General features: G+C 43.2%; 1 long non-coding RNA gene and 1 pseudogene across 1 annotated transcript; both read right to left on the bottom strand.

The window, feature by feature from the left end:
• Positions 1 to 16,681: 16,681 nt before the first annotated feature.
• LOC103639248 (uncharacterized) lies at positions 16,682 to 17,396 on the bottom strand. The gene is made up of 3 exons (XR_002266744.2): positions 17,304 to 17,396; positions 17,113 to 17,211; positions 16,682 to 17,024 (listed from the first exon to the last, which is right to left on the bottom strand). It is a non-coding gene; the product is annotated as an uncharacterized lncRNA (long non-coding RNA).
• Positions 17,397 to 20,443: 3,047 nt separating this feature from the next.
• On the bottom strand, positions 20,444 to 50,839 carry LOC103644945 (leucine aminopeptidase 2, chloroplastic-like; annotated as a pseudogene).
• Between the last annotated feature and the right edge of the window lie 21,250 nt (positions 50,840 to 72,089).

The raw sequence follows: 72,089 nt of genomic DNA, 5'->3' as shown, positions 1-72,089 counted from the left end.
TGCAACTGCTGCCAGAAATGAGAGGTGAACTGTGTTCCTCTGTCTGACACTATCTTCATTGGCACACCATGAAGACAAACGATCCGAGACATGTACAACTCCGCCAGTACTGCACTGCTGTAGTTGGTCTTGACAGGTATGAAGTGGGCTGACTTGGTTAAGCGATCCACCACTACCCAAATGGAATCGTAGCCGGCTCGAGTGCGAGGTAATCCGACTATGAAATCCATACCGATTTCATCCCATTTCCACTGAGGAATTTGCAACGGTTGCAACAATCCAGCTGGTCTCTGGTGCTCTGCCTTGATCCATCGATAGCTATCACACATAGCCACATGCTCTGCAATTTCCCTCTTCATTCCGTACCACCAGAATTTCTTCTTCAGATCCTGATACATCTTCTCACTTCCAGGGTGTATCGAATAAGCTGTCTCATGAGCTTCCTTGAGGATCAACTCCCGAATAGACTCGACATTGGGAACACAAGCGATCTTTGAACCATATCACACCTTCTGCATCTTCCCAAAAGTCTTTGCCTCTGCCATCTAGAATCAGTCGCCGAATTTCACTGATCTCATCATTCTTCTACGCTTCTTTGATTTCCTGCTCCAAGGTGGGTTCTAACTCAACTATTACTCCTCGCATATTATTAAGAAATCTGAGGCTCATCCGGTCAAACTCTTTGTCCAACTCATAAGGCATCGGACGAGCGACCATCAGATTGACCTGACTCTTCCTGCTCAAAGCGTCTGCCACTACGTTCGCTTTGCCTAGATGGTAATGAATCTCCAATTCATAGTCTTTAATCAACTCTAACCATCTTTGTTGCCTCATATTCAGGTCTGATTGAGTGAATATATACTTTAGACTCTTGTGGTCTGTGTAAACATCACATTTCTGCCCATACAGATAGTGCCTCCATGTCTTCAGTGCGTGAACCACTACTGCCAACTCTAGGTCATGGATTGGATAATTCTTCTCATGAACCTTCAGCTGTCGAGACGAGTAAGCCACAACTCTTCCCTCTTGCATCAACACACATCCCAAACCGGTGTAACAAGCATCACAATACACTGAGAAGGGCTTGTGCACATCAGGCAAGACTAAGACAGGCGTTGTAGTCAACTTCTCTTTCAGCGCTTCGAAGGCCTCTTGACATTTCTGGGTCCACTTGAACTCAACTTTGTTGCCTAGTAAAACTGTCATTGGTCTCGCAATCTTAGAAAACCCTTAAATGAATCGCCGATAATATCCGGCCATTCCAATGAAGCTCTTGATTCCTCGAGCATCTGTTGGCGCTTTCCAGTTCAGAATGTCTGCCACTTTCTTTGGATCCACAGCCAATCCTCTTTGTTGACTATGTGACCCAAGAACAGGACTTCACTGATCCAGAACTCGCACTTGCTCAACTTTGCATACAGCTGGTGCTCTCGCAATCTCTGCAATACCATCCTCAAATGATCTGCATGCTCTGCTTCGCTTTGAGAATATATCAGAATATCATCAATAAATACCACCACAAACTTGTCAAGATAATCCATGAATACACTGTTCATCAGATTCATAAAGAAGGCCGGTGCATTTGTTAGACCGAAAGACATCACAGTGAACTCATACAACCCGTACTTGGTAATGAATGCCGTCTTCGGAATGTCTGAAGGTCGAATCCTGAGCTGATGATAACCTGACCTCAGATCTATCTTTGAGAACACGCTGGCTCCTCTCAACTGGTCGAACAGATCTTCTATTCTGGGCAAGGGGTACTTGTTCTTGATCGTGACTTCATTCATAGCTCGATAGTTGATACACATCCTTCTGGTGCCGTCTTTCTTTTCCACAAATAGGACAGGGGCGGCCCAAGGCGAGGTGCTTGGTCGGATGTATCCTTTCTCTGACAGCTCATCGATTTGCTTCTTAAGCTCAACCAACTCTGGTCCAGATACTCTGTAAGCTCTCTTAAAGATGGGGGCGGTGCCAGGAAGAAGCTCTATAGCAAACCCAACTTTTCGCTCTGGTGGCATACCTGGTAAGTCCTTTGGGAACACATTTGGGAACTCGGACACAACCTTGATAATCTCAAGTGGATCTGCTTCACTGCTATTAATAGCCATCTGATAACAACTTCCTTTCTTTGGCTCAGACGAGACTAACTCGGTCACCACTTCCTTTCCTAATGGGGACACCAACTTGATCGTCCTCTTATCACAACTGATAACTGCCTGATACTTGTCTAGCCAGTTCATCCCTAGGATGACATCTATTCCTTGAGTACCCATTACTATGAGGTTAGCGGGAAACACTACCCCCCTTATTTCCACACTTACATTCAAACAAATGCTATCGGCTCGAATTCTACCATCGGCTGAGTCAATTTGAATGGGGGTTGACATGGTAGTTATTGGAAGATTATGTGCTTCTACCCATGATGCAGTAATGAATGAATGCGTTGCTCCAGTATCAAATAACACTTCTGCAATATGGGAGTCGACTGGAAACATACCTACTATCATGCTGGGGGTTTCCTGAACTGCTTCAGCCTCCAAGTGGTTCAGTCTCCCATGATTATAGCGTGGCTGAGAGCGGTTGCCTGCGCTAGGCTGAGACACATTCTGCTTTGCTGGGGCATTGGGGCCTATCTGCTGCTGGGCTGCCTTCTTCGGACATTGCATCACCCAATGTCCTTGCTCTCCACAGTGGAAACATGCTCTGTTTCCACACTAAACCGGGGCTGCTTGACTGTTCTGCTGGTTCGCGGGGGCAGGAAGACGAGGTGCCTGCTGATTCTGCCTCTGGAACTGACCTCCTCCTGAATGATTGTTCTGACGATTCTGATGCTGGTGCTGAGGATACTGCCTTTGGAACTGCTGCTGCTGAGGTGGGCGCTGGTTCTGCCTGAACTGCTGAGGTTGATTGCCCGAGAAACGAGGGCGATTGCTGCTTCTAGGCAGGGGTCCACCGATCTTGCGCTTGCGATCCTCCATCTCTTTGCGCTTCCTCTCTGTCATGATTGCTCTGTCAATCAGGTGCTGAAATGTCAGAAATGTATGATTCATCAGCTGATACTGAAGAGGGTCAACCAAGCCTCTCAGGAAACGATACTGTCTCTTAGCGTCGGTGTTGACATCTTCAGGAGCATAGCAAGACAATTGCAGAAACCTGTCCCGGTACTCACTAACCGACAATGACTCTTGCTTGAGTGCCAGGAACTCCTCCTTCTTCACTGTCATCAGACCTGCAGGAACATGGTACTGACGAAAGCTACCTCTGAACTCTTCCCAAGTGATGGTGTCAGGGTTGGCATGGGTGGCGAGATAAGACTCCCACCAAGACTGAGCTGCTCCTCTCAACAGATGGGGACCATACATAACTTTATCCCTGTCATGACACTGAGCGGTATGCAACTCCCGCTCCACAGTGCGCAGCCAGTCTTTAGCATCCATGGGGTCAGAAGAGTGAGCGAACGTTGGGGGATGACCTCTCATGAATTCAGCACGCTTGTCCCTGGGCATCTGAGGCATCTGAGGGTGAGGTGGTGGCTGCTGCTGCTGCTGAATGGCGGCCAGAGTCTGACCAATGGCTTGAACTACCTGAGTATGCATCATGAACATCTGCTCGATGGACATCGGGGGCGGGGGTGGCAGCTGCTGCTGCTGGGGTGCCTCATCCTGCTGAGCTGCCTGCTCCTGCTGAGCACGCCTTCCTCCTCTGCGCCTGTTTTCTGACATCTGCAGAATGCAATCACACATCAAAACTGATCTTGCAAATCTTGCAGCATAAGAAGAGAGTATAGAATTCTTCCACAACACTGAACAGATGAACATCTTCACTGATCTCCAACACAGACCAACACAGCTTCTCAGATAAAGAGGAAAGTGGAATGGAAGGCTTCCCAACTAGATAACTAACTTAATTAACATATAACAGGTAAACCAAAATGCAGGGGATACCCACACTCTGGTGACAGTCATTACAAAGATCCAAATCCAACATAGTTCATCATGACAAACATAAATGCACAGGATAAGCAAACTACCCTATCTAACTAAGACTAACTAGAAGCAAAACTAACGCTAAGACTATAGCTTCTATGTATATACTTTCGTATTAATTACAAGATCCGACTCTGACGATCTATGGTTCTAAATTTATCTTGGTCTTGCAGTCGGGGTTGCCATAAGACTGGTGTCCACGCCGAGGTGAGCGGTACGAGTGCTGAGTCCCGATGGGAGCGGGGGAACCATCATCCAGGTGACGACGTTCCGCGCGCTCAACCCGCAGGTGGGCGATCTCAGCACGAGCCCTACTCAGCTCGTCTAGCGCATGGTCCAACTCCGTGTTTAGCACAGCGGCTAGGTTGACTGTGCTGCTCAACCTAGGATTGTCCTCACCAACAGGTGAGACAATCACGCCTCTTGTGCTACCAGATGGACGGCAGGGGTAATACTTCAGGTTGAGACCGTCAGCTACCCCACCGAGCACTGAGCAGTAGTGCGAAAGCGCACGCCGTGCGGCATCTTGCATGGCCGCCTCAGCTGAGTCCCGCTCAGAGATGGAATAGTGCTCTGAGCAGACCTCAGCACCCCAGAGATTGTTCTCCGGACGGCGCACCAAGCAGGTCGCCTCCCAGCGGTCCGGGTAGACCCCGCGACTGTGCTTGAAGACCACACAGCGATACTCAATAGACCAAGTACGCCGGTCAAGTGCCCGACGTAGAAGGGTGTCGAGCGCATCGTGGAAGTGACACCCGCGAGCAGCGTCACGAGTGACAGGTCGAGCAACCCATCCTTCCAACTCCTAGTCGGCGGAAAGGTCGGTGTCGTGGCTCGAGCTGCTGTCGCCACCTCCGTCGTCTGGGCCTCCTCTAGCAGCTACTCCAGAGGCTGGGGCGCTCAGTGGTGGTGCAGGGGGCGCCTCCAGCGGAAGCACTGGGGAGCAGCTCCTCACAGACTCTATCTCCTGTTGGAGCGAGAAAGAAGAGCCCTGCTGCTCTAGCTCCTGTCGTTGACGCTTCTGCTCCTCATGCAGGCGGTGGTGCAGTCTCTCCAAGTGGCTGGACTGACCGGTCACTGGACGGTGAAACGGACGCTCCACGAGACGAGAAGGTAAGAAGGGGATGACAGACTTCCGTGCAGTGTGTCTAAGACAAGCCATCTACAAAAGACACCGTAAGCATAAGAGTGAGAACAGAACTAGTACGACCAGCAAGTAATAAACCATAAATAAAATGAGGAATTAGAATAAACAAAAGATTTTTAGCAAGGTATATATATAGTAGAACATAGGTTTGGTCGATATGACCAACTTTTGAAGGGATACCAAAGTCAAGGTAGGAATAGGGGTCTATAATCCTTAGAACGACCATTCTACTCTAGGTTAGCGGTCCTACAGTCAACATGGGCTTTGATACCACCTATGTCACACCCGGTTTTAGAAGGCAAACCGAATGCGAACCATGTACGTGCCAGGATCAGCAATTCACGTACACATCAGTTACATAACTGGACATCATCACACAGTGCTCAAATAATAATATAAAAGGGGAATAATAGTCGATTACATCATATGTCTGAGACATCCACATAGTCTTTACAATAATCAGAGTGCGGAAAGGAAACGTATACACGCGGCCCTCACAGGCAGCCGATTGGGGGTTGCCGCTAACCCACACCTAAAACTCATCGTAATCTTGGAACTCCTGGTGGTCTCCTTCCACGGCTTCATCCTCTCCTGAGCAGGGGTTGCAATGCTGACAACCTGGGGATGGGGGGGGGGTTTGCTGTGTAGAGCAAGGGTGAGTACACATCAACATACTCAACAAGTGCCTGTTTGGCTGTAGTGGACTAGCTTTATGTGGGGGTAAGTCAAGCATTTGCTTTTAGTAGGTCAGATTATTATTACTAGTAGAGAAAGCCAATTTTTAGAATTAACCCACGTTATTAACCCAAGCGTACTCCATTCCAAACGGAAAGAGTACCACTTACCATTACCAGAGTCAATACCAAAAACCATCAATCTCATGCCACCTGTAATCCGAACATCTCTGATCAAGTACCACTAATCAATGGAGCTCCCTTGGCCGCTCATAACCACGAGCACGGCTGATATATTAGTTTTCATACACTCTGCAGAGGTTGCGCACTTTACCCACAAGCCGTGACTCCCTTTCTGCCCGGAGATCATGATTCTCCATTGATCACTACCAAGGTGACCCAGCAGGGTATCACTACATAGCCTTTACAAAGATTCCCTGGGGCTATAGCCACCCGTTAGGTTTCCTAAATGCACTACACTCCTCCCCAAGGGGGCGAACCCAAACTTGGCAGAGCGAGCCGCATACACCGAGTCCCATTAACGGCACGACGGCTAAGCGAACTACACCCCGGTTCCTCTGATTATTCAGCTAAGGGCATCCCATTCCACCCTCATGGTTGCACTGTTTTCCCGGGCGGTCATCCAACGAACAGGTCCTTACGGAGAGGCACTCGAGAAACCGCTCGAGCCCCCTTGAATGACACAAGTATAACATCATAATAAAGAAGGGAAACAACGTATCACTGATAAATCTCATCATGTTCATTGATTAGAGTTGAGCAATAGCATAAAGCTAAACAATAATAATCCAACCCAAATAGGTAAACAAGTGTGACACCCCAGTGTCACCTAGGGTTTCTTTCAAAGTGCTAACCCATGAACCATCATCTTATGTGAACCAAATTTGAGCATGAACATCAAATTGACTTAAGAATAAAGGACCCACTAAGCCTATACTTAAAAGTATCATGATCAAAACAAATGGGTTTTTCAAAAAGGCAAAAATGTGCAACCCCAACAAAAACCCTAATTGAGCCCTATGAACAAAATTCAAGAGAATGGGGAAAAGGGTATGAAAAATTTAAAATCATGGCTTGGGCCAATTATAAACATTGAAGCATATTCAATAAGCAACAATAAAGATTGAGAAAGCTTGGCCAAAATAATTCAAATAAAACCCCAAACAAGCTTCTCATGTGGGGACTCAATAGGAAATTCTGAATTTCAGACCTTGAGCCAAAGATCAAGCGTGTTCACCTTGATCCCTAACTCAAATCCTAATGGCCCCATTAATAAAAATGTGCATAACTAACCCCTCTGTCGCATGCCAGAAGATGGCATTGGGTCGCGAGCCCTAGACACGACAAAACCCTGGATTTGCCTCGGGTTTGAGCAGGGAGACATACCGGATTTCCGGGCTTCATATCTCTGCAACCAGTAGGCAAAATCCTATGACCCCCATATAAGATCGGTAGCTTGTAGGGAGGAGAAGAGGTTTTGTGCACTGACCAAGGCGAGAGCAGGCTCGGATGAGTGACCACACGCGCCAGAACTTGGGCAGAACGCACGGGCACACGTGTTCGACCCTGGTCGGCACGCCGGCGCTCGCCCAACCCGCGCGCGCGCTCGCCCTGGCGTTCGGTCAAGTCCGCCGCGCGCCCTTGCCCTCGGCCGTGCCCTCCCGCGCCTATAAAGCCTCCCCGGGCACGCCTCACTTCACCCCGCGCTCACCATCACTGGTCTGCCACCCCTCCTTAGCTCCGGCGAGCTCTTTTCCGCCCGCCATTGCCGCCAGAGCTTCGTCCGCTGTGGCCAGCCCACTCCAGTCACCCCCAAGTCGTGCCAGCGCTTTGGTTAGCTCCGCCAGTGGCCCGTGAAGCTTTCCAAGCCCTCGGACCCGACAGAACTTCACCGGAAGCCCAAGATCGACCTCACTGGACTTCGGTCGCCCGCCTACACGCGTGGACCGAGCTCTCCGGTGAGCCATTCTTCAATTCCTCGCGCGCACACCTTCCTTGATCCCTGGTGAAGCTCTCTGACCCATTTGATTAGTCAATTTCGCCCTGGATAGGCCGGACTCCTCGCCGCCGACGAGCTCCCCCGCCTGCGCACGCGGACCGGCCAACTCCGACCATCCCCGACGGCGACCCGCACATCGTCGTGATCGTCAGGACCTCCCCTACACCCTCGGCCACCTCACCGGAGCAATCTCGCCGCCGGTAAGCCCCTCCACCCTTTCTTCCGCCGTGGGTACTGTTTAAATTGGGAAAAGGACCTCGGGTTAGGATTAGAAGAACCCAGGGGGTTTTCTGAGATGTCGGTGACTCATTTGAATAGTAGCCCAGGGGCTAATCTGTGAGGAAAACTTAAAACACCCGCCAAGGACCCCGTTGCAAAGTAGTTTTCCATTTAATCAATTCAGTTTAATCTTTTTAATAAACAGAGAACTTAGAAAATTCATAAATGGATGGATTCTTAACCAAAAGTTGTCAAACTAATTTTGCTAGATCCTGAATAATATGAACTATCATTTAAAAATAATGAACCCTATGCTTTCTGTTTTAATTTTTAGAGTTTAAAATTTAAAACAGAAACTGAACAAACCTTGTTTAATTAAGGAAAATTAGTTTTGCTTTTGTACTGAACCTAAGAAAATTTGTAGATGTTCAAACCTCATTTAAGCACTGTTTAAAAATAGTAAGAACCCCAGTATTGGAAAATATAATGTAGATATTCATTAAAAGCCATTTCTGCCCAAAACTTAGGAAAATCAGAAAGGCATTAGAAACTAATGAACAGTGAGTGAAATTATTTTTTCTAGTTTACTTAAGTAACAGAGAACCTAAGAAAAATAAAGGGACCTCTAGTCCAGATCAGTTTTAAAGTGAAATGTGTTATTTAGCATTATTCCAACTAGAAATCAATTATTAGAATTACAAAACCAGACCCAAAATTGATAAAAAAATCCAGTGGACTTGTAACCAACAGAACCCCACTGCAAAAATAAAGAACACCCCAGCCCATCATTTTAAGTAGGGTAAATAAATATAATATGATAATGAGACATTTTCCAAATAAATCATGAATAACCCATAATAATACAGTAATGAGCCAACAAAATTTTGCTAGGTCAATGATGAGATAAGCCACCAGAGAAAAATGCAAACCCACTAAAAAGATGCAAAATAATACCTATTGCTAATATTTTATAAGAAAGGCAATTTAATCCAATTAATGCATACCACCCCTTCCCTTAAGCAAAAAAATATCAGACTTCAGAATAATTGCTCTTGCGCAAAATAGAAGCTAAGAAAAATCAGAAATCTATTTTTTGATGTTTTTCAAATATAGTGATAGTAGAAAGCATCCCTTTGGCTAGAAACTTTAGAAAAGTCTAGTAAAATAACTAATAAGAATTAATGGCTAAACTTTTGTGCCAAGTTATGTTATAACACCTAAATGCCAGATTTTGGGCGGATAGAAACCTATGCGAGCTTAGTCATGTCAGATTTTGGACTAGGCTTACGGGTACTTTCCCCTGATTGATGTAACCCTACGAACTTTTGAAATCTGTGGGATGTTTGTCACCATGTTATCTTCATTTCGAACCTAATATTATAACTATGGCATTTTTCCTTCCATATGAGATGATATCTTGTCGTTCGAAATTGTGAGTTGGGATAACAATGGCGACAATCTCTGTTTTCAGATGGCAGCTAGGCAGCGTCGCGGGCATAACGAGCAGGTTCCCCCGCCACCTCCTCCAGCTCCCACAGTGCAGGAGCTGATGGCCCAGCAGAACGAGATTCTGCGATAGCTCTTGCAGCGCCAGCCCCACCCTCAGCAGCATGGTGGAGGCCAGCATCAGCGACCTCCGGCAGCGGCAACCTACCAGGAGTTTCTGAGTACGCAGCCACCCTTGTTCACCAAGGCAGAGGATCCGTTGGACGCCGACGTGTGGCTCCGCGTCGTTGAGTCCAAGTTTCCCCTCCTCACGGGAGACTGCCCTGATGAAGCCAAGGCTCGCTTCGCCGCGCAGCACCTGTGCGGCCCTGCTCGGACTTGGTGGGACCACTTCCGTGCTATGCTTCCCGCTGATCGTGAAGTGTCTTGGGAGGAATTCAAGACTGCTTTCAGAGGACACCACATCCCATCTGGCATTCTTGATCGCAAGCTGAATGAGTTTCCAGCACTCAATCAAGGAACCCGCACAGTACTGCAGTATGCGCAAGCCTTCAACGACCTATGCCAGTATGCAGGGTACCATGCTGATTCTGATGAGAAGAAGAGAGACCGCTTCCGCAGGGGTCTTAACACCAAGCTGCGGGAATGACTCAACATTGTCCGGGCTGATAGCTTCAATGAGTTGGTCAACCTGGCCATCTCCCAGGAGGATTGCATTGTAGCTCACCGAGCAGAGAAGAAGAGAAAGGCACCAATTGCAGCACCATCCGCTCAGGCCCAGAGGTTCTGGATTGTTTCTCACAATCAGAGCAGGGGTTTCCAGCAGCAGGCAGGCAGATGGGTGATCAGGCCACCTCAGCAGCAGCAGCCGGCACCCAACCTCTTTCCAGCTCCCGCTCCAAGGAACAATCAGCCTCCGCAGCAGCAGCAGTTCCGCCAGGGTAATGGGAACAAGTGTTTCACTTGTGGCAATGTGGGCCACTATGCCAAGAATTGTCCCCGGAACCAGCAGAGGCAGATGCCAGCACAAAATCAAGACAAGGGAAGAAAGCAGAAGGTACAATTCAGGCAAGGGAAGCTCAACTTCACTACTCTGGAGGAAGTACCTGAGGGAGCTCCTATCATGACCGGTATCTTTTCAGTTTATAATCAACCTTCTTTAATTCTGTTTGATTCTGGTGCATCTCATAGTTTCATTAGCCAAAAGTTCAGTGCTAAATGTGAACTGCCATTCTCTCACTCAAAAGGGTCATTCATGATAGTCACACCTGGGGGTAAAATTTCAACTAATCAATTAAACCAAAGTGTGCCTATTCAATTGGGAAGCCACATTGTCAAAACCACCCTTCTTGTTTTGGGTTTGGAAAATGTGGACGTTATTCTGGGAGCTAATTGGATGACCTTGCACCAAGTTGTGCTTGATGTAGCCAGCCATACCATGGAAGTTAATTCTCCGTTCTGTGGGAACTTCACCTTAATTCTGCCCAGTTAGGGTTCTACTCAGTCATGTGCTTTCTCTATGATGGAGTTACCTCTGAAGAAGATCCCAGTGGTCTGCGAGTATGCAGATGTCTTTCCTGATGAATTGCCAGGAATGCCACCAGACCGGGATACTGAATTTGCCATCGAGTTGCAACCGGGAACAGCACCAATTTCTAAGAGGCCCTACCGAATGCCACCCGCTGAGTTGGCAGAATTGAAGAAGCAATTGCAGGAGTTGCTGGATAAGGGATTTATTCGCCCAAGTACTTCGCCTTGGGGATGTCCAGCACTGTTTGTAAAGAACAAGGATGAAAGCTTGAGGCTGTGTATAGATTACCGCCCTCTTAATGCGGTAACTATCAAGAACAAGTATCATTTGCCTCGTATTGATGTTCTTTTTGACCAGTTGGTCGGGGCCAAGGTGTTTTCCAAAATAGACCTTCGCTCCGGCTACCATCAGATCAAGATACGAGCAAGCGATATTCCAAAGATGGCATTCTCAACCAGATATGGGCTATATGAATTTTTGGTGATGTCATTCGGGCTGACAAATGCACCAGCATATTTCATGTATCTGATGAATTCTGTTTTCATGCCTGAATTGGACAAATTCGTAGTGGTTTTCATCGATGATATTTTGGTGTACTCGAAGAACGAAGAAGAACATGTCGGGCATTTGCATGTAGTGCTTCAACGTCTGCGAGAGCACCACCTTTATGCCAAGTTGTCCAAGTGTGATTTTTGGCTAAAGGAAATCAAATTATTGGGTCACACTATCTCTCAGGCAGGAATAGTTGTTGATCCTGATAAAGTGCAAGAGGTGATGAACTGGAAGCCACCAACGACTGTCCGTCAGATTCAGAGTTTTCTGGGATTAGCTGGTTATTACCGAAGATTTATTCCGGATTTCTCTCGAATTGCGAAGCCTATAACTGAGTTGATGAAGAAAGAAGCCAAGTTTGTTTGGAGTCAGAAGTGCGAAGATGCCTTCCATGCATTAAGGCAGCATCTGACCACGGCACCAGTGTTAGTGCAACCCGACAACAGCAAAACTTTTGATGTATATTGTGATGCCTCTGGTACTGGACTAGGTTGTGTCTTAATGCAAGACAACCGAGTCATTGCTTATGCCTCAAGAGCACTCAGGCCTCATGAGCAAAATTATCCCACTCATGACCTCGAGTTGGCAGCAGTGGTTCATGCATTAAAAATGTGGAGGCACTATTTAATGGGAACCCACTGCAACATTTTCACTGATCATAAGAGCCTTAAGTACATCTTTACTCAGGCTGATCTCAACATGAGGCAGAGAAGATGGCTAGAGCTGATCAAGGATTATGACCTAGAGGTACATTATCACCCAGGAAAAGCCAATGTGGTAGCAGATGCCTTCAGTCGGAAAGTGCAATGCAATTGTATTCTGATGGATTCTCGCATCAACACCTTGTGTGATGAGTTGAGCAAGATGCAAATAGAAGTGATTCCTTCTGGTGCTCTGTCTCACATTTCTGTCGAGCCAGCTTTGCAAGACCAGATCATCATGGCCCAACTCAGTGACAAGGGAGTGCAGATTATCAAGAAGAATCTCCATCAGAAGGTTGAGAAGTATAATTGTTTCCGCCAAGATGAAAAGGGTGTGTTATGGTTCAAAAGCAGACTGGTGATTCCTAAAAACCAGGACCTCAAGAGGAAAATCTTGGATGAGGCTCATCTCTCCAAATTTTCTATGCAGCCAGGAAGCACCAAAATGTACCATGATCTGAAGCCTTTGATAGGTGGACCAGAATGAAGAGGGAGATAGCCCAGTATGTATCAGAATGTGACACCTGTCAGAGGGTAAAGGAAAGCCACTTAAAATCAGCTGGAGCTTTGCAACCACTATCTATACCTTCGTGGAAATGGGATGACATCAGTATGGATTTCGTTGTGGGTCTGCCCAACACCTCCCGTCATCATGATTCAATTAGGGTTATTGTGGACCGACTGACGAAAGTGACACATTTTCTTCGTGTGCACACCACTGATAAGGCTCAAAAGTATGCAGAGTTGTACATTGTCCGGATCGTGTGTTTGCACGGATTACCTCGGACCATTGTTTCTGACCGAGGAGCCCAATTTGTTGCCAGATTTTGGGAACAACTGCAGGAGTCTTTGGGAACCAAGCTAATCAGAAGTTTAGCTTACGACCCACAGACTGATGGTCAGACGGAAAGGGTAAACCAAATTCTGGAGGATATGCTGAGAGCTTGTGCAATCGATTGTGGCAAGAACTGGGATAAGCACCTCTCCTTGGCAGAGTTTGCTTATAACAACAGTTATCAATCCAGCCTAAGGATGGCACCTTTCGAAGCTCTCTATGGAAGAAGGTGCAGGACACCACTCAATTGGTCTCAACCTGGAGAAAGAGGAGTTTTTGGACCTGACTTAGTGACTGAAGCCGAAAGGAAGGTCAAACTAATCAGGAAGAATCTAGAAGCTGCTCAGGCCAGGCAGAAGAGTTACCATGATAGAAGAAGGAAACCTCTCCAGTTCAACGTGGGAGATTTTGTATACCTCAAGGTATCACCCACCAAGGGAGTGTAGAGGTTTGGGATCAAAGGCAAGCTAGCCCCTCGTTACATTGGACCTTATGAGATCATCGAAGCATGTGGACCAGTGGCATATAAGCTGAAGTTACCTTCAAAAATGTCTGCCATTCACAGTGTGTTCCATGTATCTCAGCTGAAGAAGTTTGTTCGATTACCGACCGAGATCATAGCAGAGCCAAAATTGGAGATAGAACCAGACCTATCGTACCAAGAGTACCCTTCCAAGATTCTAGATTGCAAAGAAAGATCAACTCGGGCTAAGTCAATCAAGATGTACAAGGTCCAGTGGAGTAATCACTCAGAGGAAGAAGCTACTTGGGAAACTGAGGAATTCCTGAGATCCAACTTCCCCGATTGCCTACCTAAGGAAGGTGGTACGTAATCACACCCCACCCCTCCTCCTGCCCTTCGAATCTAAAATTCAGAAATATAATCTTCAACCAGAATGAAGAAATCATGAAACAAATTTAAAAAGGACTTCCTTCTGAAGTTGCAAAGAGAATGACATTCGAAGAGCAGTTTGCTCTAATAATAACAATAACCACCCACTTCCTCTAAGTCTCACCCTTCGCTTCACCTCGGGAGGACTCTGGCCCGAATCTCAGGACGAGATTCCTTTAAGGGGGGAAGGCTGTGACACCCCAGTGTCACCTAGGGTTTCTCTCAAAGTGCTAACCCATGAACCATCATCTTATGTGAACCAAATTTGAGAATGAACATCAAATTGACTTAAGAATAAAGGACCCACTAAGCCTATACTTAAAAGTATCATGATCAAAACAAATGGGTTTTTCAAAAAGGCAAAAATGTGCAACCCCAACAAAAACCCTAATTGAGCCCTATGAACAAAATTCAAGAGAATGGGGAAAAGGGTATGAAATATTTAAAATCATGGCTTGGGACAATTATAAACATTGAAGTATATTCAATAAGCAACAATAAAGATTGAGGAAGTTTGGCCAAAATAATTCAAATAAAACCCCAAACAAGCTTCTCATGTGGGGACTCAATAGGAAATTTTGAATTTCAGAATTCTGAATTTCAGACCTTGAGCCAAAGATCAAGCGTGTTCACCTTGATCCCTAACTCAAATCCTAATGTCCCCATTAACAAAAATGTGCATAACTAACCCCGTTGTCGCATGCCAGAAGATGGCATTGGGACGCAAGCCCTAGACACGACAAAACCCTGCATTTGCCTCGGGTTTGAGCAAGGAGACAGACCGGATTTCCGGGCTTCATATCTCTGCAACCAGTAGGCAAAATCCTATGACCCCCACACAAGATCGGTAGCTTGTAGGGAGGAGAAGAGGTTTTGTGCACTGACCAAGGCGAGAGCAGGCTCGGATGAGTGACCACACGCGCCAGAACTTGGGCAGAACACACGGGCACACGTGTTCGACCCTGGTCGGCACGCCGGCGCTCGCCCAACCCGCGCACGCGCTCGCCCCGACGTTCGGTCAAGTCCGCCGTGCGCCCTTGCCCTCGGCCGTGCCCGCCCGCGCCTATAAAGCCTCCTCGGGCGCGCCTCACTTCACCCCGCACTCACCATCACCGGCCAGCCACCCCTCCTTAGCTCCGACGAGCTCTTTTCCGCCCGCCATTGCCGCTAGAGCTTCGGCCGCCGTGGCCAGCCTACTCCATTCACCCCCAAGTCGTGCCAGCGCTTCGGTTAGCTCCGCTACACTACAAGAGAAATGAGTATTAACGATAGGATATGTGGTCGTTAATAGCCAAAATGTGGTCGTCAAATGTAAACAACGACCACAAAAATGTGGTCGTCGATGGTCGTTAAATGTTCCGTCGTTAATTGTAGTAACGACCACATGTAGATTCCGGTCGTTATTCGATTAACGACCGGATATATAATGGTCGTTAGTTGTGGGGTATTAACGACCGCATAAAAAGCATCAACAACCAAATTTGCAGCTTTTAGCGACCACATATGAGGCATCAACAACCTTGGTTTTAGCTATAACAGACATGACTATTAACAACCACATGTCAACATTAACGTCCACTTACAATAGTATTGAAACTGCATCTGTAATCATATTACATTAATAGTATATCAAAGACAGGAAACTAAATTTCATTTCAGCATGCACCAACAAACACTTCACAGCTCATATATGAACCTCATTTGAAACAAGTATAAATTGTATTAACCAAAACAAATCTGATTATTACATATGAGATGTATTTCCATATAGTATAAAATCTGAAAAATCTTTACAACAATGATCACGTCACACTAGCTAGGACTTTAATTTCTTCTCCCTGCCATGCACATAGACTCCAGCGTGCCTCTCCCATGCACCGTGGTGGCCTTCAAGAATGCTGCCCTGTACAGTGATAGAAATCAGTAAGGTGGCCGGTCACCATTCTTTGCTGAATAAGATACATGTAAAGTCCATTCTCTTGTTAAATAAGCTGGTCACCATTCTCTTGTTAAAAATATATACAAACAGAAGTTACATGTACATGTAAATAGCTGCATGTCCCTACAATGGTTTGCAATAATAGGCAGGTTAAGTCCAACATCTAAAGTCAGGTGCTATCTTCTTTTGCTCTAAACTGTGACCTTGGTTTTCTACTGAACTTGGTCCATTCATGCATTTTCCCCTCAGTAAACGATTTCCATCCGTCAATGCAAATTGGTACTCTGCTGAATAAGCTAGTAACAGGAACCATCTTCCTAGAATGCACAAGTAAAAACACTATAAATTATTTTAATATAGTAGCCGTTTCAATTAAAAAGAATACTGAAGTCATAAATTTTCTTGCTATTGATGTCAGATCAGCTTTACAGGTTTACAAATGCAAGCTAAGGCAAGAACAACAACAATTTTACTGAATGCAATATTAAATCCACCAGAAATCCTAAAACCTTGATCTTGTCTACTCATTTTCATTTGTTTTCTTGCTCCACCACTAATTCCTGAACTCCATTGATTATCTTCAAAATACGGAGGTTGCATTGCATGCAAGACAAATTTGGAGAAAGCGCTGATCTAAATTTCTTATGCATACATACAAGCACAATTGAGAATTTATATACTGGTTTTCAATAAAATAAAATACAAAACTGTAGTAAACAAAAGATGAAAGTTTTACCTGAAGGCGATGATCGTATACTAGAACTTTTTGTCTAACTACTACTTAATCTGTTCTTTAGTTCTTCCCACTCCTGTTCCATACGGCTCATACGACTGTTTGTAGCTTTATTTTCTTCTCGTAGCTCTCTATTTTCTTCTTGCATTGCTCTTTTCTCATCCTCGGACTGTTTCAACTTTTCTATCAATTCAGCCTTACTAATGCATGGAATTCTAAGATGTCTTGCTTTCACGCCACCACCATATCCAACAATGTGATCCTGTCTCTTTGAAGGGAAGCACTTATCCATAAGTTCAGCATTAGAAAGAGAAGGATCTAATGATATTTGTTCCTCAAGTTGTGCCTGCATTCAAAGATACCTTAATTTCAGAGATTTGTATTATGATATATCACACCAATAAACAGAAATATATATGACTTCATAAGCTCACATGCTTGCTGGAGGATTCAGAATCTAGAAAACTACCACCCTTTGTGTGAGTCATGAAAAATAAGGCATCCAAACTTGGAGGGTTGTTATCCTTTCCGCCCTAGTATATGCATGGAATATATGTAATCAAGATTAACAAGTAATATACAATAAAACTAATCAACATGTTTAGATAAAATGTCAAATACTTACATTGTCATAAATTACTTTTCTAAATGGTTTGCTGCCACTGTGATGGAGGATTGTCAAGTTAGATCTATTTTTTGAATTTCTCTTGCTCCTTGCCTAGAATGCAATGAATAATTAGATTACTATACATGTTAATAACACCATCTCAGCAGTAAACAATTAAGAACAGTAATGGGCAGCAGTATAGCACTTACAATGAAATCCTTACTATAGAAATGTTCTTTAACCAACCACTCCCAGTCAGCTTGTGGAAAATCTTCAGGGCAGTTCTTAATAGCTTGTTGCATATTCTTTGCTGGCTTAACATAATGCCGACACAAGTCACCACGCCAATTGTTCCATAGATCCCTAGCATGCTCCATGATATCATTTTCATAGACATCAATTTTAATGTTTTCGTCTTTGTTTTCAAACTTGTCCTAAAAAATTGTTAAACAGATGCCCCATATAAATGTACCATCTTAAAGAATATATATATACATATATAAAAGTTAACACAACAATATAATGAAAGTATACCATATATAAAAGATAACACAACAATATAATGAAAGTATACCTTTACTGCAGCAAAAATATGCTTCATAGATGTCTCACTAATGTCTGTCCATTTCTTCACTCTCACCGGGGTAATAGTAGGATCACGGACGATTCTACCAATGTGTCGTGCAAATGATGTGCCAAGAGCACGGTTGTTGTAGAACATCACTTTAATCTTTTGTCCTGGTTTAAGTTTAGCAAGATTCTTACATTTGTTTTTGCCACGACCCCTTTTCTCTTCAGTTATATCAGCTGGAACATGTATATATACTTTTATCAATAAGTTGTGTCCCATACAAAAAAGAGAAAAAATGTAGAACGTGTGAAATTATATTTGTATCATACCAGTTTTTGCAGCATCCATATTATTGTTCTGAATATGTGCCCTGCAAGAGTCCCTCCGCTCTTCATTATCAGCACTTGTGTAGGTATCCATATAATTATTCTGAATATGTGCCCTGCAAGTGTCCCTCTCCTCTTCATTATCAGCTCTGGTTAAGGTGTCCATATTATTGTTCTGAATATGTGCCCTGCAAGTGTCCCTCCCCTCTTCATTATCAGCTCCATTTGCTGGTTCATGGTTCATGGCTGCAAGACATATGGAATAACACATTATACTCAAAAGAAATAAATACACATGTGGTTATAGCTAGTGCACTGGCCCCATGGTTTGATGTTCTCTGCCCAGCTGAGCAGCCAAACTGGATGGAGATTAATGTTCTCTGCCCAGCTGAGCAGCCAAACTGGATGGAGATTAATGTTCTCTGCCCAGCTGAGCAGCCAAACTGGATGGAGATTAATCAATCAGGCAACCCAATGACATCAAGGGAACCAACTGAAGATGAATTCGAATCCTTCATTGAACTTCCTTTCAGGAGCAGCCATATGCATTTCCCTTTGTAGGCTTTACCTGTGGGGGTAATGATAGAAGCTGAATATTCAAAGTTCTAAACTTCCTTTCAGGAGTTGATGACGAAATGATCCAAGGTGCTGCACAGGGCTTCCATGAAGATGGCGATGATCCTGCTTGTGGCTGAGGCTATATAGATTGTCAGCCAGTTAACCTGTAAGCTAACATTGCATGGCTAAAATCTGGGGTTGCCTGCTGTATTTTTTAGAAACAGGGCCATCTTATTGTGTATCTTATACTTGGTGTCTATTTGGGCTAGATGCAAAGATATTTTAGTGTCCAGATATCTTCCATACCTACCCTGGAAGATATTTTCGAAATCTGGGGTTGCCTGCTGTATTTGATCTACTACACACATTTTTGTCATAATAAAGTTTGAGGTTTCAGTTCCCTGGCCATTTTCAGATATATTTTCAGTTCCCTGGCTATTAGCTAGTGTTTATATCTTTCTCGAGTCCATCATTGGTCTAGAACACATTTTTGTCATAATAGAGTTTGAGGTTCAGTTCTCGGGCCAGTGTGCCATGATCTTTTTCCCATGAGAAGCAGGCTGATGCCTTTCAGCTCCTTTTGAGCGAAGGTGACTAAATATAGGCATTTTAGTGATGTACTGAAGGTAGGAAATACTCACATTTCAGCTTCTTTCGTGGCCTGACTCGATGCGACTGTCTATCTCCTTTAAACGATGCATGCTTTTTCTTGAATACCATATTTTCTCTTGTGTTTTCTTCTTCAAAAGCACCTTCAGAGTTCTCCCTCCCCTCTCCATTATTAGATCTGGTTAAGGTGTCAACTTCATGGTTCATGGCTGCAAGACATGTGGAAAAACTCCTCATAAAACTCAAAAGAAATAAATACTAGCATTTTAATGTTGTACTGAATGTAGGAAATACTCACATTTTAGCTTCTTTTGTGGCCTGACTCGATGCGACTGTCTATCTCCTTTAAAAGATGCATGTTTTTTCTTGAATAATATATCTTCAGAAGCACTTTCAGAGTTCTCATTCTCATGTTCAGAATTGTATTCACTTTCATGTTCATAATCAGACTCACTTTCATTACAATAATTCTCACTGTCATTATCAGAATCAAACATATTGTTACCAGTCCCAGTCCCATTGACCTTTGCTGCCATTTTTTTCAATACTTCATCGAAATGCTCATCTTCTAAGTCATCTACAATACCTCGATTGTTAGTAAATTGAAATTGGCATGCAAAAAATTACTGTAAAGGAATACATGAATGCAATATCAATTACCATTTGCTGCAGTATTCGGATTTCTATAAGACCTCTTCTTATGTTGATTCATGGCTGCCTTCATAATAGAGCTGTCATTGTTGATTGTTGTGGTAGTATTGGGTTGTGAATGGTACCTTCTCGTTGGTTTTTTAGCAATACTCTCATTGTTCACCAGTATGTTGGTAATTGGGTTTGGATAGGACCTCCTCGCATGTTGCTGACGAAGCAATCCTGGGCTGATGAAGCTTGACTGGGCCGCAGAGGCTGTTACTTTTCCATACCTACCCTGCATTGCTACAGCCTACATAGATAGCATAGCAATAGCATAAAATATTTATGTTTAATACAGGAAAAAAATATAAGCACATAGAATGGTATAAGCACACTCAGAATGCTATAAATCAATGGTGACAGGTTATGTATCCTATGGAATGATTAATATTCTAGAATCACTATTTCCTCTTTCCACCAAATGATGTAGTTGGAGGATCATCAATAGCTATATCTTCCTCGTCATCATAATCCTCATCTTCATTATCTTCGTCGTCTGAATTTCCAGGAGGTACATTATAGGTGTCACGTGGCTGCATTTTGACAACCAAGTGCCAACCTTTGATCAGATTGTCTTTGACGAAAAAGACTTGAGAAGCTTGGCTAGCTAATACAAATGGCTCATTTGTCCGAAGTAGACATTTAAAGTTGACACTAACGAGTCCATAAACATCCTTCTTTATCCCTCTTTTTTTATTGAATATGTCAACCCACTTGCAACGAAATAATGGCACACGTCTTCCCCCAAGAAATTGAAGCTCTATTATCTCTGTTAATATGCCATAATATTCTGCATTCTCACTAATTGTACTTCCATCTGCCAAAACAACAACTCCGCTGTTCTGTGTGCACCGATTTTTGTCACGACTCTCTATGCGAAATCTGAATCCATTCATATCATAACCTGCAAAACATGTACTGTTTTGCAAAGGGCCCCTAGATAAGGACAGAAGGTCTTCCATTTGCTCACTTTTATCATGGTCATACAAATTATGTATCTGCAAAGACGACACATAAATTACTTAATCAGCTATAGGAAGAAAACAATAAGATATGAAAATATCACTATATGAGTTAATTGACAATACTTATACCTTATTCCTAAACCACGAAATGAAATTTTTGGCCCAGGTGGATGTATATTGTGGCAATGAAGACACTTCCTCGCCATTGCTATACTCACTGTAATAAAAAATATATATAGTACTAATAATATCAGAATAGGAAATTGATATTACATAAGTAAAAATTGAAGGTACCCGCAAGAATTACCTAATAAATGGTTGCACCTCATCACAATTCCTTAGAACATATATATGAGCCTGTTCTAACTCAAGCAATTCAAGGTCTCGAGTCTTGCGAGCACCAAGTGATCTTCCCACATAAGAAAATATTGGTAAAGAAAACTTTCCATAATCAGACTCATCATTGATTCGTCCAGGACGATTGTGCACTGTCTGCACATCATCTAAGTACCTCGAGCACAATGTTATAAATTCATATGCAAGATAACCCTCTGCTATTGAGGCCTCTGGATGAGCCATGTTGCGAATGAGCGATTTAAGAAGTTTTATATATCTCTCAAATTGGTACATCCATCGATACATGGTGGGTCCACCAATTAAAGCTTCGGTAGCTAAATGAATAGGCAAGTGCATCATGCTAACGAAAAATGAGGGTGGAAATTCCTTTTCCAGTTTACACAAAGTGGTTGTTATAAGTGGCTGCAATTGCTCTAACTGTTCAGTTGATAATGCCTTTGAGTTCAGTTCTCGGAAAAAATATGAAAGCTCTAATAAAGGCTCATATATACGGTTTGGTAAATATCCTCGTAGAACATAAGGAAGTAAATGATTTAACATGACATGACAATCATGAGTCTTCATTCCAGATATCTTTCCTTCCTTCAAATTAACATGACTGCTAATATTAGAAGAGAAACCATCTGGAACTTTCAAATCCTTCAAGAATTGCAAAACTGACCTCTTAGCTTCTAGAGGCAAAACATAAGGTGCTTGTGGCATAACTAACTTGTCCCCATCTTTAACTGGATGCAGATGTGGCTTTAGATTCATTTCTTTCAAATCAAGACGTGAATTATTGTTGTCCTTTGTTTTTCCTTTGATATCTAAAATTGTTTCAATTATACAGTCACACACATTTTTCTCTATATGCATCACATCTAGATTATGCCTCAGCAGAAGTGTTTTAAAATATGGTAATTTAAAAAAGATGCTCTTCTTAGTCCAATTATCTCCCCTCTCACTATGTGAAATCTTACTCTTTTTACTCTGATCCTTGGACAAGATTATCCCCTCTAGATCATCGACTTGTTGCAGCACCTCATCTCCAGTTAATGGCTCAGTTGGGCCTCAGACCTCTCTTGTTCCATCAAAAGAAGCTTTATCGTTTCTCCATCTATGATCTTTAGGTAGAAAGCGTCGATGACCCATGTAGCAGAATTTCTGGCCCTTTGTTAACCATAAAGAACAAGTTTCTTTATGGCAAACTGGGCATGCAAGTCTTCCCTTGGTGCTATAGCCTGATAGATTTGCATATGCTGGAAAGTCATGGACAATCCAAAGAATGACTGCTTTGAGATTAAAATTAGTCTTGGTTGATGCATCATGTGTGTCGACACCCTCCTCCCAAAGCTCAATCAATTCCTCTATTAATGGTTGCAAGTAAATATCAATTGCATCTCCAGGACCTTCCTTTCTAGGAATCAACATGGAAAGGATTACATTATGCTGCTTCATGCACATCCAAGGAGGTAAGTTCAAGGGAATAAGGAATATAGGCCAAATGGTATGAGAGACTCGGATGCTAGAAAATGGTTGGAAGCCATCACCAGCAAGGCATAACCTTATATTGCGAGGCTCAGATGCAAAAGCAGGGTGGAGCTCATCAAAATTCTTCCACGCTTTGGAATCAGCTGGGTGCCGCATCACTCCATCGTCCACTCTACCATCATTATGCCATGTCAAGAAAGTAGCTATTCTTCGAGACATATACAACCGTTGGAGTCTTGGCTTGAGAGGAAAATAACGTAAAGTTTTTTCAGGGATATTTTTCCTTTTGTTGATTGTTTTTTTTCACCTGAGTGCTTGTCCTCCTTCCATCTTGATCTTTGACAAATCTTGCAAAAATCTGCATTTGCTTCTTCTTTCCAATACAACATGCAATCATTTCTACAAGCGTCAATTTTTCTATAACTTAGTCCTAGTTCATTAATAGTCTTTTTTGCCTCATAGTAAGAACTTGGTAAATTACTGTTCTGAGGTAGGAAGTCCTTCAGGAGTATATCTAGTAAATCTGTAAAGGACTTGTTACTCCACTTTCCCATATTCTTAACATTGAGCAATTTAACTAGTGCAGATAACTTAGTACTATTGGAGCCATGATAAAGAGGCAGGTTCAAATCATTAAGCAAGTTGTAGAACTTCACAACTTCACCAATTGGTTGATCTTCAAAAATAACACTAGGGGTTGGTTCTGTCATTGTATCGTTGCCAGGATGGTTAGTCGAAGGGAACAAATCCTCCATCAGCTCCTGCATTCCATCATGTGAATCATCATCATCTTCCACTTCCAACTCATTCTCAGTTTCTCCAAAAACTTCTCCATGATGATACCAAAAGGTATAGCTTCTTATTATTCCATAGGCTGTCAGATGCGAATATACTACATCACGGGACATGTTGTATGTATTACAACACTTGATGCAGGGACACCTAATTTTACCCCCATCACCTGACCTACTGAATGCATAATCCAAGAACTTGGTGACTCCATCTAAATAAAGATTTTTTTTTGAAGTCAGGCCATCCAAACATTCAGTACTAAGACGCTCATCAACTAGATTCATCCATGCCTTACTCGGTGCCATGAATATGGTAAATATTAATTATAAAACCTGTGGCAATATATTTGTTGTCAAAATAGATTCATATATCATTCAATCTTAAACGTTTACTCTAATTTACATCTACTAAAATTGCATGGCATCATATAAGTTCACGTACCGTTTGAATAATCAGTGTAAGTAAACAAGCTCCTCCTAATCCCAGATTTGCCTTTCAGTTCTAAAAATACACAGAAAATTTATTGAGTGATTTTAGGTATAGTTGATTTCAGTATAGTGTGATTTAGTATGACTGCAAGCTGAAAACAATGGTACAGTAAATTGTTAGAAACTCACTAAATCAGTAATATAGTTGGTCTTATATATTTGGGTGTGGCATAGAAACACCTGGTAGCAGTGTTACGCATGCCCAGGTGTCCGTCAGTTTGTGTAAGTTAATTAGAAAGACCCAAGAAAAGCTGCGGCCATTAGCGCAGGCAAATGTGTGTGTATCTGTTATCCTGTGCGTCTGTGTGAGTTCATCGTAGTCACCATCCTTGCCGCCACATACCTCACTACAGTTCCGTTCATTCTAAAGATGAACCACTATTTTATCTGAAGAAGATTAAGCAGAGAGCAGAAGTTGAACAGGAAGGAAGACTGAAGGCTTTAAGAACTGATAGAGGTGGTGAGTTCAACTCAACCTTTTTTGATGTGTTCTGCAGTGAGCAAGGCATTAAGCACTACACCACTACTCCTTATTCACCTCAGCAGAATGGTGTAGTTGAGAGGAGAAACCAATCTGCAGTAGAGATGACAAGGTGCTTACTGCAAAGCAAAGGGGTACCACCAAGGTTTTTGGGGGAGGCAGTGACAACAGCAGTCTGCTGAATAGGTCTCCTACTAAAAGTATTAAAGGCAAAACTCCTTATGAAGTATGGCATGGCAGGAAACCACAAGTTGGTCACCTTAGAACTTTTGGTTGTGTATGTCATGTCAAGAAAATTGGTACTGGCCTTGGAAAGATGTCTGAGACAGGCACGAAGGGTCACAGGTTTTTTTATCCTTCCTCTGAGAGGCTACATGTGAGCAGAGATGTTCTGTTTGAGGAAGATAAGAGTTGGAATTGGGACAGTGAAAACAGTACTGAACAGATTCCAAGTGTACCTAAAACTTGTGAAATACAGTTTCAGTATAATATACCTGCTCAGGTAGGCCATCTACCAGTTTTTCAGATTCTGGCACTGGGAGTATTGGACACAGTCTCAGTGGAGCTAGTGGTGGGCATTCAGGGGGTGTTCTAGCATCACCACTACTGCCTCATTCTCCTGAAACACCATAGCTAGAGCTAGAAGAATCACAAGCTTCAGGATCTGTAACAATGAGCATGCTCAGCCACACACCCTGACATGTTCCTAGTGCAGCTCCTATATATTCTGCTTCACATGACAACAAAGCGACAACCTTCTGTTTTTGTGAAGACCAAGTCACTAAGTTGTTTCCTAGGAAGAATAAGATCCTAGATGTGCTTTTTCTGTGAACAAGGTCTACTAAACAGTCACAATCTGTGTAGCCGACTAAGCCATGATCTGAAGCTGTACCCTTCTTGTATTTTACCCCAAAATCAAGTGTACCAGCCACATATGTAACAATCAGTAGCAGCAGTCCACAGACTCCTGATTTTTCCCCTGGAGTTCCTTTAATGTACAGAAATTGGAGTGATCTAATGGATGCAACTCAGGAGGTGCATGATTTCGAGTATAGTGCATTATGTTTGCTGGCAGCAGATGAACTAATCAGTGTTGACTCAGCTTTGACAGAGAAGTGTTGGAGTGAAGCAATGGCATCTGAACTGAAATCAATAGAGGAAAACAACACTTGGGAATGGTCTGTGTTACCTAAAGGACATAAGGTCGTTGCCCTGAAGTGGGTCTATAAAATCAAAAAGGATGCAGCTGGGAAGACAGTTAAACACAAGGCTAGAATAGTTGCAAAAGGGTATGCTCAAAAGGAGGGAGTTGATTTTGATGAGGTGTTTGCACCTGTAGCAAGGCTAGAAACTATCAGAGTCTTGATAGCATTAGCAGCACAATGAAATTGGGAAATACACCACATGGATGTCAAATCAGCTTTCTTGAATGGAAATCTCCAAGAGGAAGTATATGTCACTCAACCTCAAGGTTTTCAGAGACCAGAAAAGGGCAGCCTTGTGCTAAAATTGAAGAAAGCATTGTATGGTTTAAAGCAAGCTCCCAGAGCGTGGAACATCGTCAGACTTGATTCAGAGCTGATCTCACTAGGTTTCAAAAAATGTGTTGTGGACCATGCTGTATATAGGAAAGGAGCAGGAGAATCAATGCTGCTCGTGGGAGTATATGTTGATGACCTGATCAATTGTGGACCGATTGTTATTAATATTAACAGTTTTAAACAACAAATGATGCAGACGTTAAGTATGAGTGATCTGGGACTCCTCACTTACTACTTGGGCATGGAGGTCAGACAAGATGTGAATGAGATTACAATCTGTCAAAAGGCCTATGCATCAAAGATAGTGGAGAAATGCAACATGGCAAACTGTAATCCCACAGACACCCCAATGGAACAGAGGATGAAGCTTAGCAGTGTTGTTAAAGGGACTGAAGTAGATGTAACCAGATACAGAAGTATTATTGGGAGTCTGAGATATCTTGTAAATTCAAGACCTGATTTGGAATTTGCAGTAGGTCTTGTGAGTAGGTTTATGGAGGCTCCTGGGAAGGAACACTGTATTGCAGTCGAGAAGATTATTAGATATGTGGCTGAGCCTGCTCATTGCAGACGTAAAGGCTGAAAGTATTCAGAAATTCAGTCTGCTGGTGGACAAAATGTCAGCTATTGAACTGAGCAAGAATCCTGTGTTTCATGATAGGAGTAAACACATCGACACACGTTATCACTACATTAGAGATTGTGTTGACAAGAACGTGGTGGATGTGGAACATGTCAGAACTATTGACCAGCTTGCTGACATACTCACAAAGCCGTTGGGAAGAGTCAGACTAGCAGAGCTGAGATCAAGGCTTGGGGTTGGTAGAGTCCAACAAGATTAAGGGGGTGATTTGTTAGAAACTCAGTCAGTTAGTAATCTAGTTGGTCTTATATATTTGGGTGTGGCGTACAAACACCTGGCAGCAGTGCTGCGCATGCCCAGGTGTCCGTCAATTTGTGTAAGTGTTACCCCATCAAACGTATGTGCTGCGCATGCCCACTTCGATCCGGAAAAAGGGGAGATCGTGGGGCATTTCGTTTGACGGGGGGGAACTGGCATCATGCCTAGTTAAGTTAATCAGAAAGACCCAAGAAATGAGTATGATGTTGAGCAGTGCAAAGGAAAGCAAAGATCAATATGATGTTGAGCATGTGTGTGGGTAAGTGTAAAAGCATCGAGACAAGGAACATCATTTAATTCCCCTCCCAAACTACCTCATATGATCAAATTAAAAGAGAAAGCAAGAAGTTTATACTTTATTCCTTATGTACACATCCAATGTATTTTTTAGTAGGCTGCCAATTTTTCCAAACATAAGTATGTACACATCCAATTTTTCTAGTAGAAAACACGTTATTTAGCGAGAGCATGTAATATACTACAATAACAAAAACATGGGTCATTCATTTGGTCCTAACAGATGGGGCAATAATTTGGTCCTAACGCACGAGCCAAAATCATTGTAATTTCACAACAGATTGTTGTTAGGGAGTCCACACACCTTATGGAGGGAGAGTAGTAGGGATTCTGTGTTCCAAGGTGACAAACACAGATAGAGCTGCTCTACAATCTGAATCTGAAAAGCAACAATAACAATTCTGATCAGTATGACTGCAAACTGAAAAAATGGTACAGTAAATGAGTATGACGTTGAGCAATGCAAAGGAAAGCAAAGATCAATATGATTCTGTGTTCCAAGGTGACAAACGCCAGAAAAGAATTCAGCTCCAAAACACATGCATCAGAGAATCAGAGATCTCAAGGTATAATTCAAAGAATCAAAGATCACACTGGATACTTAGTTTCTATCTATATAAAATAGTTGAATCATCATAACCAACTCATTGTGCCAACGTTAGTTCAGTTCGTGACTATTTTTTCTGGGTAGAGTATTAGGCATCCACACACATGCATCTATTTGTAATTATAGTTCTCAATCCCCCATCATACATATGTACAGTATCACCTGTGCCCAATCGCTACCATACAGTCCTACACAAATGCATTTTGTTTTCCATTGCAGAGTATGGAGGTCAACTTTGTTCTCTGCACAAGATCGTAGTCGCATTTTAGAATCTCACTCATGGTTTGCCACGAACATGGAAACGACAGTACGATACATGGCGCCCAGATTGAGGTCGACCACAGGGAACCGAGAAGTGCATAGTGTGCAAACGCAAAGCAGCGATGGGCATGGCTTTCTCCAACCAAATTGTTGAGCAGATACGAAATTGTTGGGTACAAATTGCTGAGCCGGGGATGCGATCGTACCCGACGTGGATGGGGCACGCGGACGAGATTGTTTCGGCCGGGCACGCGGGATGTCGTCTGCAATTTCGCATGCGAGCCCGCGCCGATGGGAATAGGGTAAAGAAGATTTGCCAATCCGCGCGAGAAGGTGCTTATCCTTACCAGAGAGAAGGTCGTCGCCGGCGTGTGGTGAGGGTCGCACCGTCGCGTGCTGAAGGTCGCGCTGTCGCCCGCGGGAGAGGAACGTGCGGGTCGCGCTGTCGCCCGCGGGAGAAGAACGTGCGGCCTCGTGCGTGGGTATCGTTTCAGAGGCAGCTGGTTGGGCCTCAGGTGGTTGGGCCACAATCTTGTTTGGACGCGGGAAGAGGCACGTATTTGCGCCAAAATCAGTTTTCTGCGCGGGGAGAGCTGGATTCAATGTTTAACGACCACAGAGGTCAGCTCGCTAACGACGACAATTTTTTTGGTCGTCGGCTGGGTTGGACAGAACTTGCACTATGCTGTCGAGACTCATAACAACCACATATTACAGGTGGTCGTTAATACGCTTTTCTCTTGTAGTGCTAGTGGCCCGTGAAGCTTTCCAAGCCCTCGGACCCGGCAGAACTTCACCGGAAGCCCGAGATCGACCTCACCGGACTTCGGTCGCTCGCCTGCACGCGTGGACCGAGCTCTCCGGTGAGCCATTCTTCAATTCCTCGCGCACACCCCTTCCTTGATCCCTGGTGAAGCTCTCTAACCCGTTTGATTGGTCAATTTCGCCCTGGATAGGCTGGACTCCTCGCCACCGACGAGCTCCCCCGCCTGCGCACGTGGACCGGCCAACTCCGACTATCCCCGACGGTGACCCGCACATCATCGTGACCGTCAGGACCTCCCCTACACCCTCGGCCACCTCACCGGAGCAATCTCGCCGCCGCTAAGCCCCTCCGCCCTTTCTTCCGCCGTAGGTACTGTTTAAATTGGGGAAAGGACCTCGGGTTAGGATTAGAAGAACCCAGGGGGTTTTCTGAGATGTCAGTGACTCATTTGAATAGTTGCCCAGGGGCTAATCTATGAGGAAAACTTAAAACACCCGCCAGGGACCCCGTTGCAAAGTAGTTTTCCATTTAATCAATTCTGTTTAATCTTTTTAATAAAAAGAGAACTTAGAAAATTCATAACTGGATGGATTCTTAACCAAAAGTTGTCAAACTAATTTTGCTAGATACTGAATAATATGAACTATCATTTAAAAATAATGAACCCTATGCCTTTTGTTTTAATTTTTAGAGTTTAAAATTAAAAACAGAAACTGACCAAACCTTGTTTAATTAAGGAAAATTAGTTTTGCTTTTGTGCTGAACCTAAGAAAAATTTGTAGATGTTCAAACCTCATTTAAGCACTGTTTAAAAATAGTAAGAACCCCAGTATTGGAAAATATAATATAGATATCCATTAAAAGCCATTTTTGCCCAAAACTTAGGAAAATCAAAAAAGCATTAGAAACTAATGAACAGTGAGTGAAATTATTTTTCCTAGTTTACTTAAGTAACAGAGAACCTAAGAAAAATAAAGGGACCTCTAGTCCAGATCAGTTTTAAAGTAAAATGTGTTATTTAGCATTATTCCAACTAGAAATCAATTATTAGAATTACAAAACCAGACCCAAAATTGATAATAAAAATCCAGTGGACTTGTAACCACCAGAACCCCACTGCAAAAATAATGAACACCCCAGCCCATCATTTTAAGTAGGGTAAATAAATATAATATGATAATGAGTCATTTTCCAAATAAATCATGAATAACCCATAATAATACAACAATGGGCCAACAAAATTTTGCTAGGTCAATGATGAGATAAGCTACCAGAGAAAAATGCAAACCCATTAAAAAGATGCAAAATAATACCTATTGCTAATATTTTATAAGAAAGTCCATTTAATCCAATTAATGCATACCACCCCTTCCCTTAAGCAAAAAGATGCCAAACTTCAGAATGATTGCTCTTGCGCAAAATAGAAGCTAAGAAAAAATCAGAAATCTGTTGTTTGATATTTTTCAAATATAGTGATAGTAGAAAGCACCCCTTTGGCTAGAAACTTTAGAAAATCCTAGTAAAATAACTAATAAGAATTAATGGCTAAATTTTTGTGCCAAGTTATGTTATAACACCTAAATGCCAGCAAAAATAAGTCTTAGAGAATTACCTACTATTATATGATAGTTGTAGTTCAAATCACCCCTTCTGCCTTGAAATTTGGTAATTTTTTCCAGAGAGAACTATTCACTTTTTGAACCCCAAATTTTGAGACAGAGAATTATACACCAGTAATAAGCCACTGTAATTTTTGCAGAATTTTTGGAATTTTATTAAGGCAACTTGTAGTTCAAACCCACTCCAAAAACTTAAAGAGAATAAAGAAAAAGAAGGGAGAAATAAATCTCACTCCAATAAGTCCAACTTGAATTCTTGTCAATTTCTCACTAAGACTTTAAAAAGAATTCAGTGGAACCCCAAAAATAAACCTACCACTTACCTTAGCTAAGTTGATCCAATTTACCAAGTATACCACCCAAAAGTCTCACATAAGTAAGGTTTAACCCTATCTAACTCAAGTAGACCATACACCATCAAAAGTTGAAATTACTAAAGCACATATCATATCATGTATATGTCTTATGCATTGTATTCATTAGATTGTAATCTCGTCGACGGAGTGTACGTGCTCATCCCCGAGCAAGGAACTATTCAAGAGGAGGACCAGGAGCAAGCTTCTGAGGCTGCTATCGAGGATCTCCCCGCAGCCCCAGCTATTGAAGGCAAGCCCCGGTTTATATGCATAACCGTATTATTATATGCTACTTTACTACACTTAATGCTTGTAGGATTGTAATGTGCACTTAAGTGTAGGGGTTGCTTGAAACCTCTAGTTGCATGAACTTAGGATTCCTTTTTGAGATGAATACTAGTATGATAGGTCGAGTAGCTGCTTGCTAATCAGGATCTCGGTAGAAGTCGAGTGATTTTTCTAGCACTCGCGCGAGGTCAGGAATTGATTGTATTCATCTTGATAACAGGATCTATGTTAGTCTATGGACTTGGATCCAGGGAGGATGCCTTGTCCATGAGACGGGAAAAAGGAATTAAGGATTATTGTGTGGATACCTGAGTCAAGTGTTTGAACGTACTAAGCACATGCCGGGAAAAATGGTAACCGGTAAACCTAGTACCTGAGTGAAGCCGGGCGCGGACTTTATCCCTCATGCGACCTGAGACTGGGTCTCCCATGCTAGCTATGGTGGGTACAAGTGTGGTCACTGCACGGCGGCAGCCGGGGTCAGTGGAGCATTGTATGCCAAGGCGGTGAGGCCTGGACACGAACAAAGAATCGATGGGGACGGTTGTCATGTGAGGGTTCGGAGTACCCTGACATGCCGTGTGTTTAGGTTTACCTTGCAAGGATAAAACTCGATTCGAATCGTCTACTTCTCGCAGCTAATGAGACTGCTTGACCCCTTGTACTGCATCGAGTAAGAAGTGAAATGAGGTTACATGAGACAATTTGTTGATTGAACTAAATGCTTGTTACCATGTATGCTTAGAAGGAGCAAACCTAGCTAAGATAATGATGCTAGAATTTGAAAAGCTAAAAATTGATTTTAGAAATAGCTAGCGCTTTTGGCAAACCAAACCCCTCAGCCAAACAGCTGCATAGTCTAGAGGTAGAGGAGTAGACTCCTCACACCGGGTAAGTCTAGCTGAGTATTAGTATACTCAGCCTTGCTTGTGGCATAATTTTTGCAGGTGCACTTCAGGAAATGGTTGATGGTGTGACTTGGCCTACCACCCTGCCACCGGGTTGGACGGTCGAGTGGGATGCTGCTCCGGCAGGAGAGGAGCACGATGAGTAGTGGGCTAGGCCTTGCCCCTTTCCTCGACACCGACGACATCGATTATCCGCTGCATTTTATTTTATGAACTCTTATTTGCTCCTCAAAAACTCCGATCTATGTAATAATTCAGCACTTAATTTGAGGTTCCTGTTTTATTGTATTTCTTCTGTGACTCACCTTCTAGTGAGATTGTGGAATTTGATCCTTGTTAAGTGGCTCTATCAGACTAGATCTGAAGGACTGACGGGTTATTCCGATTTAAGTGTGTTGCGGCCCCTGAGGTGTGGCTTAGGCACTTAAGCTGGAATAATTCGGGTGGTTCTGCCACAGAAGAATGATACCAAATTTAATTGTCTTCAAAATGCAATGAAGCCTTTGAGCAGCTGAAAGTATTATTTACCACTGCTCCGGTATTAGCTCAACCGGACATTGAAAAGCCCTTTGATGTGTATTGTGATGCATCAGGCAGTGGTCTAGGCTGTGTTCTAATGCAAGAGGGCCGAGTGATAGCCTACGCTTCGAGGCAGTTACGCCGGCATGAGGAGCATTATCCAACTCATGACCTGGAATTAGCTGTTGTGGTTCATGCCCTGAAAATATGGTGTCATTATCTGCTAGGGAATATCTGTCATATTTATACAGATCATAAAAGCTTGAAGTATATCTTTACCCAGTCAGAGCTAAATATAAGGCAGAGGAGATGGCTCGAGCTGATTAAGGATTATGAATTGGAGATTCACTATCACCGAGGCAAGGCCAACGTGGTGGCAGATGCGTTAAGTCGCAAGGCTTTCTGTCATTGTCTTACAATGAAAACTTCTGACATTACATTATGCCAAGAAATGGAGAAGTTGAACCTGGGAATGATTTAACATGGAACTTCAAATCACTTGAAGCTTGAGTCGATTCTTCTGCAAAGAATAATTGATGCACAAAGAAATGATGAGGGTATGAAACACATTCATGAGAAAATAGAGGCCGGTAAAGCCAACTGCTTTAGAAGAGATGATCAAGGTGTTGTATGGTTTAACCACCGCATAGTGGTGCCCAAGAATGATGAGATCCGCTAGCAAATTTTAGATGAAGCACATCTTAGTCGCTATTCTATTCATCCCGGAAGCACTAAGATGTATCATGATCTAAAGCAGCATTATTGGTGGACGAAGATGAAGATTGAAATTGCACGCTATGTGGCAAAATGCGACACTTGTAGATGTGTCAAGGCCATACATATGAAGACTGCTGGCCCACTGTAGTCTTTACCTATACTAACATGGAAATGTGAGGATATTAGTATGGACTTCATTGTGGGGTTACCCTGGACAACAAAAGGGTATGATTCCATCTGGGTTATCATTGATTGACTCACAAACATCGCCCACTTTCTCCCAGTCAAGGTAAAGTATACAGTGGCCACATATGCGGAACTGTATATTGCTCGTATTCTCAGTTTACACGGTGTTCCGAAGACAATAGTGTCGGATCGTGGACCGCAATTCGTGTCCAAATTTTGGGAAGAACTTCACAAAGCTCTGGATACTAAGTTGCTCCATAGTTCGGCCTATCATCCTCAAACCAGTGGGCAAACTGAGAGGGTAAATCAGATACTTGAAGATATGTTGCGAGCATGTGTTCTGGAATTCCCACAGAAATGGGATGATTGTTTACCATTAGTGGAGTTCTCATACAATAATAGCTATCAAGAGAGCATCAAAATGGCACCCTTTGAAGCCTTGTATGGACGACGGTGTCGTACTCCGTTAAATTGGTCTGAACTAGGAGAGCGATGGTTTTTCAGGCCCGATATGGTAAAAGAAACAGAAGTAAAGGTTCAACGAATAATACACAATTTGAAAGAAGCCCAAGCTCGTTTAAAGAGTTATGCAGACAAACGACGCAAGCCCTTGTACTTTCAAGTTGAAGATTATGTCTACCTGAAAGTCTCACCAATGAAGGGTGTATCACGTTTCGGGGTAAAAGGGAAGCTTGCACCCAGGTACATTGGTCCTTTCCCTGTTCTGGAATAATGTGGACCAGTGGCATACTGACTCCAGTTACCCGAAACATTGTCTGTTGTACATAATGTGTTCCACGTGTCTCAATTAAAGAAGTGTGTTCGGGTTCCAGATCGAACCATTGAAGTGACAGATGTCGCCTTAGAACCAGACTTGACATATTCCGAACATCCTATTCGAGTCTTGAACCAAAAGGACAGAATTACCCGAAGGAGAACTCTCAAGTTTTATAAGATACAGTGGAACCAACACACGGAAGATGAAGCTACTTGGGAAACTCAAGACTTTTTAGATAAGAATTTCCCAGGCTTTTTAGCTTCGTGTAAATTGTAAGATATGTACACTTGTTGTAATAGAGGAATGAGTCCCATATCACCCCTGCCTTGTACAAAAAATAAGGAAATAAAAATGTGACACGTTTCCTTTTCCATTACTTGCCCTAGACTTTTAATCTCGAGACGAGATTCTTTTATGGGGGAAGGATGTAACACCCCTGGTGTTACTGCTACTAAAACTTGAGCATAACATCATAAGCATTGGGATATCATGTGTTTGTCACACTTAGAATGCATACACTAGGCAAAAATTTCAAACAAAGTTGTATTGATGTGACATGTCATGAGTAAAACCCTAGAGTAGAGTACTTAACCCTAAACTAGGCTTAAAAGAATAAACAAAGCCTAAATAAGAGAAAACTTCAAAACTTATTAGTAATGATCATAAAATGTCACCATTAATGGACTTAAGTGGCATCCAAACCCTAGTGGTGCCAGAAACCCTAAATATACCCATGAAAAATCCCAAATAGAAACCCTAGGGGGTGATGTGCAAAATGTGCACACTTTTGGACCTAAGTGCAAAAACCATGGAATTAGGGTACCTTAAGTCATATGGTTCACATATTTGGAGATTTGCAAAAGAAACCATGAGTTTTGGGCTTATTTGCAAAAAGGACACATTTGTGCTCCAATGGTCAAGTCTGAAAACAGTTGATTGAGGCATACTTTGGAGTCCTGTATCTTAAGATTTTTGAAGTTTTTGCTCAAAGTCAATATAGCAAAGTTGTATAGATATGTAAGGAGAACAACTTTTCTATAGGGATTAAGCCTTGGTCACATGCAAAAATTGGAGTAAAATGAGCCCAAAGTCGAGCTGTCACACTACCCTAAGTCTGAATTCAGACTAACAGTGAGATTGGGCAATCTTTGAACTTGGATTCGACCATGATCCGGTCATTGTTTGGCTATAATTGCTAAAGCAAGATTGTAGCTGGATCATCGGGCAACAACTTTGTTACAAGAAGATTAACAAGTTTTCATGTAAAGATTTGAGATCTAGGCCCTGCGAATTGGTCTGTCAGGCGCACTTAATAGGGATTCCATTGTACAGTGACTGAAAGAGATCGCAGGTTCACCCCCCCTCGCCGCCGGTGTTCTTGCGCCCAGATCCATGCCGGCGTCGCGATTCATACCCGGTCGAACACAGATAGCGCTCCTCGGTAAGAAATATCGCGTTGTAGATAAACTACAGCCACTGTTCTAACCGACCGTCGTGTCCGCCGTGGTCAATCGCACTGGCATCACCGGCGTTCGCCGTTATCCAGCCTGGCTACGTGCCTCGACGCTTTACCTTGTCACGGTGAGTCACCATAAACCGCTTTATAGTCCTAGATCGTCGCCGGTGAGTCTGCCACGGTGAAGGCAACGAATCACCGCGCCAGTGACTCAGTCCCCCTCTCGACCACCAGCGCAATTCGTCCAAATTGAACACCACTGCTCAAGCACACTATAAATTGAGCACACCGACAGGTCCGTAGGGTAATCAAGCACTGATCCACCAAGCCGTGCCCCTAATTACTCAACAGCAAGCTCCAATTCCGGTTCTCCCCAATTCGGTCCAAAATTCCGCACCTTACAATCTCGTCGTGGTCATCCTACTCCAGGTCCACTCATACCCTCTGCTCTTTTGTTTCAATTCCTTGTGTGCCCCTGATGCTCCCCGACCCCACCAATTAGGCTAGGACCCCTTAGATCGTCGGGAACACGTCATGCTGTCCATTGTGCCCGCTGTCACCGTGGACAGAGCGAGTTAGAGCTCCGCTAGTGAAATTAATTGAGGGGAAACTCTTGTTAGGGCTTGAATTAGGTCTCAGCCGAAGTAGAGCACCGGTCATCGAGTAATCTGGCCGGTATAAGCTCGTCGGAGCTCGGTTCTCCGCCGTGCGATGTCGTGGACTTGGTACTGCGAAGAAATAGAAGTAGAAGGGATTTCCTGTAAACGTCAGTGAAACATATAAATAGTGTCACGACCCCTTTACTAGTTGTTTAAAACGCCAAGGGTCTCTGTACAAACTGTCCTCCACGGGCGCGCTGGCGAATTCTATCTTTGCTGGGTCGTCTCGGTCTGAAATAAGCCCAAAACTGTAGCATCTTTCTTCTTCTTTTTTTTTTGCCAGGACTAAATAATTTCTAGAAAATTACAGAAAAATGCTAAAAATACAAGACCAATTTTGCTAAGCTCCTGATTTTCTATAGTATTTAATAAAAAATAGTTTCATGATTTTTAGTTCCAATAGGGAATTATGGGATATTTAAAATATCCAAAACCCATACTTCTGGAATTTTAGAGAGTAATCAATAATTCCAAAAATCACCAAACTTTTTAGATAAGCTTTAAATATTATTTAAAAGCCTTGGGTAAAGTTTGGTATGGTTTGGACCATGTTTGGTACTTAGAACCCAAAACCCTAGTCCCCTACCCTATGAACTTCACTATAGACTTCAGGAACCCTAGTTTCCCGGAGATCCGTGAAGGAAAGTTATATTCAAGACCTTAGATAATATACTTTTATTATCTTTGCATTTTCTTGAGCATTACATGAGCATTCATGATTATATATGGCTATATATAGAAAATAAGGAAGAGATAGAAGTTGAAGAAGTGAGGACTACACCACCACCTGAAGAACCTCAGGCAGGAAACTGCTTTTACTTTGATATTTGTGGAGCAGAGTCTGACTCACCTATCACTCAAGGAAAGCCCCGGTGCATTGCCACCTCCTTGTTGTTTTGAAATCTTTCTCACTTACTTCATGCATTAGGTGATAGGAGTTGTGTGCTAAACCAATTGCTGCATTTTCTTCCTTGGATTTGATTACTTCTCCTTAATCCCCTGTTTTACAAAAAGGTTTTTCTTATGCTTAGCTTTGCTCTAGAAAACAAAATGTTTTGTTTTGAACAAAGATGATGCTTCAAAGTGGGTGGAATGTTTTCAAAAATAAAACTTGATGGTGGATCCATCATGGCCATGATGGGTTCAACATCGGAAAAGATGTACCTCTGCCAGGTACCAAACTTTCGGTGAAATGATAAAGCTAAGACCGGGCGGGTGACTTGCACGAGAAGAGAGTCTCGGTGTAGTGTCTCCATCTAAGTCGATTAAGGACCTTGTCGATGTAGGCCTGCTGACCGAGGACCCTTTAACTGGTCACATGCCTCATCATGGGTAAGCTTTGCCTCGGGCAGACTAATACCAAAATAAGATAACACGCAACGGGAGTGGAGAGATGGCGAGAGTAGCGTGTACCCTCCGTGGCAAGAAGCTGGATGGTGGTGTGTGCTCTCGGTTGGCGTGAACCTGATCTGGTCTTAAGAACCCCGGTGGCGAGTTGACATATGCAAGGGTTAAGTGCTACATATGTCATGTGATTGGAGATCCTCAGCTGAGTATAATCGATTTGGATCGCTGTAACTTCGCGGACATGAAGACTTGGTCACTGACTTACATGTAGCATTCCAGTGAATAAGAAGGGTTGATAAGAAATTGGCTAGTATAGGTCAAGTGCTTGAACTAGGGTAGAAAGAACTCTAGAACTCAGGTAATGACTTAACTTGCTAATAAAACTGGACTTTTAAGGATCCAATATTAGTAAGCATTTCTGTAAACAGAGTCTTTGAATATTGATAAGCCATACCTTGACTCCTAAAGGCCAGCATATCCTTGAGAGTCTTTTATTTTGACGGGTAAGACTTGCAAAAGTACACTTCGTACTCAGGGCTTTGTCCCATGTTGTTTTAGGTGAAGAAGCAGCAAATTTTTGTTGCTTCTGTTCCAAGGTGGTGCCTAAAGAAGAAAATCAAGACTGCAGCAGCGAGAGGAAGTGTCCTCCTTTAAGTAAAACTTTTTACTGTTTATCGGGAGGGGTTTTGCCTCCTAGGTTATGTAATAATATGACTCCTGCACTCCTATATTCGCCCTAGTCTGTAATAATACTACTCTTTCTTATTTTAAAATAAAGTAAGTTATTGTAACTGCTTCCGCATTCTCATACCTCCGATGTATTGTAATGTCTGCGTGACGGGTGAAACGCTCTTGGGAAAGGTAAAGAATACAGATACTGAACTTGTCAAGTGATCAGGGGCACCTGCTGGGTTGTCTGAGGTCCGTTGGACAAAGACAACTGTAGGTGGGCCTAATGACTTGGGTGGTTCTGTCACAACAAGTAACATCTACTAATAGTCAGAAAACACAAGAACATCTCATTTATCCTTAATCTAGCAAGTAGAACATTATCCTATAACATAAGGTTCCACAAAACTGCTTTCCTAACAACCAAAGATCTAAAGCACTTATGCTCACTCTCCTTCGGTAGTTCTCAAATGTTTTTATAGAAATGAACTGATCGATGTTACTTGCTTCCTAATTATTTTGGGTTACAAAATTATTCATTAATAAATCTAGAGAATGCGATGACTAACATGACAGGGCATCGACTTATCCGACGACACACTTAGCACAATTAACAATAACATAAATTATCGGCTAATTGCTAGAAACACTAATCCATCCTACTTCTTCAAATTTTCTAATCCGCACAAAATATAATCGCACACAACATTCAAATAAATAAGTTTGCATCCGTGTTAAGAGATAAAAGTTTTAATAGGCTCCAAAATTGGCTTTTTCTCGAGATCAAATAACTCTGAATTCGCTGAAACTTTCGTGAACAAACTTGACAAACGGGGATGGACGCGATCGAGAAATCATTGTTTCCACTGAGGATCCCTGTTGAGTTAAAATCTCATGACATAACACGAAATAAACAACTCGGTGTCACACCGTCGTCGCCATAGGGCCTGCGGTGCGTTGCAGTCGCCCTTCCGCTTCGGGAGCATTGTCGCCACTTGTCCGCCCATCTCGTGAGCATCGCCATCGCTCGGTTATGGGGAGTGCCGCCGCTTGCCCGCCCGCCTTGGGAGCGTCGCCGCTAGTTGTCCGCCTCGGGGCACCACCATAGCTTGCACAACTGCTGCTAAAACCTAATCCCTGGAATCCTATGGGTGTTTTTATAGCCGCCCAGTGTGCGGGATGGATATCCCCCGGGTCCACACGAGTGCGAAAATACGCCAGGGGCCACATAGCATTCGCCCCCTTGGGGCGTCCCGCTATGGGCCTGGTGAAAGGAATCAGCAAAAACGAGCTGGTCCAGATGCGAAAGAGGCCCACGTCTGAGTTAGCTCCAGCATAAGCGCGAATGTGTCGGGCCAGGTTTGTTCCACACACCCGACATCCTGAACCACCGGCGATAGCTCGGGCGCGGGAACACTGGATTTCCCCGGGATAATGGAAGATTGTTCGCTACTAATTAGGAGATAAGCAGGGAGGTTGTAATCAACACTTGTGCGGGGTAGCTCTCTATGGTTGTGTATATAAGGCCAGGAGACACCCCTACCATTTTCATCTCATCAACAGCCTGCTATCTCAGTAGCCACAGCTTGTAAACTCACCCCATACATAAAACCACCACAGGAAGTAGGGTATTGCGCCTCTCAAAGCGGCCCAAACCTGTTCAAGCTTGTGTGTTTCCCTCTTCGTGCTACATCACGAACCATCAAGTCATAACCTGCGACACCGTCCTACCCAAAAGCACCATGAGGGTAACCCCGGGTGTACGGTCGGACACAAAACACCGAAAGCTAGTGCACTAGGTAGGGGCTACGTCATCGATCAATGCTAACTCCATGGCCGTCGTCTTCAAGATCAAGATCACCTTTAGCCCAAGAGCAGTTTTCTGCTTCGGGACCAACTCCTGCGTGGCGGATGTAGAAGGGACTCTGCACCGTATAGCAACTTCACCCGAGGGAAAATCTTCCTCGGGATCGCCGAAAGGAGCTACAATGAAACCACGAACTGCGCCAACAACCCCACCAATGACACGATAGGGCGTGGTCCTGCACGAGGCTAAGCTCTGGTTCTCCTTGAGGGTAGAACGTCGGTCGACCATGGCCTCCCCAACCCGATGAACTCCATTGTCCACCTCACCCACTAAGGAGAGGACACGGATCACCCGGCAAAAGGAGGCAAAAACTCCGAACTAGGGCAGGGAAATGCAACAGGCTACCATCCTGATTACTCCGCCCTCAAGGGAGAACGGGAAGGAGTGCATCACTGCACCCACGCCTTTCTTCCTAGTAGGGATGGCAATGGGTCGGGTTCGGATCGGGTATGGTAAATATCCACCCGCGACAATACCCGCGGGTATTACTCATACCCGCCCGTGACTATACCCGCGGGTAGGATTTTGTACCCGTGCCCGTACCCATCGGGTATCGGGCGGGTATCGGATACCCGCGGGTATAATTACACTCCACACAAATAAAACACATGGTTGACAAATGACAAGATAGAACAAAAAAGACATAATAAATCTGATTAGTGTTACAAAAGCAAGCAATATATGAGTACATAGCGTTTATACTTGAACCAAACTTCAAAGTATTCAATTCAACAAAACAACAAAGGTCTTGGACATGATTACATGCACTTGAACTGTTGGGCAGCAAAGAAAAAACAGCACTCACCTGGGCTGCAGGGGCACTGCCGCACTGGACAGGGAGCCAGGGACACAGAACGGGCTGGGCGAGCCAAGGGCGCTCGGTTTCTGCCTTTCTAGCGGCTGGTGGTGGCTTGGATGAGAGGCTGAGAGAGAGACGGTGAGAGACCGCGACCGGTGACTTGGTGAGTGGTGACTCCGTGCGTGACTACGTGAGGTGAGAGAGACTAGGGTTCTGGATTATTGAATAAAGATGGACATTGGGCCGACCGGTTTCTGGTGGGCTGAAAAGTGAAAACTGAAAATAATTTCGGATATCCACCAGGACTCGCGGGTAAAAGATAAAACCCGTACCTGACCCGATTTTATCACGGGTCGGGTATGGGTGAGACCCGCGGGTTAAATTTCGTACCCGAAACCGATGGGTCGGATATCCGTGGATACCCGAACCCGCGGGTAAAATTGCCATCCCTACTTCCTAGACATCCTATTCATCCAGGGGAAACTGGAATCATCGCCCATCTCTGACGACGAACCCACTGTGTTGGGGAAAGAGCCTCCCTAGCGTGATGCACGACAATGGCGAAACAGGCGCAGAAACGTGCAACAACACCATGAGGCCGAAGAATGGGACCAGGCTCAACCAGTCTCTCAGGACGATGTTTTAGAAATGGGGGAGACCCCTGATGAAAGAACGCACTGAGAACGATGCAACTCCCGCCGTCGTGATCGTCGCCAAGCTTAGGAGCGTGAGCAGGAGCAAGCAGAACAAGACGCTAGGCTCCGGAGGGAGAACCCGCTCCTCGCCCGGAACCTATACCCTGACTTTGCTCGGGCGCTAAACACTCCAAGTGAGGTTGGAAGGGTCCTAGCGCAGATAGCCAATGGCCTCCCGTGAACCCTAGACATGGAGAACTATCGGTGAGTGCACACTCAGGCGGCCAATCATCTTCTACCTCTCGCCAACCCGTCGAACGATCTGCGTCACGCCATCAACAGCCAATGAGATGCGCGAAGCAACATCAGCGCCTCGCGCGATCGCCGACATGAAAATGAAATAAGACAGCGAGAAGAATACGACCGGGATCATGGAGCACTAGCACGCAGCCGTGCGACCAAGATCGAGTCGACGACAGCCTCTACCAAGAGCCCGGTGCTGGGACGGTCGAGGCGATATGAGACTCGCTCCCCTCCTAGGAACCAACGACACGATCATCGACAGGAGGAAAGGAAAACGTGCGGGGTCTCCACCCTCACCCCTCGGCTTCGAGCCATCCAATGGCCTCCTAACTTCAAAGTCTCCAATGTTGATAAATACGAGCCCAAGAAAGACTCGGGAGGCTGGTTGGTCGTCTACACGCACTACACGACGGTTCACTTACAACGACCTACGGATATTTATAAATACATTAAGATTCATAGTAACCAAGAAATACATTTTTAAATAACTCTAAAATTCATAGTAATTAAACCAAAATTATTTATAAATAAAATATTATTTTTTGGGCTAATAATTTTTTTTTATTTACTAGGATTTTCATTTAAGAAGAAATGTTATTCAATAACCAAAAATCAATCATGCGCAATAAAAAAATTATTCCAAATGCAAATACATAACAAACACTTAAAAGAATCAATCATGGTCGCTAAAAATCATGTTTACTTGTTTTAATTAATTTTTAGTCACTAACATCTACAGATATGTTACGTTCAGGCTATAAGATTTGATAGTGATCATTGCTCTATAGCGACCCACCGCTAGTCCCCGACGATATTTATAGCGACCAACCATAAGTTGTTAAATTTCTAGACTTTTAGCGACCAACCGACCGTTGCTACAAAAGGATTTAGCGACTGACCGTCGGTCCCTAACCTTTAGCAACCAATAATTGGTACCTAATAAGGGTCGCTAAAGATCAACCGTCGTATAGTGACGACTGCCGCTAGGGCCGCTGGGCTACATAAGACGTCATGACAGTGTACCTGCCCATTGTCTTGGGCCAGGACACGCTACAATGGTTTCGACATCTGCCTTGACATTACATCGACGATCGGGGAGATTTCAACCGCCAGTTTGTCGCGAACTTCCAATCCCTCTCCGACAAGCCGGTGCAGCAATGGGATCTCAAATCCATCAAACGCCAAAACGACGAAACTCTCCGCTCGTTCCTCAGAAGATTTCAAATGATGAGGAACTGCATCCCCAAGGTTGCCGAGGCAGCCATGATTGAAGATTTCTATCGAGGATCCAACGACTCGGCTTTCGTCCGAGCTATCCTCCAAAAGGCACCCGCCACCTCTGAACAACTGTTCAGGAAGGCTGACATCTACATCACTAAGGATGAGCGGGATTGTAACACCTCAAAACCATCTATTAAAAATAATGCATTTAAACTATAGTAAACAATATAGTAAAGAAATTTTTAAATCAAGTCTGTGATCTTATTTATCTTTAGAATGATTTTTGTTTGCTCATAATTGATTGATGATTGTTTTCATAAAATTTCTTTTATATGAAAACCCAATTAATTAATCTGGAAACCTTGGTCCAAAAATAAAACTTTAATGGTAAATATTTTTGGATAATTATTGTGAATTTTTAGAAATATTTAAAAATATATTTATTTATATTATTATGGGAAATAAGGATAAAAACAAAGAAAAGAAAAAAATCCTGGACGTCATCTAGGCCTAGTCAACGAATGTTCCCTCCTCTCTCTTGTTGGCTGCCATACGAGGCCAATGTGTCAACCATTTTATCTTTTCCACCGTCGTTCTCACACTCGCTCGCTTGCAGCATGTCGTGCTAGCTTGTGTGCCACGCTGCATCGCCGCTCGCCGATTCCCTGCGTGGGCTGACGTGCCGCTCTACCACCGCACCAGCGCCGCGTGCGCAAGGCTGCGCTCGTTCGGATTCTCAGCCGTTTCTTGCGCCGTGTTGAAGCTGCCATTTATAGCATTCATTAGCTGCGAACGTTTCATGGTAGCGTTTCAATGGTCATCAAGGCCACGTTCTCCCTCGCCTATAAAGCGCGACACCGGGCGTGTTCTCCTCCTCTCCCACGCTCGCTCTTCTCTTGTGTTCCAGCTCTTTGTTGCTCGTAGCTCGCTGCAGGCACGTCCACCTCGCAGGAGCCCTGTTCCTTGACCCCCAGCACTACCACATACTATCCGGCAAAAGCTTTCCCGAATGCCCCTGTTCCGATTCCCTGACGAAACGCCGTCTGCCGCCGTGTCATCGAAGACCCGCCATCTCCGCCTGCTGCTCAGCACAACCACTCGATCCCGACTGGTTGCGCCAAGTCACGGTCGCTAGAGCGATTCCTGTGCTGTGTTGCTACATTGATCCCCTCCCGCAAGCCTCGTCAACCGGCGTCTTGTTCTACTTCTTCTCTGTGCTACATACATGTGCCTGTGAGTCAGACAATCAGAGATAGAAGAAGCTAAAGTTTCTAATCTACACCTTAGAAGATAGCACCTACATTTGATTTTCAAATTATAAACTGAATAATTAGCATCTAACTAAAATTGGTTATTTATTTATGCGTCTCGAGAATGGGTGATAAGCAATTTTCATTAGTATTACTGTCTTTTTCCATATTTATATGATTAAGTTTGAATTATATTTGTTATACTTGTCTTACGTGTATTGTATACTTGTCTTACGTGTATTTTTTTTAGGAAATTAAAAGATAGGTAGACCACATATTTATAACAAAAATACTAGATGAATAATTCTACGGTTATCTTTGCTCGGGATGAACTATAGATTTTTAGTCACACTGTATGTGTTCGTATGTGCGATTATACACAAATTGCTTATTCACTAAGTCATGCTAGTGTAACACCACATGTGTTACTCAGGGTTTCTCCTCAGTACCTACATCTGTGACATGTTATCACATGTGGTTTAGTTTGAGCTAAAGGCACCAAACTTGAGGAGCCAAGCCTTAATCAAGTCTTTATCACCCTAGAGATAAGACCTTAACCATATCAAGCTTAGGGTAGTGGGTGAAGTACTGAAACCCTAAAGTTCCCCTCTTTAGGACATTAGAGCACAAAAGAAAAAAAATCACTGAAAAGGGTTGGTAAATCACATTGTCATGACTTGGGCTAATTATAGAAGTTGTAGTACACTTAATAACCTACAAAAAATAGTAAGAGAGTTGTCCCAAAAAGGTTTTGCAAAACCCTCAAACAAGTCGCTCAAGTGGAAACTCAAATAAAAAACCAGGATTTCAGTTTTTTGAAAAACAGCCCTCTCACAAAGATCAAATGTGTTCACCCTGTTTCGAAACTCAAAACCATTTGGCCCAATTGACAAAAGTGGTGCCAAAAGACCCCTACCCTGGTGAACTTTGGAAACGAACCAAATCTGTTTGACATGATTTGACATGGATCCTTTCTCGGGATGGAGTAGACGAACATACCTCTATCTCTGCCCCCATATCTCTTCGCTCAGTGTACAAAATCGTTGCCCCCCATACCAAAGAGCTTGCTTAAGGTGAGAGAGCACGCCATGATAGAAGCTTGGATAACATCTGGCATGGAACAGTGACTAAACGGACGAGGGAAGCGTGCAAAAGAAACGACGCCACGTGTTCGACGCCGTGCTCAAGTGACCGGTCTCGCACTGGCCGTTCTCCGCGCGCGCCCCGAGCGCCAGTCAGCCGCGCCCGAGCGTGCCTATAAAGCCTTTCCCCAAGTGCATGGTCACCCGCCTCACTCCCTCGGACAAGCCCACAACTTCGGTGAACTCCACGCCGCCCGCCAGAGCCGCCCGAGCCTCAGTCGCCGTGGCCAGCTCTCCCTAGCCACCCCATCGCCCAACCAAGCTCTCTAGAGGCTCCCCTGCACCCTCCCAAAGCTTGTAGCCTCGCTCAATTGAACTCTGCCACGCCGGGAGGCCTCGCCACCTCCCGCCACTCACTGCCTGCCACCGGAGCACGAGGACCGGCCATTCCGAGCCTCCACCGCCCAATCTGAGCTCGGGAAAAGCTTCACCAAGGCCCTGCCAAGCTCCCCGAGCATTGCCGTGAAGCTCTACTGCACCAGGCCCCCAGATTGAAGCTCACCGACGACCTACTCCCGCCTACACCCGTGGACCGGCTTGCTTCGCTCACCGCCGGCCGATCATCGCCGCCATCGAGTTCACCTGACCAACCCGAAGCTCCACGACGCGACATGCTACCACGCTAGGTGAGCCACAATTTCTCGTCGTACTCTAAGCACTGTTCCAGCGAGGGGAGGAGGGAGTGCGGGTTGAGAACCTTAGAAACCTGAGGGCCTTTTTGCACTGTCAGCGACCCAGATGAATAGGAGCCCGAGGGCATAACTGGAAGAGAGAACAGTGGAAAAAGCGAGGGGGTCGAGCGCAAACAACGCTTCTTTCCTTTTTAATTGGAAATACCTTTTAATCCTGCAACAAGCTTCAAAATTTTTTAACTTAATGAATACTTACCGAAAATTCAAGAAACCAATTTTGTTAAACTTTGTGTACTAAAAGCTTTAAACCAAAAATATAAAATCACCTTTGTACAGTAACTTGTTTTAAGGTTTTGATTTAAATAAGCAAACTGCCTAATCCAAGGAAAAGGAGACAAAAATAGAAAAGCTCTTATGCAGGAGTCAAGAAAATTTGTGGAGATACTTATCAAGTAGTAACACTATTTAAAATGCTAAACACCACAGTCCACAAAGTGAACCATGATTTATCACTACAGGAAACTGATTAAAGAATATGGGTGACAAACCGTCGAACTTAATGTAATAAGCCGTTGAACTTACCGTAAGAACGTGGGTTTACCGATGAATATAGCCGATGGCGATTTTTGGACGAACTTAGAGAAGTAAATTCGACGGCCCCGACGAACTTAACATTAAGAACGTGGGTACCGTCGAACTTAACATTAAGAACGTGGGTACCGACGTAATTAACATTAAGAACGTGCGTTTTTAAGTTCGACGGGGGCCGTCGAATTTTTTCCCATAAGTTCGACGACACCCACGTTCTTACGGTTAAGTTCGACGGGGCCACGTGGCCGTCAAACTTATGTGTCCTGCGTGGGTCTGCGAGGGCTGCACATTAAGTTCGACGGTACCCACATTCTTAATGTTAAGAACGTGGGTACCCACGTTCTTAACCCTTTTCCAGAAAAAATAAAAAATGCAGAAATGAAAAATTAGACACACATAATATCACATGCAACACAGAATATCACATACAATACAGATTTCAAACACATTGATATATGTTCATATCACAAATTCACACAAGTCCAAATATATAAGTTCACAAATTCACATAAGTCCAAATACATAAGTTCACAAATTCAGACAAGACACATCCATAGTTCACATTTTAGTTCACAAGTTCAAACATTAGCTCCATCGCTCTCGATCAGGACATCGGATTGTTGTTCGTAGCTCCACCACTAGAATTGAGACATTTGTCCGCAAAGTCATCGTGAGGGGGAGGAGTCACTTGATGAGAGCCAGAATCCTACAAAATAAACCAAAATTCTCATAAATACACAACTGGCATTAAATCACATGTACACAAAGATATAGGAAAGCATGATAGACCGATGTAACTAAAGCTATTGGAGAAATGTCTACATAGTACAGCAAGCGACCAGTAGCAAGCAGCATGAATCATTTTATTGAGTCCCCTATCAGGCACTAGAAACTCCCAGGCTACTCCGTGCAATACTTATCCATAACTCAATCTTGACAAACCAGTGGAGTACAACAGAGATACAAAAAATCATGTTCAGAGTTGGAAACCAACACTGAATTTTTATTGAGTCCGGGCGTCCAGCATCCTACTGGACACCTAAACCCGTTTTGTCGACCCCTTTATTTCTCCATTTTCAACAGCAATAGGTCGACCAATGCTAACCAAATATGCTCACAAAACTTAACTCTACAATCTTGACACAGCAACCCCAAGCCAAAAGCTCACAGATCAAGAGTTACCCTACTCCAAGGTTAACCTAAATTCACTGCCTCAATAAACTGAACATGGTTCCGCACCAAACTAACCTGACAGAGAGCATTTAGGGCATATTTATTCCTATTTTTGTACACTACCAAACCCCACCTTCTCAAGAGAAAATGTTCTCCAACTATAGATCTCCAAGGTTGCTATAGTATTCCAAGGCCAAAAGTGCATGAGTTCAATGTTATGGTACTCCAAAACTGCTCACAAAACACTGAATCCAAGGGTAGTTTCTGAAACAGACACCATACACCTAATCTGACAGGGCAAGTTTGGGAGCATTTTACTCCAAGGTTTATGTGGAACCAAGTCCAACCCTCTTTATGAAACTTGTTCTCTGTACTATGGGCTCCAACGTTGCTATGGAAACTTTAGTCTAAAACCACTTGGATTGATCACAAATGATCTCCAAACTTGGCACCATTTACTGAATTTCAGTTTTTGTTAACTGAACTGATTTCAGTCACCAACAACTCAACAATCCATTTTCAGTCAACTTTTTCTACACTTTTTGTGTAGGATCATATCCATCACCCTTAAAGACATTTGTACCCCAACTTATGGTCTTCAATTCCTTTATAGAAACCATAGTTCAAAACCTTATGGATTATGCACTAGGAAGCCCCAAAGTTAGTCACAATCACTGAAATTCAGACTTAGACGCTATTCCAAATCTGAAAATTCAGAATTCAGCCACCTAACAGTCCAAATTTGAGCCGCTGTTACTCCAATTTTCGTATAGGATCATGTCCATTACCTTTGAAGACTACATTCTGAACGAGCAGATCCCTTATAACAAAGATTCATGAATCATGCACGTTCTGGTCATTTATAACAAGTTGGAAAAAAACATACCTCAATTGTCTTCCCATTGGAAGCAGTTACAATGTCACCAGGTCTCATGCCTGTGCCACTGATCATATTTTCACAGGCAGCGACTATAAAGTGAACCTGTGAGAAGGGAAAAACATAGAATTAACAGATAAACTAATTTGGGTAAAACCTCTACATCTATACAGCTAGGCGGCTGTGAAAAATGAAGTACCTCTACTCTAGGAGGCTTGATTTGTCCCAAATCTTTAGCTGCACCAAATATAGCTGCAGAGCCTCCCATGTCAAATTTCATCAGCTCGATGTTGCAGCCTGGCCCGGTCTTAATGTTGTAGCCACCACTGGATTCATTGGCAATTGAAGCATAAGAAAAATAACAAACGGTTCCATCTACTTGTCTACTTCTAACTTTTCATAAACCCACTAAATATGTGGCAAGTACTACAAACCTGTCAAAAGTTAAACCCTTCCCAACAATAGCCAGCTTTCTCTTGATGTTCCCATCAGTGGGTTTGTAGCACAAATGGATGAAGTGAGGAGGGTTAGTAGAAGCTGCAGCAACTCCCAAGTAGGAACCCATCTTTAGTTCTTTGCATTTCTCTACATCCAGTACTGTGGCAGTGAACACATCACTGGAAGTAGAAGCGATCTTTGACGCCTCCTCCGCAAGCACAGCTGAAAGAACAAAGGATGACTACGATAAGTATACTGGCAACAAATCTATGAAGAACAATAAAAGTTTGGTGAAAGATCTACTGACCAGGGGTAAGGACATTTGCAGGAGAGTTCACAAGCTCTCTTCCGAATATCACACCCGACAAAAGATCATTAGCATACTTAAGTTTCTAATCCACCTCCGCACCAGAACCCAGTCCAATAATATCAACCTGTTTCAGGTGCACCTTTTTCGATTCAGACTTGTATCTGCTGTCCTCATACAACCCCAGCATGGTTCCTGTGATTCAGACCGACAGAAATTTTAGCATCCATCCACTGCACTCCATAACCATGACATCAGAGAAGAAAAAGGAGCGTGTGCAGGAGAATCAAGTACCAGAAGCAACTGCTGCTCTGCAGCGCTGCTAGCTTGAACTCTTCCTAGATCCCAATGGGGAGGCAAGAATGATTGTAGCGCTGCTAGCTTGAGCGGCCTTGGCAACAGACGCGACAAACTCGCCGAGGCCTCGGCTAGCGGCGACGGTGGACGGGGCGCTCTGACCAAGACCGATCAAGCCCACCCTCTTGAAGCCCTGCCCCGCGAGGCGGAGGACCACCGACTGCCCCGTCTTCCCAGTGAAATCTTCCTCCGCCGTAGCCTCCGACAGGAGGCCGCCGAGCTAGCCGTCCAGCTTCTTCAAGACGACATTCTCAAATTTGGAGTCCGCATCTTTGGACAGATCCTTCTTCGTGATGGCGACAACGAGAATATCGCCCTTCCACTCGGAGAATTCGATGTCTTTCACAGAAAAGGTGACCTGGAAGAACGACAGGAGAGCACAGGTTGAAGCTCTGTCACTTCAGGAGGATAGAAGCGACTAACTTCTCACGGATCAAACCGATAAATCTTAGATGAAGACGTGCGGTTTTGGAGAAGGGAAAACGCTAATTCTAATCTCGATCTAGCGCTTGTTTTAGCGCAGCGAACGTAAGCCATGATCAAGTCAACACACGAGAGTATCAGCAGGTTTTGTTGGAGATGGGTTGTAGGCACACGGACAAAGCAGGCGAATCCATGAACAATTTGAAGCAGTGCTGGATGGAAGCCTCATCCAGAGACAGGAACGCACACGAGGTTACACAAATGACAGACCTGAGGCGGCTCGACGGCGTTGGGCTTGGTGAGTCAGAGAGCGGGTTCGGCGGCCGCGGTCGCAGCGGCGGCGGTTTGCCCCATCCGGGTGCGGTGACCGAGCGGGTGGTGATCTAGCTTAAAGAGATACAGATGATGCTTAAAGAAGGGAAGGGAATGAAACCCGGAGAGCCCTCCCGCTATACAACGAGAGTCGAGGTGATGATGTCGATAGAGGAGAGCGTGGTGGGCGGGCTGGTGGCGGCGCGGTGGGCGGGCTGGCGGTGGCGCATTGATCTGGCGGCGGCATGCTTATCGGGCTGGCGGTGGGTGGGCTGAGAGCTGGTGAGAGAGAGACCCGCAGCGCGGGATAGGGATTTGGTATTTTGGGGTAAGTTCGACGGTGTCGAGTTGGCCCACGAACTTAATCTAAGAACGTGGGTACCCACGTTCCTAACAGGTTAAGTTCAACGGTTTTGGTTAGGGCCCACGGACTTAATTTAAGAACGTGGGTACCCACGTTCTTAAAAAAACCCATGAACTTAACTAATGTAAGAACGTCGGTACCCACGTTCTTAATAAAACCCACGAACATTTATCAGTTTCTTGTAGTGTATTCACCAAAACCTATTTTTGCCCAAAACATAGAAAAAGGAAAAGGAAACTAAAATTAGGAGCTAGAGAGCCACACTATTTTTCCTGGCATGCCTAAGTGATAAAGTTCATGAAAAAAATATGTGGAACCATAGTCCAGTACTGTTCTGGAGTTTATTATTTAATTTATATATTGAGTATTTGAGTAAGATAATGGTTAAAAACAATAGGACCTATGTACAAATGTTAAGAAAATTTTGGTAGTCACTTGTCCATTGCTATGCCTCTACAAAAATGTTAACCACCTCAGAACACCAAGGTAAGTGGGTTAAACAAATAAAGTTAGGTTTTTGCAAATACCTTATTTTTTCCTAAACACCTAAGCTATGTGCTATGTGAGAAAAATATAAAAACAAGGTAGTTGCACAGTAGAGCATGCCCACCCCTGCCCCATGAGAAAGTTTATAAAACTTTAAGAAATCATACAACCCATCCCCTATGAGTAAAAATGACCAACTTTGGGAACGATTGCTCTTGCACAAAGAAGAAACTAGAAAAATTGGGAAATTTGTTGTTTCACATTTTTCAAAAGGAGTGTTAGTATAAGCACCCACTAAGCCCCCAAAATTTAGAAAATCACCATTAAATAACCATTAGGTTTCTTTGTATGAAATTTGGCACGGAAGCATAATATTACCCATAAACATCAGCAAAAATAAGCTTTAGAGCAGAAGTCACTTCTACACATGGGTTGTAGTTCAAAGTGCCCTTTTTGCCCTAAACCTTGTAATTTTTGTACAAGATAGCCCCCTTCTGCTCTACCTCCCAAACTTTTAGGAAAGCTTAATTAAGTGAGTAAGAAGCCACTAGAATTTTTGTAGGATTTTTGGAAACTTCTAAAATAGGAACGTAGTTCAACGTACCCTCATAAAAACTGTTTAAAGCAAAGGACGAAAGAAGCTTTTAATTCCTAGCATGCACATGGGACATATATGTTGCATACATTCTCATGCATTTGCATTCATTAAATTGTAATCTCGCAGACGAAGAGTACGAATTGATCCAAGAACAGGAGGCATAGCAAGAAGCCCGGGAACCAGCTCCCGAGCTCGTCACCGAAGAACCTTCCTCCATGCCCGCATTTGAAGGCAAACCCCGGTTTTATGCATAACCGTTATATATGCTATATTACTACACTTAATGTTTGTAGGCTTGTATCATGCACTTAAGTGTAGTAATTGCTTGAAACCCTACTTGCATGAATTCATGATTCCTTTGAGATGAATACTAGTATGCTAGGTCGAGTAGCTACTATGCTAATTGAGGATCTCGGTAGAAGTCGGGTGATTTTTCGAGCACTCACGCGAGTTCTGGAATTGATTGTACTCATCTTGATAACGAGATTTATAATGGTCTATGGGCATGGATCCTGGGTGGATGCCTTGTCTATGAGACAGGAATGGACTTAAGCATTAATGTGCGGATACCTGAGTCAAGCATTTGAACGTACTAGACACATGTCGAGAAATATGGTAACTGATAAGCCTAGTACCTGATTCAACCCGCCTGCAGACTTTCCCCTCATTGGACCTGAGATGGAGTCTCCCATGCTAGCTATGGTGGGTACAAGTGCGACCATTGCACGGCGGCAGCGGGGGTCAATGGAGCATTGTATGCCAAGGCCGTGAGCCCTGATCTGTTGCTGGGGAATCGATGGGGACGAATGATGTGTGTGGGGACGGAGTGCCCCTACATGTCGTGTGTTTAGGTTTTCCTTGCAAGGTTAAAAACTCGATTCGAATCGTCTGCTTCTCGCAGATAATGATACTGCTTGACCCCTTGTACTACATCGAGTAAGAAGTGAAATGAGGTTTCTTGAGATAATATGTTGATTGCACTAAATGATTGTTACCATGTATGCTTAGAAAGGAGCAAACCTATTGTGAAAAAAGTATGATAGAACTTGAAAAGCTAAAACTTGTTTTAGACTCACCTAGTGCTTTTGGCAAATCAACCCCCCTCAGCCAAACAACTTCATGGTCTAGAGGTAGAGTTGTAGACTCCTCACACCGGGTAAGTCTAGCTGAGTATTAGTATACTTAGCCTTGCTTGTGGCATCATTTTTTATAGGTTCACTGCAAGACATTGTTGATGGTGTGACTTGGCCTGCCACCCTGCCATCCAAAGGTCGAGTGGGATGCCGCCTCGGCAAGAGATGACCAGGAGGAGTAGTAGGCTAGGCCTTGCCCCATTCCTCGCTATCGACGTTATTTATCATCCGCTGCAACCTTAAGAACACTATTATCTTTTATCAAACTCTGTTTTATGTATTAAATTAAGTACTTTAACTTGTGGTTTCATGTTTATTGCATTCTCAATGAGTCTCACCATTGTGTGAGCTAATGGTACTCGATCCTTGGTAAGTGGCTTTATCGGACTAGATCTGAGAAACTGACAGGTTATTCTGATTTAAGTGTGTTGCTGCCTTCAAGGCATGACTCAAGCACTTAAGCTGGAATAATCTAGGCAGTTCTGCCACAGATGGTATCGGAGCGAATACCATTACAGAGAAGTCAATAATTCATGGACACCAATCTTTCAAAAAAATATAACTTGCTTAGAAACTAGTGTTGGATTGTCACGACTAGAACGCTAGACATAGGACGAAAGGCCTTAAGAATAGTGGGTAGATAGGTGGCTATATATATAAGTAGGCCTTATAGGCCGACACTATAATAGAATGGGTGCCCTAGGAGCACCCCTATATTTGATGAGAGGACGCTCATACAAGCATGCATGCATAGTAGTAAATTGAGAATAGAAAGGAAATGTGTTAATTAAAAGGTCGAAGGGAATATATTAAAATTATATTACCTCATGACCCCTAAAACTTTAGTTAATAACGAGTAACAGGGAAGTAAGTTAAAATAGATTAATCCAATTAACCATCCCCTTTTTAACATAAGCACACTTTTCTCCTTATCGCTACCATTAGCACTCACACTTACCCCTCTTACACAGATGACTTCACCTCCCCAGCCGATGGTGGAGACACCCGCTTCAACTTCGACTACCTTTCCCGAGAGGGCTTTCCCTCTATCTTGTGGGAGGTACTCTGCACAGCTGGATACCCCACACCTCCTCTGTACACGGTGCAGCTGTACGAGGAGCAACGAGTGCCATGTTGTATGGTTTGGCTAACCGTGGAGCCTCACCCTCTGCAGCCTAGGTGGCATTCGCTTGATTCCGAAACTATCGGATTCAGGGTGGATGACACCACTGAGGCCACAACACTGAAAGCCTTGATGACCTTTTGCGGATACCACCCACTGGACATGATGATGCACCCACCCGGACTCTTCCTCGCTGAGAAGAAGGATGATCCGATGTGGTGCGACCGAGAGCGCCATGCCAAGGATGTGTGGGCCATGCATCCCGTACAAGTTGGGTGGATCACTGTCCAATGCATGAGTGCATTGTACCGCCTGCAGGCCCTGCAAAGCGACCCTATGACACACCTCACTGGGCTCGCTTAGACTGCAAAGACTACCCTTGATGATAGGGAGGTCTTCATGGTCGATCTGTCCTCAGAATTGGTGGAGAAGGATCTCCAGATTGAGCAAATGAGCAACCGCACCCAAGAGTTGGAGCAGCAGGTGGAAATCCGGGACAACACCATTGAAGTCCTAGAAAATCAACTCCATGATGTGCAAGAGGAGCTTGGCCAACGCTCATCTAGAAATGCACCACCAGGACATGAACCAAGCAATGGAGGCAGACCGAAACAACGAGGAGGAGGAGGAGGATCCCGAGGAGATTGAGCCAGCTTCCAGTTTGGACACGGCTTACTCCGGAGTGCCCCTCTTCACCTGCGGCCAGTGCTGCCTCTGCTACTTAGGGTTAGATGGGTAAAAATTAAACATGTTAGGAGGATGGGAAGACCACGTAAGCTTAGCTTTTGGCACCAACTCTTGAACTATGTTGTAGGGTGGATCCCCTAATATGTTGTAACCCAGAAAAACCTATACGAGCAATGAAAGATGAATGAATGGTTATCTTATTTTGGTTCGATATAATTTTGTGTCGCTATCTCTTCATGATATGAAGTCACTACTTGAAATCTTTGGGCTTAAGTAATAGCGGCAAAATTCCTATTTTTTAGATGCCAGCTAGACCCTGCCGTGGGAAAAACGAGCAGGTTCCTCCACCACCGCCCCTAGCTCAAACGATGTAGGAATTAATGGCTCAACAGAACGAAATCCTGCGATAGCTGTCCAACGTAAGTCCCACCCCCAGCAGTTTGGTGGAGGGCAACAACAACACCCACCGGATGCAGCTACCTACCAGGAGTTCTTGAGCACTCAACCGCCGCTATTCAACAAGGCGGAAGATCCACTGGACACCGACGTGTGGCTCAGGGTAGTAGAATCCAAGTTTCCCCTTCTCACAGAAGCTTGCCCCGATGCTGTAAAGACTCGCTTCTCCACACAACAGCTCAGTGGACCTACAAGGACATGGTGGGTGTGGTAGAACCACCCGAATTATTCCGGCTTAAGTGCCCAAGTCACGCATTGGAGGCAGCAACACACTTAAATCAGAATAACCCGTCAGTCCCTTGGATCTAGTCCGATAAAGCCACATACCAAGGATCGAATACCACTAGCTCACTCGAAGGTGAGGCACAAAGAGAATACAATAAAACATGAAACCACAAATTAAGGTACTAGAGTTATTACATAAATCGGAGTTTTAAATAATAGGGAACAAGTTCATAATTAAAATGCAGCGGATAATCGATGACGTCGAATACTGTGGAATAGAGCAAGACCTATTGTCACACCTGTTTCTAAAGGGTAGAGCCAGGTGCATAACATATGTGTGCCAGGATATATTTCCACACATATGATGACGTCACAACTGTAATATATCAAAAGAACAATGCATAAAAGCGTAAATAACAATTGTATTAACATATTACACTTCGAACAGACATATTACACTTCGAAACATGGACATCCATCCACAGGAAGATGACGGGGGGTAGCACTAGACTAGCATCCATGGAGCTCAGCAACATAACTTCATCTGCAAACTTTTGATCAAAATTTATGCAAGGGTGAGCTCACTTATGGTCGGGGCTCAGCACGTGGGGGGGGGAATTAATGCAACTTTAACAAGGTGAGGCTAAGGTTGAGCAGTAAGCAATTTAGTTGGTCAACATTTTATTAACAACACCTGTCTTACTAATAAGTGTGAATCACAAGTATTCCCATTAAACAAAGGTATAAGAGTATATCAAAAACATTTAAGTCAAACCACTTAAGCAAACCATTGGCAGATCATCGGATCTCGATTTATTTCCATTTTCAAGTTCAATTATCATGTGAGGAGTCGAGACTGCTCATAACTGTGAGCACGACTGATATATCAGTTTTACACTCTGCAGAGGTGGCGCATCTTTACCCATGAGTCGCGATTCCCTTCTAGCCCGGGTTAGCTAGACCCGTATTCACTTCCGAGGTGAATGGCTAGGGTCTCACTATGAGGCTTTTCCCTAGAGTCCTCATTACGCAAATGCTGGAAATGGTCAAACTGCATAAAGCACACCTAAAGTAACCAACTTATAGTCCAGACTGCAGGGTAAAGCTTTGGGAACTATGCCCGTATCCAATCTGCCTGAGCCGGAACTATAAGCGCTTGCCAGATGCCCCCGTTCCGGTCGACCATGACTAGCACCCAACATAAGACTTCCCTAGTTATTTAGCGAAGACTAGAGCCATGATAGTTCTCATGGTAGCACTGTTTTCCCGGGTGGTCACTCCATGTTCCAATTAATATGCAATAATCTTGTTTAACCATCGGGTTAACAACAATAATGTAAACTTACCATTTGGAACATTAGTATCATACAGGAGTGACTACATAAGGTTAAAGTTGTAGCAATAGCATAGCTACTAAAGTAAAGTACAATACCCAGGTTTGATCAAGGAATAAGGTTGGAACGGTTAGGTGTATCCGAATAGGTATCCCATGAAATTATGCATATATATATATCGAAGAATAAACTTTATTAAATGTATTTTTTGGGATCAAACAGAGTATGCAGAGGGAGAAGTCCACTTGCCTTGCTTATTGAAAACATGAGGTTCTTCCACGGATAGGAATAGATCTTGATTCTTAACTACTAGATCAACCACTGAATATCACACAAACAAACAACAAGAACAAACACCACTCAATAACATACATCATTGACCATACGTAAAGCTAAAAGAAAGCCTAACAAAAGAGCGTTCGCTTTTCAAAAACGTTACACGCACGGGTTATAATAAAAAGGTATTCTTATAAAAAATGTGTGATCTATACTTTATAAAACAAGACATGAGCTTATAAGTATCTTAATTAAAATATACAAATATGAGGTTCACCAATTTAATCTTTTATAAAACGTCATATGTGATATGTCTAAGATTAAGGGTTTTAAGACGATAAAATACGTTATAACAATATTAAACCTTTTTAACCTTTTAGAAAAGATATAAGTTATATATCTAAGATTAATGGGCTACTAAACATGTTATTAATTTTATAAGCATTATGAAACGTATTATAATTTGTTGTTAAACATTCACTTATGATAAACTAAGATATAAGTCTAAATAGGTTTTACATGAAAAGATCATTATTATTAAACACCTATTTTATGAAAAGCTAGGTTATAGGCCTTTAAGCGAATTTTCATGTAAAAAGATAATAAACAAATAACTATCTTTTATTTTCATTAGAAAACACATCGCCTATATTATTATATTCGAAGTCGATATATAAAGTAACATTTTAAGTTATAAAAGATATTAAACTCTTATTACTTTATTTTATTCCTTTAGGAAAAACTAAATGATTCGTATATAATAACTAAGTGATTCGAATATATTGTGAACTAAATTCTATGAAATCATTAATCATGCCATAAATCTAGTTAAGAACAAATTGACTATAAGTTTGATTAATAAATTATGATAAAGGATAATTAATCTATTAATTATCTGTAATTCTATTGTAGGAACAAATGATCTAATTCATTAGAAAGGAATTATGTATAAACTATCATTTTAGTTTATAAAAGCAATGACCCTTGTTAACTTTTAATTAAGAAAATATAAATAATCTATTAATTGGACATATATTAATCTTCTATTTTTATTAAGAAACATATGGTCCACATATTCTTTTAAGTTTCTATTTAATACGGCTATACTTAAACATCTATAACGAACCTTATTAAATCAAAAACATGATATCTACTTAAAAGGTCATTTTAAAGTTAGAAACAAATTATCTAATTATTTAGTAAGAAACCTATATTTACCAATATAACTATCAATTTCTTTATTAAAAAGGTATGAGCGTCTAATTAGGTTATTTTAACATTATTATAAAATTCTATCCTTTCGGTTTCCTCCTTTCTTTTCTAAATAGAATTTATATGTATAACTAAAAATTGTTTTTTAATTCTTCTAACATTAATATACTAAGAATTAATTGTAAATTACTAAATGGGACTTTTAATAACCTATTCATGGTTATTATGACATAAATAAGCATTTTACTATTCTAAGTAATTAAGTGCTATATTTATGAATACATTTATTATGAATAGTAAAATCTATATAATTTCATTCGACCGGAAATACGTGGCTTAATTCCTATTTTAATTTCTTATATCACTAAAATTATACTTATATCGATACTAACCAATATCGTTCCACACATTAAAGCGAAATAAACATTTCTAGTATGAAAATAACCGAGGTAGTGAATAGTGACGATATTCATTTTTAAAATTATAAAATCATACACATATTCAAAGTATTGTCGCGGCGTTCGATTTTGGTTACACGTATACATCGAAATCTCTAAAATCATACACGTGAATCGTCAAATCGCATCAATATTACAACAATAATTCACAAGATCCATAAATTAATTCAAAACATGATTTAGAAAATAAATTAAAGGGTTGTCTTCAACCTTGTGTTCTCGCTTATGTGCAGGGATGAACTCGACAAGGGAGGGTTCGGCGGTCTTGGCGGGCAAGGAACGAGCGCGATCGTCGTGCTACGCGGACGGTGAGCAGGAGCTCCGGCGATGAGCAGGGCGCTGCTCTGGCTTCGTTCTACAACAGCGACGACAGTAAGCTCCGGCGGCGAGGGAGAGAACGAGGGAGAGAGAGAGAGAGATCTCGGGCAGGGAGAGGGAGAGGGCTCGGCGTCGGATTTTATAGAGGAGAAGGGGGAGAGTAAGAGACACTCGGGGAGGTGGCCGGCCATGGCTTCAAGGCTGCCATCGATGGCGTCCATCAATGGGGAGAGGTAATGGGGGAGGAAAGCGGACGCAATGAAGCACCATTACACGCGAGGGAAGAAACGGACACGTGCGGGGCGGCTCTGCGCGAGTCGGTTCGGCTGCTCGGTCGGTCGACTTCGGTCGGGTCTTGGACAGGGGCGCGGTCGGTCCTTGCGCGCATGGTGCGGTCCTGATCGGCGTCGGGGCTGGGCCAGGTTCGGCGCGTTGGGTGGCTGCTCGGACGGATGAGCAGGGCGTGGGGTCACAGCGCGGTGCGCAGGGCGCTGTCGGGGCCTTGGGCGGCGTGCGGTCGGGTCGCGGTCGCTGCACGGCGCGACTTCACTGGCGTGCAGGGGCGTCGGGGCGCAGGGTCCGGCCGGTTCTTGGACGCATGCTTGGCTAGGCGGCGCCACTGCTTGGGGAGAGAAGCAAGGGGGAGGAGAGAGAAAGGTGGGGAGAGAGGAGGTGGCGGCTGGGAAGGAGACCAGGGGGCGGCGGCCAATGTGCAGGGAGGCAAGGGAGTGGCGGCGGCCATAGGGGAGCGGCGGTGTTGGGGACTTGTTCTCAAATGCTATGAGTTAAGAACAAGGCAACATAGAGAATGTTAATCGTTAAAGTCCTTCGTCCTTCGAAACATTATCTCCTTTGGGGTATAATGCCTTTCGGACGAAGGTTATGAAGAGTATACCTTCATAAATTCATTTCATAACGACGAAGGATGAAATGTAAGGAATATAAATGGCATCATGAACAGTTATGTATTATCATTAAACATAAACAGAAATATCATTGAATTACAAGTGTACCTTCAATTGGAAGGAGATGATAATACAAGCGTGACGCAAAAAGCGAATGCCAAGTCAGCGTGAACAGTACGGGGCTACTGTTCACCTATTTATAGGCACGGGACACAGCCCGTGCAAAATTACATTAATGCCCTTTACACTCGATAATAATTCTATAGTAATCTGTGGAGGTCTAAATAGCCTTTTCATCTTTAAGTCGGTTTCATCTGCTGCCGTCACGCCGAAGCTTTCCTGCTTACACCTTCGGTGGTTCACCAACCTTCGTATTATTCTGGTCCACTGTAATACCTGACTTGAGTCCGAAGATACCTGTTCACACATTATACTCCAGAAACACTATTAAATCCTGTTTTTGAGGACCTTCGGATGCCGAAGGTCCCCAACAGTAGCCCCTCGCAATATTAATTTGTTCAAAATAATAAATTTAGATTGCGACCTGGACGAAGGCTTTACGCCGAAGGTCCGAAAAAACACCTTCCCTTTGCTAGAATAGCAATATTCACTGACAAGCGGGGTCTTTCAATTTTCAACGCACTCGGCGTATAAATACGGCCATACCGCAAACGCATTTGACACGCTCTCTGGCCAACTGCTCCCGCTCACTCAATTTTTAGCTCTTGTGCACTACAATTTGTTAAGCTTTTAGTTTTGAAGCTTCGGCTTTGAAAATAGTTTTTTAGTGTCTCCGAAGATGTCCGAAGATAAGAAGACTGCTGCTGAGACGAAGCTGAGCCTCGACGAAGAGAAAAATTTGGGGTTTCTTATAGCGATGTCAAAGACCAACACAGAAAAAATCACCAAGGAGATTCTGGAAGGTTTGTTTGAGGATACTGGTGATAGTGACAGCTATGACGTGGACAGTGGTGGTGAAGACTCCGAAGATCGTCCATGGCGACCAAGCCATTCAGTTTATGGTAAATCAGCTATCAAAGAGAATCATCTTATCAACATGAGAGGGAGGTATTTTCGGGATCTGTCCATTGTGAGGGCTGACGAAGGTGAGAAAACTTGCCCCCACCCTGAAGAGAATGAAGTCGTAGTGTACCGAAGCTTTTTGAAAGCTGGGCTGCGATTTCCTTTGAGCAGCTTCGTTGTGGAGGTGCTGAAAATATTCGAAATCTATCTCCATCAACTTACCCCCGAGGCAATTATAAAGCTGAATATCTTCGTGTGGGCCGTGAGAAGCCAAGGTCTGAAGCCTGACGCAAAAAGCTTCTGCAATATACATGAATTATCATATGAAACAAAACCTTGGGGTAAGGAACAGTATCACAACAATTTTGGCTGCTACAGTTTTGTTTCTCGGTCCGGGTCAAGCTGCCCCGTGCCAACCTTTCGGAAAAGATGGACCGGAGACTGGATGACAGAATGGTTCTATGTGAAAAGTGATCTGACAATACGAGAAGATATCAAAGGTATAATTATGCGCCCTATTTGGCAAAGCTTCGGCCTTCGAAGGCCGAAGGTTGAAATGAATGAAGTTGCCGAAGAATGCCAGAGGGCCTTCGGCGCAGTCTGTTCTTTCATTGGGACAAGAGACTTAGTACAAGAGCATATTGCCTTCAGGGTATGGCCGCTTGCGGAGAATTGGGAAATGCCACAAGAAACCGTAAAAGAGGCCGACGAAGGTGGACTTATTAGGTTGAAGTACACTTTTAAATTTGGAGATAAATTCGTTGAACCAGATGACGACTGGTTAAAAAGTATTGAAAATTTAAGAGATGAACTACTTGGGGCTTATTCGAAGGCCGAAGACACTGCAATGTCAGCAGCCTTCGGAGGCCGAAAAAAGAAAAGGCTGAATCGGGTATTTGATGCAATCGGGTTTGTCTACCCTGACTATTGCTATCCCATTCGAAGGCAGAAGAGAAAAGGCACAACCTCCGCAAAGGAAGAAGCTGCAATTGCTCCTAGCGAGCCAGAACCGAAAAGAAAGAAGATAAAGGTCCTCACACATCGGCCACGCTATATTGAACCAGCTTCGGTGCCTGAGTTTACCGGAGGAACTCCTTCGGTCGCCGAAGCTGAAAAACCTGCCGAGCCAACCTTGCTGCCAGAAGTCGCAGAAACGGCCGAAGTGCCAACAAAGATAGAATTGGAACAATCGAAGATTTTGCTATCAGAAATGAAAGAGAAGGCCGAAGCGCCGTCCACAGAAAAAATGGAAGAGGTAAAAGAAGCAACTGAGGGATTCAAAACATCAGAAGTTTTGAGTTCCGCAGCAAACATTGATATAGTAAAAAATCAAAAAGTGCCAGCAGTGACTCCAAAAAGAAAGAGAATGGCTAATGTGCTAGATGTACTGGAAACGATCAAATCTTCAAGCACACCTCCGAAGAAGGCTGCTGTCATTCCTGAAACAACAACTGAAATTTCTGGTTCTAGAGCTCCAGGGCAAGAGACTGAAGCCGAAGCTGGGCCCTCAGAGCCTGCAAAGATAAAATCCTTGGAAAGTGAGGCGGAAAAAATAACAAAGCCAACTTTTGTTGAAGAAACCGGTGTCCTTGCCCCCGAAGCATCCCCGAAAGTTCGTGATTATATTCTTCGTCATGCTTCGGGGAAAAAATTATCAGAAAAAGAAGAGCAAGAGGCCCAGCACTACGCCCAAAAACTGAAATATCCAAAGGGGGCGTTAATATTCAATGGCAGTGGGGAAGAAGACTTCTTGTATTGTCTCCCCGACAGCAAGGAAATTTCTGTCTGTCGGGAGATGAGCAGGAGCTTCGGATTCCCAACTTTAGAAGACGGACTTTCGGTGCTGTCAAAGAACGATCTGGCCGATAGCCTAGCTTACAATAGCTTAAAGGTGCGACAAATGAAATCCTTGTATTTTTTGTTGAGTTCAAAATTTTTCGTTTATTTAAACCTATTGACGCAGACATATTTCTCTTTGCAGGGCCTGATACTCAGCAATGCCCTCAGGGCACAGAAAGATGCTGAAGACGAAGGGTGTTCTATAGCCCTGAGCAACCTTCGTTCCGAAGTTATTGAACTGAGGAACGAAGGTCTCAAAAAAGATAAAATGTTGTACTCATTGATACATAAAATAAAGGAGGACGAAGCTGCTTTTAAAGGCCAAGCTGAAGCTCAGAAGCGGGAAATTGAAGACCTTCGGAAACAACTGGCCAGAACCAAGGAAGAACGCATACTTGAAGAAACAAAGCGAGAACTCAGCGACCAATGGGCCGATCACCTAGAAATAACTGTTGAAGAGCTTCGTTCGTCCAAAAAGAGATGCTATAACAAATCTATAGAGTGTGTTAAAAAGTTAAAAGCTAGCTTCGCCAGGGTTGGCGCCTTTTCAAGTGAAGAAAACTTTACGAGAGGCAATCCCGAAGGTCCCATCGAATGGATCGACCACGAAGCTGAGGCCTTCGAAGAAATTTTAAATAGCCGAGGAGATATATGTGCCTTCTCTGGTGCCAGAGGGATTGCCACTATCTTAGAGAAGAAAGGCTGCGAACATGTAAAAATTTTAGCACAGTCCGAAGCTGCTCTATCCTTTGAAGATGCAAGAGATCCTTCGGCCGAAGCTAGTATAATTGGTGGAAAATTTTTTACCGATATCTGGGATAATGGTGGCCGAGAAATGGCCGGAGAAATTATTCGAAGAAGTGAAAAGGGCATTCACGATGCTAGAGAAGTAGCTGAGGCTGCTGAAAAGAGCGCAGAGGCCGAAGGTCAATTAGGTATTAACTAATAGTTTTTATTGTGTTGTAATCTTTAGGCTTTAAGATTTGTTTGCGATTTGTAATAGCAATGTAGCCGTGTCCTGTCTTACTTCAGATCCTGCTAAAACGTCTTCGGGCCCTCAGCCGAAAGGAGACGACGAAATAAAAAAGATGGCTGAAGATATTATGGACGAAGTCGTCAATCGGCTCCTGAACGAGGCTGCAGAAGTCGTTTTGAGAGAGGATTAAGTATTTTTGTGAAAAACTTCTGAAATGTAATATACTGAGACATTTTGTAACCCCAAAAGTAATATACCTATTTTTGTTAGTCAATTCTTTACGATGCATGAAACTTTACACGTACCGCTTTTGAGTCTTTGACGAAAAAACACCTTCCCTTCTTTTCATGCTTCGTGAAGAAGAATTTTTCTTTGTCACAACAATATCCAATATTCTGATGAATAACATCCAGGCTTCGTGAAAATTTTTTCCGAAGCTACACTTCCGAAGATCAATGATGTATCTTTTTGTGACTATGATTTCTCCCTTTTTTCAAAGCGTTCTTATGTAGATTGATAATGTGTCCACCTCTTGTGCCATGTGCAGAATGATGTATGATGCTTATGCTATGCGAAATGATGCGATGATGTTATGTCATGTGAGATGATGTTTATTCCGAAGATACATACGCATCTCTGCAATAAAACACAATCTTTTATAAGCCTCCCTTAGGAGCTTCTTCGCCTTTTACTTCAGCGGAATCAGCGTTTATTTTTCGCTGTAAGCCTCCCTTAGGAGCTTCTTCGCCTTTTACTTTCAGCGGTATTCGCGTTGACTTTTCGCGCTTCGCCTTTTACTTAGGCGGTATCAGCGTTGACTTTTCGCTGTATGCTCTGCATTCCCTTTGGAACGACTTTGGAGCAGAAAACTTACACTGCGCTCTCTTTGGAACGACTTTTTGTGACTTCGGCAAACTTACTCTGCGTTCCTTAGAACGACTTTTTTGTTGCTTCGAAGCATTTTCGATAGTTCGAAGGTCCTCTTTGTTATCATAAGCCTGAGAAGAAAATATATTTTCCTTGTAGGATTCAACGAAACTAATTACATGAAATCTAAACAATGTCCTTTATTACAGAAAATAAGACTGAATGAAAAATATTGCTATCAAGGTAGGATATTTGTCAATAGATGTGCTTTGACTCTGGCACAGTGCTATTGACTGTACGAGCTTCGGACTGCTCTCTGAAGTCCCTCTGGTGTGGAGCATACTGGCTCCCTTCTGGCTGCTGGCCTTGTTGCAACGGAGGTGGAGGCGGAGGCTGTTGCCAAGAAGCTTGAGGCTGACTCGCCGAAGCAACAGAAACTGCAGGATGATTGCCCACATATTCTGGAATGTAGGGCGAATGATACGAAGCTGTATGCATGACCTGCTTCGGCTGAGCTTGTTGCGCTGCTGCTTCGGCTATTTCCTTTTGCTTCTGAATAGTAACATGGCACATCCTGGTAGTATGGCCTTTGTTCTCACCGCAGAATAAGCAAAAGATTCTTCTCGGTTGATCACCAAATCTTCCTCCAAAGCCCCTGGCGCCTCTGCCTCTTGGAGCTGGTGGTCGGAAGGAGCTTTGCTGTTGTCCCGAAGCGTGTGAGGAGCATTGTGGCCTTTGCTGTTGGCTTCCTCTGTCATCATTTTGTGTAGAGTTATGAATTGATCTCACATGTCTCGGGTAGAACCTCCCTCCGAAGCCCCTGGTCATTTCAGAAAACCTGAAAGCCTCCTCCCTTCTTTGGCGAAAATCATTATCGGCCCGAATGTACTCGTCCATCTTCTGGAGCAGCTTCTCCAAAGTTTGAGGAGGCTTCCTGGCAAAATACTGAGCTGACGGTCCTGGCCGAAGCCCCTTGATCATGGCCTCGATGACAATTTCATTGGGCACCGTTGGTGCCTGTGCCCTCAAACGCAAGAACCTTCGGACATACGCCTGAAGGTATTCTTCGTGATCCTGAGTGCACTGGAACAGAGCCTGAGCAGTGACTGGCTTCGTCTGAAATCCTTGAAAGCTGGTTAACAACAAATCCTTTAGCTTCTGCCATGAAGTGATCGTCCCTGGTCGAAGGGAGGAATACCAGGTTTGAGCAACACTTCTGACAGCCATAACGAAAGATTTGGCCATGACTGAAGCATTGCCGCCATACGAAGATACTGTTGCTTCGTAGCTCATCAAAAACTGCTTCGGGTCTGAGTGGCCATCAAATATGGGAAGCTGAGGCGGCTTGTAGGACGGAGGCCAAGGTGTAGCCTGCAGCTCAGCGGACAGAGGAGAAGCATCATCAAAAACAAAATTCCCATGATGGAAATTGTCATACCAGTCATCTTCGTTGGGAAAACCCTCCTGATGAAGATCTTGGTGCTGAGGCCTTCGGTGTTGCTCATCCTGAGCAAGATGACGAACTTGTTCAGAGGCTTCGTCTATCTGCCTCTGCAGTTCAGCTAGCCTGGCCATCTTTTCTTTCTTCCTCTGTACTTGTTGATGAAGCATCTCCATATCTCTGATTTCTTGATCTATCTCGTCCTCTGGTGGCGTCGGGCTGACAGCCTTCCTTTTCTGGCTTCGGGCCTCCCGAAGGGAGACTGTCTCCTGATTGTGGTCCAGTGGTTGCAGAGCTGCAGCCCCAGTCGCTGAAGCCTTCTTCGGCGCCATAACGAAGGTTTACGATCGCCGAAGGTGTTCAAAAAACTCAGAGTGGAAGTGAGTTCACCGGAGGTGGGCGCCAATGTTGGGGACTTGTTCTCAAATGCTATGAGTTAAGAACAAGGCAACATAGAGAATGTTAATCGTTAAAGTCCTTCGTCCTTCGAAACATTATCTCCTTTGGGGTATAATGCCTTTCGGACGAAGGTTATGAAGAGTATACCTTCATAAATTCATTTCATAACGACGAAGGATGAAATGTAAGGAATATAAATGGCATCATGAACAGTTATGTATTATCATTAAACATAAACAGAAATATCATTGAATTACAAGTGTACCTTCAATTGGAAGGAGATGATAATACAAGCGTGACGCAAAAAGCGAATGCCAAGTCAGCGTGAACAGTACGGGGCTACTGTTCACCTATTTATAGGCACGGGACACAGCCCGTGCAAAATTACATTAATGCCCTTTACACTCGATAATAATTCTATAGTAATCTGTCGAGGTCTAAATAGTCTTTTCATCTTTAAGTCGGTTTCATCTGCTGCCGTCACGCCGAAGCTTTCCTGCTTACACCTTCGGTGGTTCACCAACCTTCGTATTATTCTGGTCCACTGTAATACCTGACTTGAGTCCGAAGATACCTGTTCACACATTATACTCCAGAAACACTATTAAATCCTGTTTTTGAGGACCTTCGGATGCCGAAGGTCCCCAACAGGCGGCTAGGTCAAGCGGGCGCGTGGCTGGGAGTGTTTTGGGCCTAATGGGCCAAATGTTAGGTTAGGGTTTAGTTAGTTTTTCTTTTTCTTTTTTTCTTTTCTATTTCCTTTTCGAAATTCGATAACATATTTTAAATAACCCTAAAATTTATAATAATTAAACCAAAATTATTTATAAATGAAATATTTATTTTGGACTAATTATATTATTTATGTGAATTTTTCATTTAAGAGGAAATGATATTTAATATCCAAAAATCAATTATGAGCAATAAAAAATCATTCCAAATACAAATAAATAACAAACACTTCAAAGAAAATTTATTACCATAAATACCATTAATAACTAATTGCATTATTTTTATTTGATGATTTTTATAGTGTTACAAATCTACCCCTCTTAAAAAGAATCTCGTCCTCGCGATTAAAGAAGGCTAGCACGAAAGCAAAGGAGATATATGGTTATTTGTAGGTTCTTAGTTCACATTGAACTCTTCTAATATCAAGGAACTTCCTTTCTTCTTTGCTCCGCAATGTATACTAATCAAGCGACCTTCATCATCGTACTTATAAAATGGTTGGTCTTCTGAATTATCGCTTAGGTCATGCTTGGTAGCTTTCTTCTCTAGTCGGTCTAGATGCTTTTTGGGGCATTCGCGAATAATATGTCCTTCATTTTTGCAGTAGTAGCAAGCACCTCTTGCTTTGAGTTCTTTGCGAGTCAACTTTGCTTGACCAACAGGGGGTGAGGGTTGTTTGGGTGTCTGTATCTCATATAGCTGAGCCTGACTTGATTCTTCTGTTTGGGTATCCATGTGTTTCGGGGATTTTACTTGTGGTTGGGGTGGACTAATCAAGTATCCAAACATTTTTGTATTCCTTTTGTTGTTCTTCATTCCATTCATCGAATATCTCTGTGACTCATTTTTCTCGTTCATAGTTATTAAGGTAGGAATATTGTCATTGGCATTATTTACTTCATTTCCATTGGGGTTCATCATCTAGTCAGAGGGTGAAACAGTTAGTGAGACAGACTGCATAAAAGGCTTGTATGACATTAAGATAAAGTGTTGGCACAACATTTTGATTTCCAATATAAGATTAGTTAAGGAGCAAGGATGGTTTGTAGCTTCATCATACTTCAAGAGTTTACAGGTGTTATATTCCTGAACAAAGATCATTTGAACCTTATAGATTTCAGAGCATGATATCCAAATCATTTTTCTGATCCAACAGTATTTCTTTGAGCACAAATTGAGAGAAAGACTTGAGTGGTACATTAGGGCAACTAGAGTAGAGCATCACATTGTTTGCATATAGCAGATGACACCATACATTATTCTCTTTATAAAGAGGCAAAACACAATAGGTGCGAGAGATTCTCCAAATTCATTCATATATCCCTTAACACAATTACAAATCTTGAAAGGGGCAACACCTTGAATTTTTTTTCTTCGTGAGACATACTCCTTCTTCTAGCTAAATGATATATTATTCTTCCTTGTCAGATGCACCAATCAGAGCTGGAGGTCGATTGTCTTCAACTACTATTCTTTCTCCAGATGGGGTTTCCAAACACATGGTTCTCTCAGTATGTTGGATTACTGCCTTAGTTCTTTGTAACCAATTCTTTCCAAGAATCACATCCTTTACCATTGATTCTATCACTATAAGATCAGCTAGAAAATCTATCCCATTGATTTTAACACTTACATTTGGACATATGTAGTTTACTAACATTTTTCTTTCGGGTGCACTGATGGTCATCCTTGATCTCAAGGGACACTTAAAGATACCATACTTTGTTGCAAACTGGGCACTGATAAAGGAATGTGTTGTACGAGGATCATACAACACGGTGGCAGTAGTAGTGTGAATGACTAGTGTTCCAAAAATTACTGCATTATTATATGGAATGGTTCCTGTCACTGCATAACTTATCTTTCCTATGGACTTTTTCCGTTGTTTATTCATTGCATGAGTTTGAGGGTGATGTCGTTTCTTTTGGACCTTATTGATCTCCACATCCTTCTTAGGACAACTATTAACAAGATGGTCGGTATCACCACGGCCAAAGCAAGCACGACTTGACAAGTTACATGGTGGAGTTGTCTTTACAGTGTTGGTAGAAGTTTCTGTGTATTTTTGTTCATGTTCCATGTCTGAAGACTGAGATAGCTTTATCTTAGAGGTGATCTGTAGTGAACTCTTCCCAGGACAGTTACGGAAGTAATGATCTTCACGTCCACATTGATAGCAAGCTTTTCTTGAAGTTATTTCTTGACTTTTTCCATGTTTACCTTTTTGTTTCTTGGACCTGATGCGATCACGAGGCTGAATCTGTGTGCAAGTAATAATCCATCCATCAATGTAACACTCATGTGTTTCTTCTTGGGACTGGGCATCCTTGTGATGTTTCCTTTTTGGGATACTTTGCAATTCATCAACTGACAATGCATTAGGTATGAGAGAATCTGCTATTAGTTGTTCTTGAGGAGACATCTGTCTTTTTATGCCAGAAAATAAAATCTAGTTCTTCTATTTTGCAGTTTCACTTTCATTTGCATTGATTTGGCAACAAGGAATTCCATAGTACTCACAACAACAACAACAACAACATGTTCCAAGGTCACTTGTCTGTTGGTTTGGTTGTGCATCCTTTTGTGTCCTGAAGTCTGTTCATGAGCTATTTTATTTATAGTGTTGTTTTGACTTGCCAACACACCACATTCTTTGCATTTAGTGACATCACTTGTAGTTGACATTCCAAGGTCTGACATCTGTATGGGTATGGAAGAATGGAAGGGACGAAAGGGTTGAGCAAAGATAGATTATAGAGAGCAGAGAAAACCAATCTATCTAAGGTTTTATCTAGCTAACTAATGCCATTGTGGACAAAAGTCACACAATACACCAACAATCATTTCAAAGAAGAAAATCAAACTTGAACACAAAGGATAATGAACTCAAGCATACCAGCACAACACAATCCAATTCTACTCATTCAACCAAAACAAACGATGAGACAAGGTTTGGAATAAGAAAAATATTATAACAAGGAGTTGGGTAAGAATTATCAAGGAGTTAGACAAGGCATATTTATCGGTGGCCAAGAGTGAAATAAGATAACCATGAACTATTAATGTGAGGATAAATGATACAACCAAGGATATGAAGTGGGTTAGGGAGAAAGCATTATCAAGGAGAAAAGTAGAGAGGCATTATCAAGTAGGAGTAGGGAGACAAAGAATTCAGTATATCAAGGTAGATATTGCGCAAGGATGGCAATACAATGGCAAGAAAACAAAAGTATAAGAAGTCAAGGGTTATATAGCAATATTATGAATTAGAAAACCACTATAATATAATATAATATCACCATTACCGATCTAGTCGAAAATCTTAATACTAAAGAACAATCCTATCACCTTAGCCAATAAGTCAAATAATAGATCCAGGGGATCCATAACAAAACTTCTTGCGGAGTGGGGGTAAGACAGAGAATAGGGCATCGTCAATAGCTTCGAAAGGGTTTCTTCTGGCAGACTTCGCTTCAAGTTCCGCAATCCTAGCTTGATCATCTTGCAATGCTTCTCATTAGAACTTTCTGATAGACGAAAAATCAGACAAGAAGGGTTGAAGATAAAAGAGATGAGTTTTGATATAACGTAAGTTTTTATGAAGACAATTAAGTCAAGTTTTGAACGACTAACTTGGCTTTCCATTTCTAACTAATCTAGCCACCTACGGTCACATTGCTTTGATACCACTTCTGTCACACCCGTTTCTAAAGGGCAGAGTCGAGTGCAAAGCATATTTGTGCCAGGATCTATTTCCACACATATGATGACGTCACAAGTGTAATATATCAAAAGAACAATGCATAAAAGCGTAAATAATGATTATATTAACATATTACACTTCGAACAGACATAATGTCTTAACCTTTATTCATCAAAGTACAGTAAAACATGCACATCCATCCACAGGAAGATGACCGGGGTAGCACTAGACTAGCATCCATGGAGCTCAGCATCATAACTTCATCCGCAAACTTCTGATCAAAATCTAAGCAAGGGTGAGCTCACTTATGGTCGGGGCTCAGCAAGTGGGGGAAAAATTAATGCAAGTTTAACAAAGTGAGGCTAAGGTTGAGCAGTAAGCATTTTAGTTGGTCAACATTTTATTAACAACACTTGTCTTACTAATAAGTGTGAATCCCAAGTATTCCCATTAAACAAAGGTATAAGAGTATATCAAAAACACTTAAGTGAAACCACTTAAGCAAACCATTGGCAGATCATTGGATCTCGATTTATTTCCATCTGCAAGTTCAATTATCATGTGACGAGTCCAGGCTGCTCATAATCGTGAGCACGACTGATATATCAGTTTTACACTCTGCAGAGGTGGCGCATCTTTACCCATGAGTCGTGATTCCCTTCTAGCCCGGGTTAGCTAGACCCGTATTCACTTCCGAGGTGAATGGCTAGGGTCTCACTACGAGGCTTTTCCCTAGA

This window comes from Zea mays, chromosome 1 (genome assembly GCF_902167145.1).
Source record: "Zea mays cultivar B73 chromosome 1, Zm-B73-REFERENCE-NAM-5.0, whole genome shotgun sequence".
Taxonomy (NCBI): Eukaryota; Viridiplantae; Streptophyta; class Magnoliopsida; order Poales; family Poaceae; genus Zea; species Zea mays.
Note: the sequence above shows the minus strand (reverse complement) of the source record. Positions and strands in the feature narration are given on the sequence as shown.